General features: G+C 39.2%; 1 protein-coding gene across 1 annotated transcript; it reads right to left on the reverse strand.

Moving 5' to 3' along the window:
• Positions 1-14693: 14693 nt before the first annotated feature.
• LOC137648896 (bax inhibitor 1-like) lies at positions 14694-41431 on the reverse strand. Its single transcript, XM_068382072.1, has 5 exons — positions 41272-41431; positions 32144-32426; positions 29757-29930; positions 22474-22644; positions 14694-15347 (listed from the first exon to the last, which is right to left on the reverse strand). The coding sequence occupies exons 1-5, from the start codon at positions 41319-41321 to the stop codon at positions 15294-15296; spliced, it is 732 nt and encodes a 243-aa protein (XP_068238173.1). The 5' UTR covers positions 41322-41431; the 3' UTR covers positions 14694-15293.
• Between the last annotated feature and the right edge of the window lie 30658 nt (positions 41432-72089).

The raw sequence follows: 72089 nt of genomic DNA on the forward strand, positions 1-72089 counted from the left end.
TCCACACGGATGCCTCACTGGAGGGCTGGGGAGGTCACTCCCACCTGAAACAAGCTCAAGGGACCTGGTCTCCACTATTCAAGACGTTCCACATAAACATCTTGGAGGCCATGGCGGTCCTTCTTACTCTGAAGAAGCTATCCCCGCCGCCCTCGATCCACATCTGTCTAACCCTAGACAACTCGGTGGTAGTTCGTTGTCTCAATCGCCAGGGCTCAAGATCGCCCCAGATAAATCAGGTGCTTCTCCCAATCTTCCGTCTGGCGGAGAAGAAGAAGTGGCACCTGTCTGCAGTTCACCTACAAGGATTCCGCAACGTGACAGCGGATGCTCTATCTCGGACAAACCCGATAGAGTCGGAATGGTCTCTAGACGCAAGATCATTCTCCTTCATCTCTCATCAAGTCCCAGAACTTCAGATAGATCTCTTTGCAACGAGCGACAACAATCAACTTCCTCTGTACGTAGCCCCGTACGAGGACCCCAAAGCAGAAGCGGTGGACGCCATGTCACTGGACTGGAACAGATGGTCGAAGATATACCTGTTCCCTCCCACCAACCTTCTGTTGAAAGTCCTCTCCAAACTGAGAACCTTCAAAGGGACAGCGGCCCTAGTGGCTCCCAAGTGGCCCCGGAGCAACTGGTACCCCCTGGTCCTGGAGCTGCAGCCCAAGCTGATCCCTCTCCCGGGCCCAGTTCTCTCTCAACAAGTACAGAAGTCGACTGTCTTCGCTTCATCATCGAAAATCAAGGACCTTCATCTCATGATTTTCTCTCCCTTGCCGCAAAGAAGAGGTTTGGGATCTCGAAGAAAAGTCTAGACTTCCTAGAGGAATACAAGACCGAATCCACGAGACGGCAATATGAATCATCCTGGAGGAAATGGGTCTCCTTTGTTAAAGCAAAAAATCCTAAAGAAATCACCATTGATTTCTGTATGTCCTTCTTCATTCACCTTCATGGACAAGGATTAGCAGCCAATACGATTTCAACCTGCAAATCGGCTTTGACTAGACCAATTCTATATGCTTTCCAAATTGATCTGTCCAACGACATCTTTAACAAACTGCCGAAAGCATGTGCTCGCCTACGCCCAGCACCCCCTCCGAAACCGATCTCCTGGTCTCTAGACAAGGTGCTCCATTTCGCCTCCAACTTGGACAACGATTCATGCCCCCTCAAGGATCTGACTCAGAAAGTTATATTTTTATTTGCTCTCGCCTCGGGAGCTCGAGTCAGCGAAATAGTGGCATTATCAAGAGAAGAGGGACACATCCTGTTTGCTGATTCAGGAGAAGTGACCCTCTCCCCTGATCCGACGTTTCTCGCCAAAAATGAATTACCCACCAAAAGATGGGGCCCTTGGAGAATATGCCCCCTGAAGGAGGATGTCTCTCTATGTCCAGTAGAGAGCCTCAAGGTCTATCTTCGCAGAACTTCAAACTTTGGTGGAGGCCAACTCTTCAAAGGAGAAACATCGGGCAGCGACCTGTCACTGAAACAATTAAGAGCGAAAATCACCTACTTCATTCGCAGAGCGGATCCGAACAGTACACCCGCTGGTCATGATCCTAGAAAAGTGGCATCTTCTCTGAACTTCTTTCAGAGCATGGACTTTGAGAGCCTTAAAAACTTTACGGGCTGGAAGTCCTCGCGAGTTTTCTTTAAACATTATGCGAAACAAGTGCACGAAATCAAACATTTTGTGGTAGCCGCAGGTAGTGTTATGAAACCTGCACCTAACTCTGCGTAGAACAGTGAGTTATTTGGGACTCTAACTCTTCGGGTGCCTATGTTGACCCTCGAGTGATTCATAGTGATGTCTAAAAACACTTAGTGCTTTTATAACTGTTCTTATCCCAGGTGAAATGTCATAGTGTTACACAAGTGCCGCATGCCTTGAGCATGATGTGTTATTTAAAGACTTGCGTTCCTCGAGAACGAGTACCTACTAATCCTGAAATTCCCTTTCAGATTCAAGAGCAAGCCTTTATTTCTATGTACATTATTATTACTGTAAATGAACTTTACTTTTGCTGTAAATTATTTAATTTCTGCATTGTGAAATAAAATTTCTATTTTATTACTTATGCGTCTCTTTCAGCTCCTACTTACTATGAAATACATACTGTCATAGTTTTATTTATTCCTCCTTTCTTATGGTCATGAAGAATTTAAGATGTCTATCCTTAAATTATATTCACCTTGTCTCAGTAAGGTTCCTACTCGAATACTTACTTCTGATAATCAGGAGATGAATCCTACACACAGTGCCCAACCACCACTGACCTACTCAGAATGTTCCTATACAAATATCAAACATTCTGCTTCATCTCTAAGCTCTTAAAAAGCTCTTCTGTCAAGATGAATAGTCCTTCAATACCACTTTGACGTCGGCATAGCCCATGGGAACTTCCTACCAATGGGGGGCAGGATACTTCGTTCCTATGGTTCTTATCTAAGATTACTTTGCTATTTTGTCAATGCCTAGGCACTTAACTCTGGGGGAAAATCTACCACGATACATTGATTCTCTGGTACTCTTCCATCAGGACGCCATGGCTTGAGCCCAAAAAACGGATTTTGAGCGAAGCGAAAAATCTATTTTTGGGTGAGATAGCCATGGCGTCCTGATGGACCCTCCCTACTACTTCGTCAGTTTGTTCCCACCCTACACAATTGTATCATGGTGATGGGCAGCAACTGGCGCCAGGATAAAGACGCTCGTGACGTCATTAGAGCAATGGCGTCCGTTTGTTTACGTCTCGAGTATCAGTAGTAGCCACGAGTGAGATTAGCTGTGGAACGGCTCCCAGCTATTCTCAGCCCTTACACACCGAAGCGTTAACTCTGTTCGGGGTGGAGATAGCTATGTGGCACGACCAGACATGCGTGTCCCCTGTTGTATTACGATGTCTTAAAGGGAAACCTTTGAGATACTCGCTCCAGAAGTTAGAATTCTGTGATAACCTGTGGTTAAATTCTCTGGGAATATCTTAGTAGTTTTATACCCAAGGAAGCTACCAAACAGGAACCTTCCATCAGGACGCCATGGCTATCTCACCCAAAAATAGATTTTTCGCTTCGCTCAAAATCCGTTTTCGACGTCTTTCTTGGTACATTCCTGGCTCCAATGTCAACTCTCGGCCTTTATTGAGCTCTAGACCTCTTCCAACAAAGTTGATATGAATCCACACTTTCCCTCGATCTTTAACTAGCTTGACACTTTCGGCGATGCTGCTCTGTGCGTACTAACTCGTTTCTGCAGCAGTTTTAGATGTTCCTTGTCCTCCAAGTTGATAAACAATCGCATCTAATGCTAACATTTTCGTATCAGTTTCCTCAAAATAACGCGATGCTCATTCAAATGGTTTTCCATCATACTTTAACGAGGTGCGGATACTTGTTGAATATTCTGCTGGAAATCGGATAATAGATTGTCCATCACTTCTTGAAACGGTTTCAGCATTCTGATTGCTAACGTGAAAACACTATTCACATCTGAAGCTGTATTTGACCCTGCCTGGCGTCCTGGCTAATAAATTCGACTTGCTCGGGCTAGCGTGCGCTAGAAAGTGACCACTTACTAAATACCTCTTCAAACATTGAATACGTTTCACCCAACACTAAATTCTCATTGGCCACTGCCTACATAACAACTGAACTTAAGTAACAAGACACTTAAGATCTGCTTACATGTCGTTAGGACAATTATTTTTCGCTATACTTCGTAACGCGAAAAAATTCTATTATTCCAATACTAGAAAACACAGGAAGTACCAATTCAGCTACTCCTGATGTTTGTAGTTCTGTTACTTCGTCCTTAAGGCCCAAAAGAAAGGCTGCTATATTAAGCCAAGAAAGGACAAGACAGATGCTTTAATCTGTATTCAGTATTTGTATTTTCTTGTATTTAATTTAATTATTTTTACATTTCTTGAATGTATTTTTTCTTACAATTGTCCTGTTACATATGTTTCAGGATGGAATTTTTTCATTTCTGAAAAAATACCATCTTCGCCCCTGGACTGTACAAGACATTTCATATTTTCACATGGCGACAGGAAAGACTAGTAATTATTAAGAATTTGGTATTTCAATTGCCTACTCTTGGTACCATCAAACTGTCTTTCCTGCCGTCCAGTCTTTAAAGATGGGTAGTTTGCTAACTCCTCCTCCTTCCATATGCTTTACTCGAGCGAAAACGGCGACGAGGAGGGAGGCAGCCCGGCCGTCCGACAGTGTCAGAGAGAGAGAGAGACACAGAGACCTCACTCACCTGGGAAGGTTTCCACAATTTTGACTTGTCCGACATGCCTGTCTTAGGCTAAAGGCTTTTATTGGGATCCCTGGTCTACGCCACCCTCGTGAACATCTGCCAAAATCCATCTGCAACGCCTTTGTGCATGGTTCGACAATGGTGAGTACCAAGAATATATAGGGCTTATTTTTAATGTTATCATTGCGAACTCTCATTGCCTTATGTTGCCTATTCAAGTTTTCCTGTCTGTCATTTTTAATCTCATGAAGATTCGTAATAGTTTTTTGTGGTCAATATGTTTTATACATCGTATTCTCTTGTCCTTTCAGGTGATTTAGCTCTCGGACTAGTAACTCTAGCTTATTCATAAATTCACGTTGTTAACACTTGGGTAAGAGAATCGTCTAATATATTAAATGTTTCGAGTGGTTATATTTATGACGGATTGTCTCCCATATTACGACCGAGCAAATTTAGATTAGGTTTACCGTTCATTTCAGGATGGTGTTTGGTTTCGGTGTAACGGCCCTTTTATTTCCTTCCTGATACTAATGTAAACCTCAGTTGCTCAATTGTAAGGTAATTTTAAGTGGGTTATTATTCCTATGGGTATATTCTTCTACATAAATGACCTTGACTTTTAGATACTAATCTTCCTGAATATTTCTTTACAGACAGCGAGCGAAGCAGAACGAAGGAAACGCCCTACGATCTACGTGAATTGCCTTGTTCTCCAACCAATTGTTTGTAACTACGTTATTACGTAATTTTAAAGGCTTATTTATGTAATAAATATCATATTTAATTACATTTTTCCTTCCAACCTTTATTTCAAATCACAGATTTTTATGGTGTTCTGCTTATGGCGCCCAACGTGGGGCAACACAAAGAAAGGTGCTTAATGATGGTGCAGATGATCCAGTAGAGAATTGACCACGACTGGGGTTCCCAATAGTCTCTCATATTTCTATTTGCAGGACATTGACATTTTCCTTTCCAGGATATTAACATTTTATTAAAATAAATAGAATTTTCCTTTTCAGAAAATGAACATTTCATTATTTTGCATTTGTTATACGTTTGTTATAATGGCTAACTTACAGGTATTGATCGGACAACGAAAAGTCATTCGGAGAAAAGTCACCGAACAATTCAATAGGTCTGACACCTATTCTGCCCTTACACAAGAAGAAAAGTTAGCTATTAAAGGTCTTCTTGTTAATTATAGAAACAAGTTGTCAGAGCTAGATGATCAAATCCTCTTGAAGAAATTTCCTGACATATCTGATGAAGCAGAGTTAGAGCCAGAATTAACAAGTTGCCAGGATTATCTAGACAAAATTGAGCATTGTCTACCATTACTTGAGATTTCCAGGGGTAGGAATGATTCTAATAATATTCCCTATGTGGCCCGCAGTTTACTGAAACAGCCAACAGCTCCTCTTCCTAAGTTTACAAGCAAAGGAGGAGAAGATTTCTTGAAATTTATAGCAGAGTTTGAGGCTACAACTAACGCATTTCAGTATCCAGACAGAGATTTACTTTTATTGCTGAAGCAACAGATAGACGGTCGAGCAAAGACTTTATTAAGTTCTCTTGTGTAGATGCCAAAGAACTATTGATTTCCGCCTTTGCTTCTAAGGAGGTTTGTAAAAACAATGCAATTAGGAAAATTACGGAGTTAAGTCTAAGAGAGGGTGATGATCCCTTCACATTTATTTCCATCCTCCGATCAGTATGCGAAGCAGTCAAGACTTTTAACATTGGAGCGGATGAATTTGTCAGATATTTTGCTTGGCATGGCTCAAATGGTCGCTTTCAGCGTCATTTTATTAATATTAAAGGAAAGACTCATCCTTCCTTAAATGACATTATTTCACATTTCTTTGCAGCTTGCGAAAGGTACGAAAGTGACGGGAAAGGTGTTGAAAGTTTGAAATGTAAAGCTTCACCTGTTAAGACATTAACACTCCCTCTTCGTAAAGAGAGAACTACCAGCATGGCTGCGGAAGCAGTAACATATGATAAAGACAGGTCTTCGCCTCAATGTTCCTTGTGTACTGCGGTTGGAAATACTGATAAATTTCACTTTATTCATAAGTGCCCTAATTTTCTTTCTGCTACAGATAAAGTGCATATTTTAAAATCTAAAAATGGATGTGTAAAATGCGGCCAGTTTATTCATGTTTCCGGTAAGTGTCGTTTTAAATTCAAGAGACGCTGTTCAAATTGTAACAGTTGGCATATGACTTACCTGTGTGATAGGAGTCCGTCACCAGGCAGAAACTCAAACGATATTAATAACTGCAAATCCAAGGAGGAAACTTCTCCTCAAATAAGCAGCGGTGTTGCCGTCCTTCCTACTTGTCATGATGATTCCATTTTACCTACCTTTTCATTTAAAGTTGGGGGGACTGTTTACAGAGGACTGAAGGACAGTGGTTCGCAGAGCACGTTTGTCACTAAGAAATTGGCGGAGGAGAATAATCTTAAAATCATTAACTCTAAAGTAAAGCTAACAGTTAATGGGTTTAATGGTAACAAGGAGTATTTTACTGAAATTGTTGAAGTTCCTGTTATGATCGGAGATAAATCCTTTATGATTCATTGCTTGGTTGTACCAAACATTAATGTAGCATTGAAATTACCTCTGCTTGGTAGATTAGTTGATAAATTTCAGGCACAAGGTGTTAAACTAGCTGATCAATTCCTTCATAAATTTTCTCATGAAATTGATAATGTTCAGCTCATTTTAGGTACAGACTTCGCTTATTGTATTGCAGGTACAGATACAGTTTTTGGAGGAATAATTCATCGATGTATACTGAGTGTCATGCAGGTATTTTGCTGTCTGGTAGCATTGATTTAATGATTAAGAATATTGACAATTTAGCTGATACGAGAATGCAAACATCGGCTGTTAGTAACCCATTTGAGTGTAGTTCTGCTATTCATATCCATAGTTCCTTTTTGCTGACCTCTAAAGTTGATATTTTTGCCAATGATGACATTAATACTAACTTTGAGGTAAACTGTTCATTTTCTGTAATAAATGAAAGAGGTATGCTTATGGAGAAACCACTGCAACAGGCCACTGATCAACTTCTAGAGTCAATGTAATTATTACGTAAATTACGATCAGAATTTCTACAATGATGAAAGTATTGAACTTAACAGCCAGTTGCAAAATTCTTGCTTTTTTTCAGGACCAAATTTAAGTATAAATGAAGTTCCAGAATTGTCAACTACTATACCAGCATTTGAAATGCCCACTGAGGTTCAAACAACTCCTTCCACAGCTCAGGTTATTGAAGTTGCTAACAATCTTATTGATATTACTATTTATTCCAATTTCAGGAAACTTGTATTGATTTTTCGCAGAATTTTCTTAGTGGTGCACAAGTGGAAGCTGAAAGTGAAAATTGCTTGCTTGCTCACCAGTCGCTAATTACTTTGCCCAGGCTATAAATTACTTGTTAAACAATGAACAAAGGAAGCATTATCCCGAGGTATATTCTTACCTGCAACATGGTCTTAATTCCAGAAAAGACATTCCTCCTATTATAACGCAACTTAATTTATTTTTAGTTTCAGAGGGTCTTCTGAGAGTTAGAGTAAATTCAAAAAATGGAATTATGGCTTAAGTGGAAATTACCCTTTATTATTGCACCCAGACAGTCATTTGACCTAACTAATAATTTTGGATGCACACCTCAAATTATCACATTCAGGATGTTATTCTGTATTAACAGAGCTCAGAAAGCATTATTACATCCCTAAACATTTCTCAGTTGTGAAAAAGGCTCTTAAACAATGTGTTCATTGTTGTAGGTTTAATAATCGTTATATAAGGCTAAATCAGAACTTTTACAGAGACTTCAGAGCAGATCCTCCTACGGTTCCTTTTTCTAACATATTTATGGACTATCTAGGACTCTTCAATACGAAGGATGGAAAGGAGACCCGTAAGGTTTGGTTACTGTGTGTCACCTGTACTTGGTCTAGGGCAGTTAACCTCAAAATTTGTAGGAGTTTGAATGTTGCAGAATTTTTAAGAGCATTTCAGCTACACTGCTTTGAGTACGGGATTCCTCAACTTTGTATTAGTTTTCTTGGAACTCAGTTGGTGGCAGGAGGTAATACCATCACTTCCTTCATTAGTGACCCTCAGACGCAATTATATTTTGAGGAAAATAATGTAAAACCCCTCTCCTTTCAGCAATATTTCAAAGGCTGCAGTCAATTGGGATCATTAGTAGAAGTCTGTGTAAAAATGGTCGAAAGATTAATGTTTGGAGCAATTAAGAATTTTGTTTTGACGTATGTAGACTTTGAATTTCTTGTCTGTAATATTGTGCATCTCATTAATCGACGACCTATAGCCTTCAAAGAAGCTGTTCGTGCTGAGACTGACAACGTTCCCGAACCAATAACGCCGGAACAGCTCGTGCGAGGCTATGAATTGACTTCTCTAAACCTCATCCCTAATCTTCAACCTCTTTCAGTCGAAGATCCAGAATTTGACCCTAGTAATCCAGCTATTTTTCAGAATTACCTAAAGTTGTGTAAAATTATGCAGACCTTAGAGACCTATCATATTGAATTTCTAGGTACTCTCATTCAGCAAGCAGTCGACAGAAAGGGGCGATATCGACCCGTTACTCATAAATTACTAAAGGTTGGCGATGTTGTATTAATTAAGGAGGAACATACCAAAAGGAATAATTATCCTCTAGGCATAATTCTAGAAGTTTTTAAGAATGATTTGGGTGAAGTTACCCATGCTGTTATTAAGAAGGGAAAAACAGGCCAGACATCAAGGTTGCATGTAAATAATATTATTCCAATACTAGAAAACACACGAAGTACCAATTCAGCTACTCCTGATGTTTGTAATTCTGTTACTTCGTCCTTAAGGCCCAAAAGAAAGGCTGCTATATTAAGCCAAGAAAGGACAAGACAGATGCTTTAATCTGTATTCAGTATTTGTATTTTCTTGTATTTAATTTAATTATTTTTACATTTCTTAAATGTATTTTTTCTTACAATTGTCCTGTTACATATGTTTCAGGATGGAATTTTTTCATTTCTGAAAAAATACCATCTTCGTCCCTGGACTGTACAAGACATTTCATTGTTCACATGGCGACAGGAAAGACTAGTAATTATTAAGAATTTGGTATTTCAATTGCCTACTCTTGGTACCATCAAACTGTCTTTCCTGCCGTCCAGTCTTTAAAGATGGGTAGTTTTCTAACTCCTCCTTCCATATGCTTTACTCGAGCGAAAACGGCGACGAGGAGGGAGGCAGCCCGGCCGTCCGACAGTGTCAGAGAGAGAGAGAGACACAGAGACCTCACTCACCTGGGAAGGTTTCCACAATTTTGAATTGTCCGACATGCGTCTTAGGCTAAAGGCTTTTATTGGGATCCCTGGTCTACGCCACCCTCGTGAACATCTGCCAAAATCCATCTGCAACGCTTTTGTGCATGGTTCGACAATGGTGAGTACCAAGAATATATAGGGCTTATTTTTAATGTTATCATTGCGAACTCTCATTGCCTTGTGTTGCCTATTCAAGTTTTCCTGTCTGTCATTTTTAATCTTATGAAGATTCGTAATAGTTTTTTGTGGTCAATATGTTTTATACATCGTATTCTCTTGTCCTTTCAGGTGATTTAGCTCTCGGACTAGTAACTCTAGCTTATTCATAAATTCACTTTGTTAACACTTGGGTAAGAGAATCGTCTAATATTGGTTAGATTTATGACGGATTGTCTCCCATATTACGACCGAGCAAATTTATATTAGGTTTACCGTTCATTTCAGGATGGAGTTTGGTTTCGGTGTAACGGCCCTTTTATTTCCTTCCTGATACTCATGTAAACCTCAGTTGCTCAATTGTAAGGTAATTTTAAGTGGGTTATTATTCCTATGGGTATATTCTTCTACATAAATGACCATGACTTTTCGATACTAATCTTCCTGAATATTTCTTTACAGACAGCGAGCGAAGCAGAACGAAGGAAACGCCCTACGATCTACGTGAATTGCCTTGTTCTCCAACCAATTGTTTGTAACTACGTTACTACGTAATTTTAAAGGCTTATTTATGTAATAAATATCATATTCCAACCTTTATTTCAAATCACAGATTTTTATGGTGTTCTGCTTACCAGAAACACTTGCCAGGTTGCCCGTGTTGTGAAAACCCGACGGGAATTGCGGTCGAAATCGCCCTTGGCGCTCGTGCGATGGTACAATCGTTGGTTCTCGCGGGGGCGAACACTAGAGCGCGTGAGGGCGCGGTCGGAAGACCAAAAAACACGTAAGTGAGCGATGGCGCAATTGGCGAGCAATGGTTCATTGCAGGAGATGGTGCATCGGCGAGCGATGGCGCGTTGGCGAGCGATGGTGCATAGCGACCGATCGCGTACAGGAGAGCCAACGCTTGGCCGCGTACGGCGATCTGAAGCGTGGGCGCATTGAAAACGCTAGCGGGCAGGCGAAGAATCGCGCGCGATCGCTAGGAGATCAATGGAGCGCGGTTGCGCGGCCAGAAGATATCAGAAGTGCAGAACCAGATGGTGAGGCTGCGCATAATAGCGAACGCTCGTGGGCGAGTACAGAAGGCTTCTCGTGGGCGCGCGGGCGCTCAGAGACTGTCAAATCTAGAGCACAGAAGATCGTCGGCGAGGTGGTGAAGGAATCAAGACTTTCACCTCCACCCACATCTGGAAGCTCGTGGAGAACGCTGGTGCACCTTGCACACATCAGGAAAAGGGTGAGCAGATGTGCGCTGGCGAGAAGGTGAACGAGGGTGTAAAAAGAAGGAACAATCTCCTTGCCTGTGCCTAGATCCAAAGATCGTGGGCGCGAGGGCGAACGTTGGCACGAATTGCGCACATTAGTAAAAGGAGCGCAGATGTGTGCTGGCGCGCAGGTGATCGTGGGCGTACAGGAGACCGTTGGCGCCCAAGGCGGGGTAGCAGGAAAGGGCGTCCAGAAGTGCGCTGGCGAGCTGAAGAGGGCTGGCGCACAGAAGGACTCCGAGGCGCAGGTGAGCGCTGGCGATCAGGAGATCTACGGCGAGACTCAGTTACAGGAGATCGCAGGAGTTAAGTCTGAAACACAGCAGAAGAGCGCTACTGCGCGCAGGTAAAATCTGTCACTTAAGGGACTTACCCACAATGTGGAGTAAGCCCCTAGCCCCGAAGGGACCGGTGCTCGTAGGAAACTAGGTACGTTGGCGCCCACAGCACATTTGCGTCCAGGAGAAGGTCTGGCAGGAGGATCCTCTGCGGGGAGGGTGAAGATGAAGACAACCACAGGCAGAAGCACCATCATCAGACCTCCGAAGAGGAGTCTCTGTAGTGAACTCCCCCAAGGGGGAGAAGCACTCGCAGGAGAGACCGTGGCATCAGCTGCCCCCGAAGGGGACTGAGCCCTCAGCAACAACAGCAGAAGGAGACCTCCGAAGAGGAGTCTCTGTGGTGAACTTCCCCCCCAGGGAAGAAAAACACTGAGAGACCGTAGGGCTCAATTGTCCCCCGAAGCTGAAGGGGACTGAGCCTTCAGCAACAACAGCAGTAGGAGTCCTCCGAAGAGGAGTCTCTATGAGTGTCCTCTCTCGCGAACAAGAGAGGAAAACTTCGTAGAAGAGACTGAAGATGGAGCCCAAGGGCCGAAGGGTCAGCCAGTGACCTAGGAGCCAACCTCCGAAGAGGTGCTCCTGCAGCTGCTCAGCCCCTTGAGCGTAGCTGCAGGTGAGACCGCTCAGCACTAAGAGCATAGTCGCACAAAAACTATGGTCCGAGAAGTAACCGCTCATCCCCTTGAGCAAGGTTACAAAAGCGGTCGCTCAGCACCAAGAGCAAAACCGCCGGAGGACCAGGAACATATTATAAATATTAAAGGTAAGAGAAGTTTCCCCCGAAAGGGAAAGAAACTCAAACCTGGGCAGGTAACCTCCCTCGGAAGGGAAGTTACCCACCCAAGGAGGCGAACTTCCTGAGAGTTCTAACATGAACTGAAGAGCTGTCGGGTGCCTCAGGAGAACTACCAGGAGGAGGAGACACGCCCCTGACGAAGTCCTATAGAGGAGGCAGCAACAGCCGACTCCCCGAGTCCCAACAAGATAGCTCTGCTTCGTTGTCACATTAGGCAAACGGAAAACAGATCGTTAACTGTGAAAATAAAGTTATTAGTTAACATTCATTCCCCCGGGAAGACTCCGAGGAGGAAACCCGAAGGAAAAGAACACAAGAATTACATAACAGGCAAGAGCCTCAACCCAACCTACACTCACGGGAAGGGGGAAGGGCGAGAACTGTAACCAAAACTGAATTATAAGTTATAAAAATGCAATTCATAAAGGAATGTTCACTAAAAGTAAGAACGAAACACCCCGAAGGGAAACGTTCTAAAAAGCTGAAAAGTTGACAAATACAATTAGCTTTAATAAAAAAATAATTCAGATAAAAAGTACTACGTAGCAGCTCTACCCGAAAGGAGGAGCTATCGTAGAAAACGTAATAAAAGGTGAACGAACTCCAGAGAGACCGTAGTCAAACTACACTTTCCCGATCCTACGCTGAACCCCACCTTCCCCGTAGGAAGAGAGTAGCAGCGGAGAACAGAATAATAAGTCCAGCGATGACGACTCCCCTCGGCGCCCGTGGAAGGAGGCGACCGAAGGACCAAGAGATTGCGGCCCATGAAAATACATCGTAGTGGCCTGACTGCCGGCGGCCACACGGTGATATCGTACACACACACACAGCACGAACACTGAAAAGGAAACTTACTGATTTCTTTACTCAAATATACACACATAAAAATATGTTTACATAATTACTTACTTTCTTTACTCATGTATATGAGTACTGTAAAGACAAAACAATAAATGACTGCCATGCGAGGACGGGAACAGAGACATCCGTTCATCGTCTGAGCCATAAGCGAAGTGAATCAGTTCACCAGTGTGTGAGGGGGGGAGGGGTAGCTAGCTACCCCTCCCCTACCCCTGCTAACTAGCGCAGGGGTAGTTAACCCTCTTTAAAAATCTAATGGCTCGCCATTTCAGCTACGCCGAAAGTAATACCCTATGTAAATAGCGTGGTTTGTATTTCGGTTACGGAACAAATGAACTTTATGAGAGCTCCAAAAAAGTGTGCATATGTCCCACTCTTAACTACCTATGACTTCACTTTTTTGATTGGTCCTGTAGATTTTTGCAAAAAATCAAATCAAAGTAGGTAAAATTGATATAAAGAACTCCATATAAAACTTTATTAAATCAATTTACCATATCAACATTCATCTAGGCCCTTCTGTACAATCTCAAATTCAGCTTATACTTTTTTATACCTATAATGGATCTTGTGCCTTATATACATAAATGACTAAGTGATATAGAAATATAGCATTGACATGCACAATCAACTTGGTCAACATAAATTAAAATCTCCATTCCATGTTACTGCTTTTTCTCTGGATATGGAAAACTTGATGAAAGAGATGGAAACAAAATCTTATCATCCACCAAATTGCAAAATGCCAAAATGAATGTATTTCATACTCAAAAGTTCAACACTCCCAGAGGATATTGAAAGGGTTCCTACTTCTAGAACCATCCAATTGCTTTAATGGATTTTCAGCTTTTTTACCATGGAACAGTTCTATAAAGAAATTAAGCTTCAATGATTCTTCAGCAAAACAAAATTAGCTGAACTTATTGAGCATTTCTTTGAATTTGAACAATCTCAGACTTTTATGCTAAAATACAATTCAGGCAACATTAGTCTGAACATCAAGACAAGTTCAATTCTTACTAACAAAATTTTACTGCTAACTGAAGACTACAGTACTGTTATCACAGATCCATTTAAGGACTATCTCAAAACTGCTGGAATGAAAACTTTAAAAAGTATCTTCTTAGAGAAAAAGAAAAAAAACCAACACCTAAAATTTACATTCAATTATTTAACCATGAAAAAAGTTCTAGGATTGTAAGAACCCTGTCAACAAATAAAAAAAAAAAAAAAACTAGCCACATGACATCAAAACCTATATTTGCAAAAGTGTATATTACTGACTTTTATTGGGATCTTAATATAAAAGGAGACTGATTATGGATGTTGAATTACCATATGTATAGCTTAAAATACAAAGTATCTCATTGTTATCATCAAACCTTGAATAAATTTGATCAAAACTAATTAAAGAATAGATAACTAAAGCCATAATCAATCACCTTTACAGTTTGCCGTTAGCAGGTACACAAAAGACACCGTTATAAAATATACATAGAAAATTTCCCCTTGTTATGCTAAAGCTAGAGAAGTTAATAGTTCATCATATAGGTGGAAAAACCTTAATTCTCTTGAAAAAAAAAAAAATTTAATCCCTATCTATAAAACTTCTAATTAAATTTTTGATGCTAAAGAAACTTAAGATGATTTCAATTCCCTTATCTTTCTCAGACTGGTATAAGAAACTGAAACCAAAATTTTTTTACCAAATCAAAACCCTTATCCACATGAAAATTAATGCTTGTGACTACATCGATTCCGTATACACAAAGGCCTTCCTCAAAGACAGTATGACAATAGTGTATTCTAAATTACATTGCATATTTTCAAAGTGAGGAGGGACGTTTTAAGTAGAAACGGTTTTCTCTATCACATCCTATTGTAATTTCAAAAGTGGACCTCACTGTAAGACATAGTATAATAATATTATTCTGACCAAAAATCAATAACCATTTTTGCTTAAAAGAAAATATGAAAAGAAAACAATCATTATCATTAAACTTGATATTGCTTTTTTGAAAACATAAACCATACTTCTTCAATTCTGGTAAATTATAATTCCTTTAGAGTAAACTTTTCCTTTCTAATACACATTTCAGGGATATCTCTAATAAAGACCCATGATATGATACAACTAAATTATAGGGGGCCCATAGTTAAACAAATCGTTTAATGGGCAACTTCAAAAAAGCAACATAAGAATCCTTTGAAACATATAACTAAGAGGAGAAGAAACCCCTTTCATCTCTCCTCTTCCTCTTGCTCTGAGCTTCCTGTAAAGAAAAAAATAAAATTATACAATAAATACACTTTGCTGTCTCATTTAGATTTTCCTAAAAACCATTTGATTTTATACAATAATCAACATTCTCATTTATATTTATACATTTACCGGTATATATGAATAACAAAATTTTTAGACTAAATTCAAATATTTCAATACTTGCTTTTGAAAAGTTAAAATCTTGTTAGTTCAGAAGAGTAAACTTCCCGACTTGAACAAAAATTTTTAGATTTCGACAGTTCCTCAGTTTGCCTCAATAGTCAATCCGGTGTTAAGAATAGAACAAAAGGACCTCCTTTGGGTGTGGAGAAAGATGGCTCGGGAAGGGTTTTGAGACAGTCAGGCTCAGTCGCCCATCAGTGCAAAAGAATTCTCGGGTAATGGTCGATGCCAATTGCTTGGCCAGGTCAGTTCCATTGGTCCCCAAAGGTTAAGGTGGGGAGATCATTCAAAGGAAACCTGTGCGTTTGGGACTGGTCCCCCAGATTGTAGCTTATAACGTAAATATGTTGGGACTAATGGCGGTCCTCCTGATTTTGAAGAGAATTGGTCCATGACAGAAATATCATATACAGCAAGATCACAGACAACCAGGTGGTGACCTGTTGCCTCAGAGAGTGGGATCCTGCTTGAACTCAAAGAAGGGACTATTCCTTAAGGAGAATAACATGTTCTTTTTACCATTCCGTCTTTCAGACCACTTGACGTACTAGACTATGCCCTATCCAAGCACACAGTCCTACATACAGAAAGTATATTGCACCAAGATTGTTCTCACTATTCCATCTTTTGGGTTTACTCAACGTAGTTGAGGACACCCTATCCAGACACACAGTCCTACATATGGAATGGAAATTGGACCCTAAGTTCTTTTTAAGAGGAGTTGGAGATAGTTCCAGAGTTCCAACTAGACCTGTTCGCTGATGATCTGAGTTAGATTGGAATGAATGGTCGTTGGTCTACCTGTTACTGCAAAGAGTGTGATTTCATAGCTTTGAATGTCCTTTAGGACTTTTCATTCACAGAACAGAACCACATAGGCCCAACAGCCTATAATATTCACTGCTTCAGCATCTGAGGCCAAGAATATACCACCTCCTGTCTGCACAGCTGTATCAAAAAGTAGGAATGGACTACCTTTGCTTCCTTTCTGACCCAGAACTTCACCCAGCAATTTGACTTTTTAATCAGCTGCAAGGTGTCTTCATCCACAAGACAATACCATTGTGCTGGAGTCAAACACCCTGTCAGGTAACCCCAGACTTCTTGGCTTCCTTTCTGGTCCACCTCTTTGAAGAGAGGAAGCTATCAGCTCTCAACTCGGACATGTTTCATATGATCACCCAGTCTTTTAGACTATCTACACCCACTCCTGTGGTTTCTTGGTCTCTGGACAGGGTTCTAAAGTTTTGGCTGGGTTGGATAACTCCACCATTTGTCTTCAGAACCATTACAAAAGCTACAATAGCTTTAGATTTGAAAGTTGGCAAGTGAACTGGCGACCTTTCGGAGGAACCAGGGATTCACTACAATACCCAAAGTCCTGAGTCTGGATCTCCTTTTTGTAGCCAAATAAAAGCCTCTTCAGAGATGGCATCCGCTTTATATCTAGGTTGCGTCTGTAGATAGCGATCTCTGTCTAGGGTTAACCTTAAAATTATATCTACCGAGATCCACGTCTTCAGAAGGTACCTTATTTCAAAACACCCAGACCTACTAGCCCTTTTAATAGGCTACTGTATATTGATGACCTTCCCTTTTTAAAAAGCTGGTGTTTAGTCTCCATCCATAAAAATCACAATGCGAGTGAAATTTACTTTACAATAACATTCTTTGCTTATAGGCAATTTCAGGACACCCGGAGTTTTATGGGTTGGTCTGGGCTTAGGGTGTCCATTAAACACTACCTGAAACAATCCAAGCTGAACAACATGCATGTATAGTACTCTACTTCTACAGGAGTAGTCAGAGGAAGAGCCAAATCACTAGGCCCCTTAGGTAGACAATATTTTTCAGACACCCTTGTGAGGTAGAGTCAGAGTTGTCAGTTTCTCTTCGTGATCTTGGGAACATGCAAAAGAGTTCTAGGTTGGGCTTGGTGTCAGACTGTTATCCTGAAATGGGCACATGTCTATTTATTAATACTCTAATACTAAGTCCTTACAGACCATACACTACTTTAACACTCAAAAAAAAAAAAAAAAAGTTCTAACCAAGGAGAAACTTTATTTTTGAGGAAGCGCTGTGTGGTCTTCAATACCCTCTCTCTTCCCTAGCCTTGAGAAGGAGAGTAGAGCATTGTTATATACCTTCCATCTTGAATGGTAGTTGTGGATTTGTTGCGACGTAGGTACGATGGCAAGGACTGGAACCAAGATTCCTTTCTGGGATGCCGTGCATGACATCTTTCAGCTACTGAGGAGCTGTGGTAAGTTAACAAAAGTTCAATTGAGCCTGAACTTGTGAGGTCTCCCCTATACACACTGAATCCGTGCATTCATAATGATACACTGGCCCTAGAGCAGGGGAGAATCTTTTTTTGGGGTATATACAACTTACTGAATTCCTTATCCCAGCCTTTAACAAGAAAGTCCTTAGAGACAACAGAGCACCTCCCCAAAACAACAAGTTTGGAAGTAATTTGGATGTTTTCTTGCAATACAAACCGGAGTACTTTACATACGAGAATGATAACATCGAAGGTAAAATACAGCATTTAAAATTATAGTGTTTCATTAACCAACTGGTAGCAAGGAAGCATTGCACACCACTGCTAGCTCACTGACAAACCACTTGGATAGTAGACGAGACTTTCTATGGGATTGGTGATGGCAGGAAAGTATGAGTAAGGGAGACTGGTTTGAATAGTTATGAAAACTCAAAATTACTTCCAAATTTATCATTTGGTCTTACACAAATATAGACCCTAGTCCTTTACATAGGAGAGTCATCTTTAAGCATGAGGAAGTCATCATTCCAACTGTTCGAGTAGCTTGATAACACAAGCGGGTCTATGGCCCTGGCACCAAGGGTTTTTCTGAGCCGAATATCTGGAATAGCTATGTGATGGGGTTTACCTGAATTACTTTATATGGCATACATATATGAATATGGATTTACCTGGTTACATCGCATATGCCTTCATAAGGAGTATTGGGGGAAAAACTCCTCTGCACAGAATAGCTGCATGCCGAGTCCAGCTTGCTAGGTTTTTGAAGATGTACCCTAAGAGTAGGGACAAAAAAAAAAAAAAAAAAAAAAAAAAAAAAAAAAAAAAAAAAAAAAAACTTTCACCCGACAGTCACAGGAAACCTTTTCTATGTTCATGGGCGTGTGCGCCTACGAGGAATATATGCAGCTAGTGAAGCGATCAGCCCTTTGTCGGTAGTAGGCACATGCCTGCCCACCTCACGAGCGGGACTAGTGTACCTGTAAGTAAGCAAATACTTGTTTGCTATTGTTTGTAAGTGTAAGCATAAGCTGATTCCATCCCATCGGGATAAAGGTTTAAGGGAATAACTTCGAAGGATTATGGTTCAAGAGACCATTGTGCCCTGAGGGCATGACTGGGTGAGGCAGAGGTCACAATGGATCAAAGGCCAGCACCATGTTAAGAGTTCCGAAGAACTCTCTATCCCGTAGGGAGAAGTCGTAGATAACCCAGACGGATTATGTCTCACGAGACTCGTTGTGCCCTGAAGGCACAATGGTGCGATGCGGCAGCTGCAAGCAGTTGGCAGGCATTCCCATCTGTGAGGAAAATAAAAAAAAAACACGGGGATTGTTTTGACGCGGGTTTCCACCTTCCTTGCGAGATCTGGTGATAGTAAAGACGAGAGCATTGTCCCAACTGAAGTAGCTTGTGCCAGACCTCGTCAGGGAGAGGAGCTTGTCTGGGTACCTAGCTAACGCATAGTGTTTGGGGGGCTTTCTCTCATGAACAGGTGTTGCCAGTGCTCAGCATTTGAGGAGACCCTTGTCAGCAAGAGGAGCTCACCTGTGCGTCTCGACAACGCGCTAGTGTCTGGGTGTTGCCAGCACTCAGCGTTTGAACAGACCTTCGTCTACTAGAGAAACTCTGCCGCGAGGACTTTTTCGTTCATGCATGAGGGAACATTTGTCTGCAAGACGAGCTCTCCCGTGAGAGTTTGTTCATTCATGTACGAGACGATCACTCCCAGAGAACGTCGTCAATTGGTTCAATAAATTCCTACGTTAGGCGGCATGAGGAGGACTGAAAAAGGTTCTTCCGTGTTAACCCTCAACAGGAAAACCAAGCTTTCCTCCTTAAAGGTAGAAAAACCAGGTGGTGGTGGTCCCGAAGAGCCTGGTCTCACAAAAACTCCAAGAGCTTTGTTGTGCCCCATGAACACAATAAGGAAAGCCAGTAGCCGCAAACGATCAGCAGCCATCATTACCTGCGGCAGTAACCTCGAAGGATTAGAGATCAAAAGACTTTTATATAAGATATGTGACCACAAGCATTCAGCAGGCATCATCATCTGCAGCAATACCAGGAAGGGTTAAGGCTTACAAGATTCATTGTTTGGGTGCTCCAAAGAGCTAGACCAAGGCCCGGCGAATCAAGCACTTGTTCCGAACCCACAAGAAGGGAACTCCACAGGTGAGAAGGGTCTTGCTTGTGAATGAAGGGGCTGTCTGCATTGCTTCCATTACTACGGATCCTCAGCGCTCTGTCTGAGGGCGGTTTACGAAATCAGTGGTCTTAGAAGACTAGCGAACCACAATCGCCAAGCTTCGAAGACTGACCTAAATCAGATTCTAGGTTACCTTTGTACACCAACATTAGAAGCCAGGAGAGAGAAAACCTCAACTGGTAACAAAGACTAACACTGGTTGAAATTACTCTCGTTCAAGCAGCTTCTGGGTTACCCTCGTACTCCAGCAATAGGAGGCACGAGAGAAAACCCTGACTGGTAACTCGGAGGAATACTGGTTTCGACTGCTCTCGTTTGTACACAGGAGCTGTAGGAACAAAGTGAGCTAATTCAGAGAGAACTGCAGCTAAGGGCGCGAGTAACTCTGTTGGTGCATTACCCCTCAGAAAGGACGACAGTGGTCAATCCTTAAGGAGTTCAATAAACACTCGCTTTGTGCCCTTTACTGTAGTACTCTTGAAAAAAAATTCCTTAGCAGGGAGACCTGAAAGCCCCAAGGATGGCAGGAATTAAGATTCCCCCGAAGGTGGACTCCATTTCTCCGCTACACCTAAGGGTTTTCTAGGGGTCAAGCAGCCATCACTCTTACTCAACTGTCCTCCAGAGAACGAGTGAGCAGAGTCAGAGTGGAGGGCTCGAGCCGACTGAGAAAAAAGTAAGGACATCTTCACCTTCGAAGAAAACCCCAAGGCGAAGAATCCCTTTAGACTTCTCCCTTCGTTGTCTACAGAACCTCACCCACTGGGAGGAGGGCTACTCAAGACACTTAGTATGAGGAACGTCTTGAAAGCAAAAGTGACTTCAGCAAGCAGTAAAATTGGAATGGGGTTCAGTCTCAGTAGCTGATATGAAGGTGCCGCAATGGCGTCTTTCATGGCCTACCATGATCCCAAAACTGAAGAATTCCTTCAAAGAGTAAAAAGTCTAAATGAGAGAGGGGTGGCCGGTCTAATCCCGCTAACTAGCATTTTGAGGGTGGTTACCCCTCGCTATGTCTTATGGCTGATTTCCAACTTCCCCGAAAGTACAGTATATTCCCAATAGAGAGCGAAAGGGTTTGTATTGTAAGTGTTGGAACAAATGTGAAAAGATTTTTGTTCAAATTTGCACAAAAAAAAAAATAGTGTGGAGGTCAACAGTACTGGTTTATGATGTAAACAATCTTTAAAATTTTTTTACCAGCAAAACACTTTTTGGTGCAACTTTGCAACGTCAAAAGTCTATTTTTTCAGTTAATAAGAGTAAAGATCTTTAAAACTCATAAAAAAAACATTTAGAGGGATTTTTCATAGCTCCATTATTTCATAACCAGACTATACACTACAAATAATATCACCTGCAAACATTAGCTATAGACCCCTATGCCTGAGTCACACAACAGCAATCTAAGGCCACTTTCATCATAACAGTAGAGTTTGGCAATAAGTCACCTTCAATCGCATGACTATGGTGAAAAAAATAAAGAAGTCAGCTATCTGCGACACCATGATGTCAGTCATCATGGTGGTGTAAGACATCACTGCTAAAATTGTACATAATCAAATGGGGTATTCACAGCAATGATTAGTTTCCCTGTCAGCTGGAGCAGTTCTTTCATGTTCGAGAAGGTTGTATCGTTGTGTTGCCAAGTCGTTTCCATCACATAGTACAAAATCATTGTAATGACTTTTATGGCAAAACCAAAAAACTGGCAACCACCTCCATTATTCTGCACGGGTTGTGGCTCTTCTGAGACCGACACTTCGTGACGTCATGCAACCACAGGGCATCCTTACAACAACGGTCACCTTAAGATGGTGACAAATAACGGTTGGATTATGTCGTACACGTGATAATCTAGTGATGCGGAGGCAAAAAATAGCAATTGTTGGCCATTTCTGTATTTAATACATTGTTCCACCGTAATGAGCTAAAATTTTTGTCATTCCAACAATCACAACCTTAGATCGCATTTGTGTGACTGGCATTACACTAGCCTAGCCTTCCTAGTTACTACTGTACAAATTTAACTTTTTGTGAACAATTATGACACCAACATCATTCCAGTGTCAACAAAGACAAAAAAGATACAGACATACATAAAACAGGGAAAAGTCATTGGTAAAGAACAAGACTAAAGACAAAACTAACAGCTAACAACTGCGTATGTTTCAAATATAAACAAGGTTAAGGAGTTTCCAATATTAAAAGGTTTTTACACTGGTACTTTTTTTATTCTACGTTACCATAAAAATTTGTCATCATTGAGTACTTTATATCTGATAAAATCTTTGGTAGATTGTTAAGATAGATTGAAACAATACCCATTTTAATTTTGAAATGTTTTTACCTCATGTACAGTATGAAATTTTACGACAATATATTCTATTGTAAAAACTCATCTCATCTATTCATATTGCTGGCACAAAATTGTAGATCAATTAATACAAAACATACCTTGTCTGTGAGGATGATAAGAAGTCGCTTGAACACAGCAACAAAATCAATGAAGAGATCTACACTGTGCATCACATAATCTTTGCTACCCTGCCTGGCCTTTTCCACAATAGCCTGTGTATCATAAACTATGAAACCACACATTACGGCCAGTCCAATATAGATGTTTGCCTGAAATAAAAACACACGTATAAGATCAAATGACAACTTAGACTTGGGTTCTTAAAATACTAATGCAAATATTTTAAGGTTTATTAGGGAAAAACTACACAATAACACCAAACTTCAAAATAGATACAAACACTCTTTTGCAAGAAAATATGAGAGAGAGAGAGAGAGGAGAGAGGAGAGAGAGAGAGAGAGAGAGAGAGAGAGAGAGAGAGAGAGAGAGAGAGAGAGAGAGAGAGAGAGAGAGAGAGAGAGAGAGAGAGAGAGAGAGAGAGAGAGAGAGAGAGAGAGAGAGAGAGAGAGAGAGGAGAGAGAGGAGAGAGAGAGAGAGAGAGAGAGAGAGAGAGAGAGAGAGAGAGAGAGAGAGGAAAGAGGAGAGAGAGAGAGAGAGAGAGAGAGAGAGAGAGAGAGAGAGAGAGAGAGAGAGAGAGAGAGTCGGCCATACATTTCACCATCCAATCATTGTGTACACTTTCTTAAGTTAGAAGAAAAGATAACCTATATATTACATAATTTATTCAAACTTGCAGCAAATGTTTTCATGTTGACTAGACTGACTTAAATCTCTCTATAGTTTATATATGAAAGATGTTTTAATGTTGTTACTGTTCTAGAAATATTTATTGTTACTATTCTTAAAATATTCTATTTTAATTTATTACTTCTTTTCATATAGTTTATTTCCATATTTCCTTTCCTCACTAGGCTATTTTTCCTTGTTGAAGCCTTTGGACTTTAAGCATCATGCTTTTCCAACTAGGGTTGTAGCTTGGCTAATAATAATAATATATACTCGAGCATAATGTATAGATGTTCACACATGAATAAATATTACCTTCCTCTAAAAGACATATTTAACTCTTGGAAAAAATTGTAATACGATATAAATGAACAGATTTTGACACAATACGATATAAATGAACAGATTTTGACACATGACAACTCTCCTTTTGCTTGTGAAGAGGGGTAGGAAAAAGTGTGTTGTGAAGTGTGTCATTCTTGATTCTGCATTTGGCTATGGCAGACCACATAGTTGCGTCTTAAGGTTTTGTAAGGGGTGGCTGGGTGAACATAGGATTTTTAATAATTTCAGCTTGTTTGGTGCATTGGCGAAGGAGAGCCGACATTCTCGACAATTATTGTGAATGTCGCAATCCCATTTGCTAATGTAGCCATAGAGCCGAGTGTCACTGCCAATGCTTTTGATAGCATGTCTCACCCACCCCCTCCACCTCCTTGCCACCGGTAGAGTAAAATACACCTAAACTTTTTGGCATCAAATCATACTACCCTCACATTGCCATTTTACATTTTCTTTCTTCAAAAGCTTTCGACCATTCCCCTTTTACGAAATACTGACCTTTAGTCTAAGCGGAAAATGATAAACACAAGGGAAAACACGAGGGAATTAAGCTATAAGCACGAAAGCACGATGGAAAGCACAACGGACTACGAGGAAACACACGTGGAACACGAGAGTCGGGGACACAAAGGGTCGCACTGAGATACGGAGAGCGTCGAGATGATATCACGACGCGACCAGAGAACTTACTGAAGGTCAAGACCCAAGCTAACATAAGGCCTGCCTCGAGACTGCCCTCAGGGCACGTATCCTTCCGCCTAGGCCTACCATTACAGAAAACGGAAGTAGGGTACACTACACAAAACTCTGGTCGGTTATGAGGAGGTTCCAGGTAACTCCTAAGAAAGTAGTTCGAGGTAAGTCCCTGTGTTGAAACAAACTAACCTTTTGTCTATTCACTTCTCTTATAAGACTAAGATAAAAGAAAGAGACGTTAATACCAAAGACCTACGCTAAATTTTTGGGCAGCGGATCCACGATACACAAGATTTATCACCATCTGATATACAGTACATTCTTACTTTATAACAACTTACATTTCCATGTTTATTTGTTGTACTGCTGATTACAGAATTTTTCAAAATTTTTGCTTTATTTTCTATTTCATTTCATTCTAAACAACCGATATATTTTTCCATTCATTGTTAAGTGATTATAGGAAAATTTTTCAGAAATGTATTTTACCATTATTAAGGACTTATTCTATGCAAAAAAAAAAAAAAAAAAAAAAAAACTTTATATTCATTGAAATGACTTATTCCCAAGTAGTATTCTTTAATGTATAATTTATAAGGGATACAATAAACAAAAACTAATGACAAAAACATATTTCTTTTCCCGAGAGAGAGAGAAACTTGATATAAATTTATTTCATTAACCCTTTTACCCACAATGGACGTACTGGTACGTTTCACAAAACTCATTCCTTTACCCCCATGGACGTACTGGTACGTCCTTGCAAAAAACTGCTATTTAAATTTTTTTTTGCATATTTTTGATAACTTTATGAGAAACTTCAGGCATTTTCCAAAAGAATTAGACCAACTTGACCTCTCTATGATGAAAATTAATGCTGTTAGAGCAATTTAAATAATATATATTGCAAAATGTGCTTCCAAAAAAAAAATACCTGGGGGTTAAGGGTTGGAAAGTTCCAAATAGTTGGAAAGTTCCAAATAGCCTGGGGGTAAAAGGGTTAAACATAAGGTCTGTTTCTTCTTCTGCCATTTCACTTTGCGTGCGACTTGTTGAGAACAGGGTAATTCCTGTTTTCGGTATTTCACAAGCTTGGAAATTGAGATTTCACATGTATGAACAAGGCAAATAATCGTCGTCGTCCAGATTGCCCGGCACATACATCCGAATGGAGGCCTCTTTGATACGACGTAGGATGTCAATAAATGGAAACGATGACAGTAGGCTAACTTTTACACGTGAAAACTACGAACAATACTAATATGAAATATATAAGACAAAGATGATGATATTTGGTAGAAATGAGTTGAGAAAAAAAGGAATAAAATACGAAAAGATAAATCTCGTCGTATCAATTTGCATTAATGATAAAATGTTTTGGTCACAGGCGGAGAATTGACGATGTTTGAAGAGCTACGTTACTGTGTGATTTGAACACATATGCCAGTATAGAAATACACAAAAACACTTTACAAAATCATGAATAAGGACTAGAATCGCAAGTATTTTGGTTGGTGGTAAGGCAAGATGCGAGGATCCCTACGTCTCTAAGCAGGGGATGTTGGAGGGTTTGAGTAATGCATTAGGTAGGGAATGTTGCCATTGGCTAGAGAGTGTGATGCAATATTATATAGCAACAAATAAAGACTAAAATAGCTCTTAAGTAATCAGAAATAAAGCCTAGAGTCCCAAAGACTTCGTTGGTTGGCTGAAGGAGATAAGAGGGGCTGATATCAGGGAGATTTCTTTTTTATTGAAATTTCTCGAATGCGGTGTGTTATACGACCACGTGCTATAGTCTTTGGCAAGATATACGAGTTAAGTGTAATTTTAACCTCCATATGGTTTATATTTGTAAATTACGTATCTGGACATCACCGTCTATGTCACCTAGCATGTTTTTGACGTATAACGACGTCCCTGCAGCAAAGGGGCTAACAGATCCCAAGGGCCACATATTAAACTAATGAGTCTCCTGTGAGGCTCAAAGGAGAGACTCCATTGCCATCAAGTTCTCTGGTGAGACACCCCACCATGCTTTCGAAGCCAAAGGCTTACCTAAAAAAAGGCTAACTCTGGATTAGGTTTGGGAGGTTTCAAGAATGAGGCATCATTTGCCAACTGGTAGAACCTCCCTTGGTGCTGGAGTGAAGAAAACTGCCTCTTCCCTTCCCCAATCACCTTAGACACTATCAGCGAAGCAAACCTTAAGACCAAGGAAAAGCGTAAAGACTCACGCAACTGGAGACCCCCCTCAGAGAAGATAGCCTCTGTGGTGCATTTAGGAGGGACTCTTATCTATTCCTTAAGCCTCGCCTAAGAAAGAAAATCCAAGCTATATATAACAGCCTCTGAAATCAACATCCTGGTCTTCATTCAAGATATCGTTTGACCCATTACGAACCCCCCTTGTAGTCAAGCCTTGATGCTTATCAGAAATTGGCCAATCGCCAAGTCCAGACCCACCAGCACACTGGCACTGTTACAGGTTCAAGAGAGGACTCAAAGGGCAAATTACCATCTTGCACCTGTTCGGTCCTGAGCACTTCTAGGCCAATGACATGTAGGGATTCACAAGCAGGGGGATCTGTCGTACCATACCCTTGGTACAGCCGACAGGTATCTGATGAGTTATAAAAGAATCCACGAGTTTATTAGACAGCCAAGTTAATACAATCTCAAGATTTTCTGAAAATTTGCAAAACTTAACTGAAATGTCTAAATTCTGTTTTCTGACCCCAACTAGCTTTAAGAGAAATAAGCCTAGATTCAAAACCAGAACCCACTGTACACAAAGAAAATTACCACACGCTAAAGATTTAAAATCAGACTACTACTTCCCCTTGAGCAGCAAAGATTTGCGATATTTCACACAAGTAGCCATTTTACTATCGGACCAAGCCGCAATGGATAGTCAAATCACATACCTCTCCCCTACACTCAGTAGAACTGTTATGAGGATCATATTCCCTGCAACTCATACTGACACCAGATGAAGGTCAGCTCCTTACTGGATTCAAAGGAGGGATGTCTGTCTTTGCTCTACAAATGGTATTTTTTCAAGTATACATTGGTCTTTTAATTATGGCTTATATATTCAGCTCTCTAATACAATTCCCAGCATCTTTCTATCTTCCCTTTAGTTTGTTATAATATGAAAATTCAACGCATGTAGGTTAACACAAAGTCATTGCACAATATAAAATATTTAGCATTTTGTAATCAATCATGGCTCATTATCATTAGCCTTTTATCAAAATCATTGCTACAATGTTACAGATTTCTACATAACTTCTCAATAATTTCCACACAAGATAAGGCCTTCAACATTAATTTGTTTATTTTTCATGAATTCTTAAAAATCATTTTATTGTTTTTGAAGGGTCGGGGTGTAAACTCCAGTAGGTAATGGACAGTGAAGATTGTCTGTCAAAACGAACTCCTACCTTTAGGACTAGCAGCACTGGCAGGTCATTCCTGAAGGTTAGGTAGGTCCAATATCCCCGACATCATGAGCTCAAACCCTTCTAGATTATCATGGATCACCACGTCTGAAGGTGTACGAGTAAGAAGCAATGCGCTTGAATATTTTCATCTTTACCGTTTCAGTACGGGACAGTGTATTTGGTACCCCGCAAAGTGACCCCGAGTTCTTTAAAAAGCATTGCCATGTATTCACAGGACAAGAAGAGACTGATCCTGTACCGTGCTTGTAAAAAGATGGAAAAGGACACGAGATTCAGAGTTGTACCAGGTTACATTTTAACTAACAAACTCTGGATCAAGGGAGAGGAAGGCTTTGTTCTTCAAGAATGACTCATGACACACAATTTGCTGCGGTACTCCTGTTGTAACACCGAGGCAGAGGCTAGCGAGTAGTCTAGGAGCCAAATCTTATCTGTTGTCCGGTCAAGGGTACATCAGGGTCCGGCTGAGACCTGAGGACTTGGGCTCAGGTTGATCCTTAGATGGAAAAAGGGACAAAGTTCTTCCATCTGAGATCTGGCTAAAGGTCGAGCGACAGCCTATTATTGCACACAGTTTCTTCCACAACGAAAGAGGAGAACCATACTTCATTGCAAAAAGGCTCTAACTGGTGAAGTATCCCTTCTACGATGTTACTAGCAAAAGATGGGTAGTTCTATCAGTATTTTGAAGAGCACCACCAGCAAAGTCAGACATTACCCAGTGTGTGACACTTGGGAGCTGTCCACAGATTGTAGAGTAATCGTAAGCAAGATTAGGCAACAAAATCTATAAGTAACTGTATCTGAATGTTGCTCCTATCCCTGGAACTGGAAAGTAGCTTACCTAAAGATGTTCTAGAAGTTTTGGATCAACAAGGAGGCGGCAAATGGGTCTTTCAATGGTGATACCCGAAGTGCAAAATAGCCTTTCCGCAATTCACAAAGTGTGAAGAGCCCACTGCTCCTACACCATGGCCCTAGTGATTGTACTATATGCTGGAACATTGCTCCTTCTCTGAATGGACCTTGTGTACAGCTCTATCACATTGTACGCTGCCCAGGTGCGTATCTATTTGCAAATCAAAAAGGGTCTGTGAAACCAAACCCCTTAGCTTATAGACATAAGTCACGAAAGTGGTGGGGTTCTTCAATGCTACCGGATGACTTATTAAACACTGTTGGGTAGATAAAATATCAATAGCTTTTTAGGTTGCTAAACAGGTGTCTACTTCTGTGAACTACATGTCAAGAGGTGTTCATCAGCTACTATAGGTGTGTCCGGATCTTGCCGCCTTTCCCGACCTCAATGACGAAATCAAGGGAGAGCAAACCGCTTGGATCTCCTCTTCCTCCTCCTCCCTCTGAAATCTCACCCACTAGGAGGATGACCAGTCCCTGCACACATCACAAGGGGAGTTTGAAGTGATGCGGTGTCCTCTACAAGTCAGACACAAAAGGTGAGGATCAACCTCAACATTGCTTATAAAAACACCCCAGTGTCAATCAGACATCACTGGACATATTTGTATTCTACTAAGTTCCCTCACACATACTGAATTGGGAAAAATAAGAGAAAATTAGAAAAACTTAAAGCAGGTTGGAGAGCATCGAAAACATGTCTGTGTAGCATGATGGCCAAAATCAGAATCAAGGTCTTGCACGCTGTCAGACACGGACCACCAAGGGATACTGGGCATTGATTGCCAAAACCTCAATAATTCTTCACGGGCCGTTACCAGCTTTCACCAGCATCTTCCCCCTACTAGAGGACAAAGGTTTGTTTTCACGTATGAACAATTACTATCTTATCCTTAGTCTTGTTAAACTAAATTATAATAAGGATAGCTTACATAAAATAAACTCAACCATAAGTGTGTGTTATAAATGGAGATTAAAGATGTTTCCACATTGCTATACAATAATACACTATGTACATTTTACACTAGTGAAATTGTTATTTTCAAAATGTCACAAAACTTACATGCACGAGGCATCAAAATCAAAACTTTTAGTGGTTTCATCTCATCTGAGGAATGGAACCCTGCATAAGAAATCTTAAAATTCTTGACTGAAAAATAGACTTACTGTACCTGGAAAATTAGCCGTGAGCCAAAGAAGAGATTCATCATAGAAAGCCAGAATAATGTAGACAGTGCAGATGTGAGTATCCCGCCCAGGAACAGATAATATCCTCTAGGGGCAAACAATGCAGACAAGGAGAAGCAGGCAAAGACAACACTTGTGCCAAGAAGAGCTTGCATGATCTGAAAGAGTTTTCAAGAATTAAATGAGGGGTAAAGTATATTTTTATCTTACATTGTTGGAACATTTCAAGCTAGTTTTGTAATACACCTTTTACCCCCAAAGGACGTACTGGTACGTTTCACAAAAGCCATCCCTTTACCCCCATGGATGTACCGGTACGTCCTTGCAAAAAAATGCTATAAAAATTAGTTTCTCATATTTTTTGATAATTTTTTTGAGAAAATTCAGGCATTTTCCAAGAGAATGAGACCAACCTGACCTCTCTATGACAAAAATTAAGGCTGTTAGAGCAATTTAAAAAATACATACTACAAAATGTGCTGGAGAAAAAATAACCCCTTGGGGGTTAAGGGTTGGAAATTTCCAAATAGCCTGGGGGTAAAAGGGTTAATTCAATAAACAAGTCCTGTCCTGTGTACAAAGACCAATGGAGCACCATGATTTGCATTGTCAATGATCAACTAAATATAATTATCCGATTTCAAGACCAAAATTATTAGATAATGAAACGGTGCATCTGAATACAGAAACTGCATGGTCAACTAAAAGTTCATAAACAACCGTTCTCATTAATAATAGCTCCTCCATCCTCGTGTACACACAAGAAGGAAAACCTGGCTACTATGAGACCACAATAAAAAGTAAATTCTAGTTTCTAAAGTTTCCTTATTACTATACAGTTTTATAAACATTACAGATTTGGTTATCATTCATTCCCCTTGAAATTGTAGCCCAATACATATTCAACTTAAACACTTAGAATGGCTTAAATTACAATAAGTGGAATATCAAAATAACTGCGCTGAACTGGTAAGGGAAATGAAAAAATCCTTAAACAATGACAACGAAGATAACAAAAACTATAAATACCTAGTTAATTCACACATACAGGCTTAAGCATTGTTCACAAAAAAGGGAATTTGATTAAGAATGAAAAAAAATAAAAGGTACTGCATACACTCAAGATATGGGCTCAAAATAACTTTGCACGAAAATCAATAGGAAATAAATATAACTAGAGGAGCACAGTAGGGCCCAGACCCTCCACGGCATCTTATTTCTCGACATTGACCTTAACCTTTTCACCCCCAGGCTCTTTGGAAATTTCCAACCCTTAACCCCCAAGGGGTAATTTTTTTCCCAGTACATTTTGCAGTATATTTTTTTTAAATTGCTCTAACAGCCTTAATTTTTGTCATAGAGGTGTCAGATTGGTCTCATTCTCTTGGAAAATGCCTGAATTTTCTCAAAAAATTATCAAAAATATGAAAAAAAAAAAAATTTATAGCATTTTTTTGCAAGGACGTACCGGTACGTCTATGGGGGTAAAGGGATGAGTTTTGTGAAACGTACCAGTACGTCCTTTGGGGGTAAAAGGGTTAACACATTAATTGACATAGATTTTCATAAGCTTAAATATGAACAAAGTTTGAAGTCTGTGACAACGATGTACAAACTTATGGCTGATTACGTGAATTGGACATAATTTGTTTGAACGTGACCTTGACCTAACAAAATCTAATCAATTCCAGCTTTTTACATGACAACTAATCCTTGCAAGTTTAATTACTCTACGATTAAATTTGTGGCCAGGAAGCAGTTCACAAACACACTTCTTCCCACTTCCTTGGTGGAGGTAAAAATGAACCTAACTTGAAATAAAAATGAACATAACTTAAAAATGAACCTAACTTTAACCAAAATCCATGGTTATTTTCAATGTTGGCCTAACTGCCTGGTTGTTAATAGAACAAATCAACATTACTATACCACATTAGTTCTCTTTCCTGGGTATAAAAATTTACTGATGCTGCATAATCTGATACCGTTGAGAGCAAATCAAAGTCCTAAACCAACAGTTATGTTATATGATCTAGTATTAACCCTTTTACCCCCAAAAGGACGTACTGGTACGTTTCACAAAAGCCATCCCTTTACCCCCATGGACGTACCGGTACGTCCTTGCAAAAAAATGCTATAAAAATTTGTTTTTCACATTTTTTGATAATTTTTTGAGAAAATTCAGGCATTTTCCAAGAGAATGAGACCAACCTGACCTCTCTATGACAAAAATTAAGGCTGTTAGAGCAATTTAAAAAAAATATACTGCAAAATGTGCTGGGAAAAATTTAACCCCTTGGAGGTTAAGGGTTGGAAATTTCCAAATACCCCGGGGGTAAAAGGGTTAATGGGAAAAAATCTGAATACTTACAAGAGCAGGGTTCACAACCATAGCCATACTAAGAAGAGGGCCTAAATTGACACCAGTGAAGAAAGCAAATGAACCGAATAGCGACAGCCGTGCCAGCTGGTTCTGGCCATTGTATGGGGTCATCAACAACCAAATCAATGTACCGATGGCACCAATGCCAGTCAGCAACCCTGCTCCAACAATACTACTGAAAAGGTGAACATATCCTCCAGCTGCAGCAGCCAAGGTAGCCAATGTGAAGGTTGCATAGACATTCTTCAGATGCTTTCGAACGGGAGGTTCTCTGCAAAAAAAAAAAAAAAAAAGACAAAACATGAAAACTCAATTTGATCTAATAAATATTTTGTATTTTCCCATCTAAAAATTCTATGCCACTTCTCCAGAAGAATATTTACAGGCGATTCTAAAAATGGGGCTATTTTTTAGGTTACCTTTCATTAATATACAACATAAGCTTCGTGACATGTAGTTTTCAGCAATTACGAATGACTTCAGTTTACAGTAATTCTGTGATTATACATTTTAATATTTTTTTTTTATCTGTTACTCAAAGGTGATATGCTTGGGACAGCCATGTAAACTCTGGAAAACCTGGTAGTTGCACTATGGACTAAAAGTTTTGTGACTGGAAAGAAAGATGAGAAGTGGAAATGGGAAAGGATGAAAAGAACAACAGATGCAGCTAGGTGCCAAAGGGATGCTGGAAAGACTTGAATAATGCAAGATGCACTGATGGCACCATACCCAGCGAGCGATGGGGTTCGTGGGATGAAGCGAGACAATTCTGCTATAAGACTTTTAGATGGTACTATAAAAGTTATTAGTTTTATCACTAATTATGAATACTGGATATGGTAAATTTGGCAGACACACAATTTACCTAGAGGTATCTCAAATCTGACAATGAAGAAAATTGGTTTGACTTGAAATTGATGATGTGGTCGTGATTAAAAAAATTGACAAGTTCAGTTGAGGAAGGAAATACATGACTAGATCCCGAAAAACTTGCATCAAGTGAAATCTTAAAAATTCAAGGCAACATTAAAAATTGAAAGGTGAAAATTATGATGTAAAAACAATCAATACTTTTAAGTAATTCATATTTTGCCTAACAATACAAACTTCTATAGTTCTTTAAATAGGAGTACTGTACAATATACCTTCAGATTAAGGTGGAACTGGAATAAAATCAACAATGAGGTAGATATAACTACCAACAGGTGGTTAGGAGAAGTCTCCCGACTTGTCAGTTAGCTAGACTAGACCTTTGGCCAGACACAGAAGGGTGGTTAAGGTGGAAATTTCAACTTAAAGGACTCATGACTGTAGAGCTAGGAAAATTAACTTCAAGTAATCTCCATTTTCCCTAAGTATACAAAACTTGAGTCCTCTAATAGGAGCATGATTTCAGCAAAGCTGGAAATCATTGTTAAACTTTATATCCAGGGAGTGGTAGTTACTGCCGGGTAGAGGGTAAGCCCGCCTAACCAACAGGCTGGCAAGCCATCACTTTGACCTTAACCTATGACTAGCGGGAAGGTTGAGGTGGAAAGTTTAACTTAGAAGACAGGATTTTATAGTAAAGAAAAATAATAAATTTTTTAATTCATTTGTATTTTTGCTAACAAAACAAATCGCAGACCTTTTAAAGGAGTATGACTTCAGCAAAGATATGGCCATTAAGCTTTTAGAGGTAAAAAGATGGATGCTGGATGATAAATTCACTTTGACTTTTGAAGTGAACTTTCTCTTTGAGAGGAAGACTCCTCGCTCCGGAGAGCATTTTAAGTTCGTCTAAAATATCGCCTGTCTCTTCTCATCACACCTACTTAAAAGAGAGACCTACCTGGAAGAAACTCCTCCATGCCTAGAGGTGTCAAGAAAGAGTGACCGATCTAGTCTCAAAGACACACATCCTGTGAATGAGACCAGTTTCGAGCCATAGAGTCAGGTTTAGCCATGGGTTTTGTCGATCTGAGGAGACAGGAGATGAGGCTGCATTTATTTATATCCCCAAAAGACAATTGCTTTGGTGTTCTCGCTATGTTAGGTCTTCCCTAGGGCGTTGCTCAGGGAAAAGGAATTGTCAGACTTATGTTTCGACTTGGCAAGTGAGGAGCGACAATGTAAAGACCAAATACGAGATGCCTTAGTTCTAGGGGATTGCGATTCTGACAATTTTATGACCGTATGCTCACGAGACTATGAGCATAAACATTTACAATGTTTCTTGGTTTTAGCCTTGGGAAGCTGCACATCCAAGCCAATGATCGTGTGCATGTACAGTAACACAATTGGGTCCTAACCCGAGACTTTGACCTTTCCTTGGACCAGGAGTGTGACAGTATTCAATTGCTCATGACAGGGATCGAGTTCATACCTTCGAGTGTGGTGAGACTTGTGAGACTTGGCACTTGAGGTACCTTAACACTTCCGCAGGATGGAAAGTTTCACAACGCTGCTCTTCCCAAAAATTCATGCAGAATGACCTGAAGACGACTCAAGAGACTTTTCCATATCAGTCGTCCTGTACCTTGGAGAACTAATCTTCTTTTTCTAGAGGCAGTTAGCTCCTCAGCAAGGGAAGAAAGCACAGGAAAGTTACAGATTGAGGTACTGTAGTAGGGAGCATACACACCTCTCTATCCCCAAGGTCAAGGATTTGGCAGCAGTCAGATCCTCAGCAAATGACAGCGGCTCACCTGCAACAACAATGAAGGACATGTCCAGGGTTGTCACCTCATAGCTCTCCTCCACACGCTGGACGGAAGCAGAAACATGATGGGAAGACTTGAATCTCCAGGAGTTTCTCTGCAGAGTGGGTGCCATCAACTCCAAGGGCAGGCCACATCACACACAGGTCTAGATCCTTGCAAGGGAGAGCTTTGGGCAAGAGGGAGAGGGGGTATTATCTTTGCAAATGGAGCGGGATAGATTTACACTATTGCTAAAGTGCTTCAACTTCAATGACAATCTGGATGATAAATCAAATAAGTTGTACAAAATTCAACCTCTCCTTAACAAACTGAACCAAAGTTTCAAATCGGTATATTCACCTGGAGACAGAGTCGTCATTGATGAGTTAATGATTCCGTTTCGTGGCAGAGTGAGCTTTCTACAGTACAACCCAGGTAAATCCCATAAATATAGATTGAAAATTTACAAGCTGTGTGCACCCAATGCCTACAAATAGAATTTACAAGTTTACTCTGGAGAGTCTGCACCCTTGCCATCGTTCAGCCACTCGGAGTCAGTTGTTTTGAAACTCTGCGATTCTTTGTTGCATCAAGGTTTGACAGTTTTTGCTGATAATTTTTATAAATCTCTTCCTCTGGCTGAAAAGCTTCTCAAAGAACAAACCTATTACTGTGGTACACTAAGAAAGCGCCAAAAATTCATACCATCAAGCCTTCTAAATGCCAAGCTATAGAAAGGAGAGGTGGTGTCACAGCAGAATAAGAATGGAGTAAAGGTTTATAATTAGAGACTAGAGAAATGTGCTAACTCTCTTAACTACTCCTGAACACTCGGATGAACTTATACCATCAGGCAAAAAGAAACGAACTGGCGAGGACATTATGAAACCAGAGTGTGTTCTAGATTATAATAAAGTTAAGAAGGGTGTGGACATTTCAGATCAAATGTCCTCCTATGCTACAGCTCTCAGACGGACCTTGAAATGGTATCGTAAAATAGCAATAGAATTGTTGACTGGAACATGCATTGTGAATGCATGGGTTTTGTACAACAAATACTTTTCTCCTGGCAAACCCATTTCAATAATGGATTTCAAGGAGAGTATAATAATGTCACTTCTTACAGGAACACAAGAAGAAGATGTAAAGCCAGGTCCAAGGCATTCACAAATTGAAGGAACACGATCTGAACATTCCCTCACTGAAGCACCTGGCCCCGAAGCCATGACAAGAAGGCGTTGTCGTTCCTGTTAACACATTTTGTGAGAACTGTGAGGATAAACCTTTCCTTTGTCTCAGTTGTTTCAACTTGAAACATTCAGTTTGAAGAAAGAGATATTTGAGTATTTTAGAAAGAGAAATTTGTGTATTTTGTTTTTCTTATGTAGAAGCAAAACAAAAAGAATGTTAATTTTATACTTGTACTCTAAATACTACATGATTTCCTTCATCATATATAAATGGGTATTTTTTCACCAAGAAAAGGACACTTTTTTTTTCAAAAGTAAAATGTTTACCAAACTGATTTTTTTCTCTATTGAATTTACATAAATATAATCTAGGGTTGAAAGGATAGCATTTACATTGATCTGATGATAATGTTTTCTATTTTTATACTGAAAGAAAATTTTTTGAAAAATGATGCCGCTTTTGCCAGCATATGAAGATTATTTTCAGTAATAAATGAAGTGTTTAGTTAATGTTCTAGTTTATTTCAATTGATTTCCTATACATTACAATAATATTTTGGTAAAAAAAACCCATTTTGAGTAAATTTTGGATACTTGAAAGAAATATATAATTCTTAGCATGTGTACCACATAGGGTACACATCGCTCATTCAGTCCCCTGTGAACAATAAATGGAGTACTGTACATTGCAGTTAACGTGTTAAGGTCATAATGCAATCATTAGGCTAAGCTGAATATGGTATAAATTAAAAACTAATCAAATAGCCTAAAGTTCATAATACAATCATTAGCCTAAACTGAAAATGGGCAAAAAACTAATCAAATAACTTAATGTTATAATGCAATCATAAGCCTCAGCTGAAAATGGTCTAAAACAAAAACAAACCAAATATAGAAGCTTGAAGTTATCATGCAAGCATTAGCCTAAGCTAAAAATTGTCTAAAACAAAAAACAGGGAGCCTTTGTACATCTGCTGCCAGTTCCTACAACATAGACGAAAAATGGACATTAACTAACCTAAACTTATCTCCTAATATAACCTACAAGCCATGTTCTTACCTAATTAACTAACAGGGGGACTAACATCCCAGCGACCCATGTAACACTACCGTTTTCTAAGTCGGCCATAATCATAAATAAAGGTGGCCGCTATCATACATACACCCCCAAAAACAACCTTAATATTTTTAAACTTGAGGTCATCAAGCAATCATTAGCGTAAGATGAAAATTTTCTAAATTAAAAGCTAACCACTATGTAATCTTGAGGTCATCATGCAATTATTACCCTAATGTACCAACCGTGTGTCACACAATTGTACATAATTCCTTTTGTATATAATATGCTTGTATCTTCGCTCTTCCCTCGCACTCAAACGAACATGAAAATTCATGTCTGCTGTTTAGCTCTGAACATTGTCTGTCTCTCGAACATGTTATGTCCTGTTGCCTTGAGGTTTTGTATATAAAGAAGAGCGTTCCTTAAAATATAACTCAGTCTATTGCATCCTGCCTTTGAGTTCACAACCTTCTCCCTCCTTCGTCACATTGGTGACCCCGGAGTGACTCGCTCCTCCCGCCTCCCCATCCCCCCTACACCTCACACCCTTACTCGGCGCCGTCACATTGGTGACCCCGGAGTGACTCGCTCCTCCCGCCTCCCCCTACCTCTTACCGTTACTATGACGCCGTCAACGCATACCTTCTGCAGCAGTACTCGCCGTCGCCAGCCGCCCGTATAGCAACGCTTTTTCAGCTCTCTCAACAACCGTTGGGGGACCAAAGTTTCGCTCACCCTCGGGAAAATAACCAGTATTACTCGCCTGCAACCTGCCGCAGACGGCTCTACTTGTGATGTGAACCCACTTTATGACCTTCAAAACCTCCATCAACGCCTCCACTCGTGACGAAGAGGACACCTATTCAACTTCAACCGAAGCTGACGTGAATGCTGTAGGACATACACACCTATAAATGCCGTAGGACACACACGCCTATGAATGCCGTAGGACACACACGCCTATGAATGCCGTAGGACACACACGCCTATGAATGCCGTAGGACACACTCGCCTATGAATGCCGTAGGACACGCCTATGAACGCCGTAGGACACACACGCCTATGAATGCCGTAGGACACACTCGCCTAACCCGTGACGAGCCGGAGCGGCAACAGCCACCCATCATCCACCACTAGCTCGCACCCAAACCAACTTCTACCACCACTCACTGTCGCTAATCGGCGCAGTTTTTACTACTACCTCTCCAGATTCAGGGCACCTATTTAACATGTTTAGTATGTCATTTTTAGAGGGGGAGCCATGTACCAACCGTGTGTCACACAATTGTACATAATTCCTTTTGTATATAATATGCTTGTATCTTCGCTCTTCCCTCGCACTCAAACGAACATGAAAATTCATGTCTGCTGTTTTGCTCTGAACATTGTCTGTCTCTCGAACATGTTATGTCCTGTTGCCTTGAGGTTTTGTATATAAAGAAGAGCGTTCCTTAAAATATAACTCAGTCTATTGCATCCTGCCTTTGAGTTCACAACCTTCTCCCTCCTTCATCACACTAAGCAGAAAATGGTCTAAATCAAAACCTAAACACTACATAATACAGTACTGAGGTCACCGTGCAACATTAGCCTAAGTCGAAAATGGTCTAAATCAAAACCTAACCACTACATAATATCGAGGTCACCGTGCAACATAAGCCTAGGCCGAAAATGGTCTAAATTAAAACCTAACAACTACATAATATCGAGGTCATCGTGCAACATAAGCCTAGGCCGAAAATGGTCAAAATCAAAACCTAACCACTACATAATATCGAGGTCACCGTGCAACATAAGCCTAGGCCGAAAATGGTTCAAATCAAAACCTAACCACTACATAATATTGAGGTCATCGCGCAACATTAGCCTAGTCTGAAAATGGTCTAAATCAATAACTAACCACCATAATAACCTTGAGGTCATCGTGCAATCATTAGCCTAAGCCGAAAAGGAGCCTTTGTAGGGTGACGGCCAGATCCGTTTTCATTCATAGAAAATGGGAATATTATAAAGTGGTGCGGACTGTGGCCATCGTTCTAAAACCGAGTTCGTAGAAAACTGAAATATTCTGAACTGTGGCCGTCGTTCTAAAAACGATTTTGGCGGGAGAAGCTAACTTAAAAAACCCACCTAACCTATGCTAAAAGCCGTATCCTTACCCAGGGGGCCTTCGCCCCCCCGGACTCCCCCCCCCCTTACCTACTACGGGAGCGAGAAGATTCGTGGCCGGAGTAAGAACTCGAGCCACATAAATTTTCAGGTAATTTAGGGTTTTCGGCAAAAAACAAAAGTGTGCGTTTAAGCACATAATTAAGATCCGTAGACCATTTCCAAACGTTTTTATTCTATACAAGATAACAGTCTGAGCGATAATAAGCAAATTAGGACGCTTGGCCGTAGCGCTACAAACTACCCGCCGAAAATGGTCTAAATCAAAGGTAAATGTGTAGGAGAGCTCCGCGGAAGATCTTGAAGAATTTAAACACCTACAATTCACTATTATATCATATAGAACGCTTATATAATAGTCAATATATGAGCAGCTTCTATTTAACGAAGATATTTGTGTGTATAGTTATGTTTCACTTGGATTTTTTCTAAGTGTTTGTTTTTGTTTACTGTGTGATGTCTTGGCTAAAATGAGCTGTTTCACCGCCTTACTGCGTATGGCAGACTAGTTCTCAATGCTATTCTAACCAATAACAGGTGTTTTCTTGACGTCACACTGTTTGAAAACCAATCATGGCGGTTTTTACAAATCTAGCCAATGCTGACACTTATTACTTCACTTATCCCTGCTATTTTTCCACCAGTTACCACAGTTTACGTGAAGTTCCGCGGAGGAATATTTTTGCACGTCTCGGATCTCCCTTCAAACTGAAAAGCTCATTTTGCCGTGAAGTATGGAGCAATTAGCAGGACCTTCATCCCGTTCCGACTGTGTCACTTGTGACAATTGCTTTATTTCTTATGGGGATTTTTGTGTACATTATTCAGGGAAAGTTGATTTGCTAATTGCATTTGCTCAACGTCATGGTTTGATTTTGGCAGAGAAAAAGTGCCCTAATTGTGAAAATGTGTGCCGTATAGATTACAACAAATTAGCATTCCGGTGTGATCGTAGTGTGGTTGCTCGTGGGAAAAGGAAGAGGAGGTGCAATTTTTTCGTGTCTTGTTTCAAAGGTACATGGTTTTGAAAATTACTGTGGCCTTAAGGGGGGGTGGCAGGGGGGGCGGAGCCCCCCCCCAGTAGGCCTAGATAGGGGTACGGGGCCCCATAGGCTAGGTTAGGTGGGTGTCTTAGGTTCGGTGGTGCCCTGAAAATTACTGTGGCCTTAAGGGGGGGTCGCAGGGGGGGCAGAGCCCCCCCCCCCCCCCCCCGGTAGGCCTAGGTAGGGGTACATGGCCCCCAGGGTAGGGTAGGTAGTTGTATTAGGTTCGGTAGTGCCCCCGAAAAATCACTTCTCCTCCTCCCCCCACCCAAAAACCCCGCTTCCCACTGGGGTCCCCCATAATTGTAGTAGTAGGTTTATGCTTAAATTTTCTGTGTAAGAGTTAGGTGGTTGTAGGAGGATTATCTCACAGTTTCAAGGTAACTGTAGCTCTAATTTACTGTTTTCTTTCGTTTTCTACTTTTAGAAACTTTTAAATCAAGCACGGAGGTCTCCTACACAATTACCAAATCAAAACCTAACCACTACATAATATCGAGGTCATCGGGCAACATTGGCCTAAGCCGAAAGTGGTCTAAATCAAAACCTAACCACTACATAATAACCTTGAGGTCATCATGCAATCATTAGCATAAACTGAAAATAGTCTAAATTAAAACCTAACCAAATCATATTGGTGAAATATTATACATTTTTCAGGTTGCCATGCAAGCATTAGTCTGTAAGGGCGAAACCCTACGATAAGAATTCCCACAGACAAGGTCGCAAAGCCTTTAAAAAACATCGATAAGATTACTGTTAAAGTAGTATTTAATGATCAAATGCCATTTAACACTAGGAAGTTACTTAGAGCAACCTTCGTAGACGGGAATTAGACAATAAAACCATCATCTACTTGGTCTAATCTAAATGATAAGGGCAAGCGAGCTTAAGTTGTCTACGGCAAACCTAAACATAACTTAAGCTTTAGACAACACAGTGAAATAACAGTACTTTTTATTATACTTACAGATCTGCAGTAAGCCCTTGGGCAAATCCTTTTAGGTTTATCCCCTCCATGGCGTTAATTAAAACTGGTGAAAAGAAATTAGAGCTCAGTAATGTTCCAATGTCTACAGACTTTCCTTACAAATGGCGACGTCAAGACAGGGTTGCCAGATTATTTCGACTGGATTATCGTACATGAGCCTTAAAATTGTCGTTTTTCAACCAAAATTATCGTACACACTTTGAACAAGATTATTAAGGAGTAACATATATAGCTTATTTCAAGGTATTTTAGTATAATTGCTTAATCAAACACACACACATGCATTGCATATACCCAAGGTATGTATCGTACATCGTACCGGACACGAAATAATCGTACATGTACGATAATTATCGTACGAATGGCAACCCTGCGTCAAGTCGAAGAAGAATGTACGAGTGTATTCCAAAATAAATAAATGTAATGATTTAATTTCTCTCCAATCAGAAATTACGAGGATTACGGTAAATTAACCACTATATTATTCAGAAGTTTATCAAAGGATGATACTGATGTGAAATGAACTCGAGTTTTGAGAAAATTGCATCTGTAACCTTGTCAATGGTGTTCGGAATTGGTTATATTAAAATATTTTGGAAAATAATTTCAAAATACTTCATCATTGAAGGATTTTTTATAAAAAATTTACAAATAAATTGGTTATTTTCACAATTTAAACTGAGATATTAAGTTATATTTGCAATTATCAAAGGATATTATATAAGTTAAGTCAAAGATTAAGCAATACGAACACGGCTATTTCAATGGTGTTCGAAACTGGTTTTACTAAAATATTTGGGAAAATAATTTCAAAATACTCCATCATTGAAAGATGTTTTATAGAAATTTTACAAATAAATTCGTTATCTTCACAATTTAAACTGAGATATTAAGTTATATTTGTAATTATCAAAGGAAATTACATAAGTTAAGTCATAGATAAAGCTATACGAACACGACTATTTGCGTCATTTTACGTCACACCCACAAGTTTGACGTGGCGTTGTAGGCGCGGTTCACTTAAAAACCTCTAAAGAGTTCTTGGAATTAGCCATTTTTCATCATATTGTTTTTCCCTTAAATATATTTAAATGGACAATGCAGAATATACATAACCCTATTGATTTTGAAATACATATGATAAATTTTCTTTATTTCAACATTATTTTGTGGGAAGAGATTTCCAGATAGTAAGAGAAACGGAAGAAAAAATACTTTACATATTTTAGTTTTTTTTTCTTTGTAATTCTGACCCTACACTACAAGTGAACTCTAATCTCTACAGGAAATTCACATTCAGTTTTATCGTGTTCCTTATATTCCCAGGAATTTGGCATTTCGCACCGCATATTGCACGTTTACAGGCAAATCAACAATATCAAAGCACTTGGAATAGAAGAAAGTCTTCAGTTGTTTTTCATTGAAGGCGTTAATATTTTCAGTTCTTCTTGTATATTTTTGTGGCTACATACTTGAAAGCTCTAGAATCTACTGTAGACACATAGCCCTACTTTGGTTCCAATTATTCGAAACCATCTGTAACTATTCTCGTGTTAACATGATTTTGTTGTCTGCAAAATATATAGGAATTCTCTTAGATATTTTGGACGTCCGGTTCTGATAACTTGATGGATTATTGTACATATTTAAACCCAAGGTTTGCTTTAATGGGCTGCTATAGTGTATTGCCATTAGTATAGAAGTGATTCTTTCTCCAGGTGGGACACATTTTATCAATCTTGCTCCTATGTTTATCATGGTTTGTAATTTCTTAGATTGTAACGGGTCGAATTGGAGTAATCAATCCTGGTAATAACTCAGTTTATCACAAGCTTCTTTACAGAACGTTCACCCAGACAATTCTTTATAAAAGCAATATATGATATCAACCCGTTTTTGCTGCATTATTTGTTTGAGCAGAGACAAGTTACTGTCAAACGGTAGCCTACTCCCAAATTACGAAATATACTAGATAAGCTGATAGAATGGTTATTTATATTTATTTGAATGGTGCTATAAGATATGAAACAAATTAAGACAGATGGTTCCTGGTTCCTTATTGCTCACTCCGCAAAGTAAGTTTGCGGGGACTCTATCTCTTTATAGATAGGTGCAAAGCTTCTAAGCTTATTCTTATTATTGTTATTAAGTTTATATCATCTGTGCCTTAAATAAATGAATATCATAATGAGGTTCTCAATCTTTACTTTTATTCCCTTCTACTTTGAAATTGGATAGGATAACACCTTGCTATCATCAGTTTTGGCAACCTGTTGTGGTAATCAGTTTGGGCTTCTTAAACTCTTCTTTTATATGCATTGCCCTATCTATAAATGCAGCCAGATCCCTGCTAGGATTTTTTAGCGTACCTAAACTTATTTCTACATTCTTTAGCTGTTCTAACTTTGGGCATAAAAATAAATGTTCGGTAGTATCTTCTTCCTATTTGCATAAATCGCACAAATTAAAACTGAATAGATAAATGGATGGACTATAGAATGAGACCCCGCCAGCTCTGTAAAAAAGAAGAAAAAAAAAAAGCCTTTTCTCCAATTTATAGATATTGAAGTTCCACAGATTCTGCTATCTGGCCAAGTGAAAATAAAACTACATCATGAGGGAAAATTGTCCCTCGTGGAGACCTGCATAGGGAAAAAGCAAAGGTTGGATATGCGAGTTACTATTACAAACTTGCGGCAAATGTTTTATTTTTTTTTTTTTTTTTTCTATGTTGAACAGGCTGACATAAGTCTCTTCGTTGATTATATAAGACAGATCTATTTTATACTTGTTACTGATCTTAAAATGTTTTTTATTGTTTTTTATTACTTTTTTTTTCCATTTGGAGACCTTGGTCACCTTGCTTTTGCAACTAGGATTGTAGCTTAGCTTATAATAATAATAATAATAATAATAATAATAATAATAATAATGGTAATTGTTTACAACACCACGCTCTCCATTTACTCCAAAATAATGCAATCCTGCAGTTCTCATGTTCTTGCACAGTAATTTGGTGGTTATTTAAATTCTGGGAAAGCAATAATTAGCAAGATATGTTGAGAAAGGGGAAAGGTTCCGATATAATAACTAATCAGGAGGAAGAAAAAACCTGAATATGTTGAGAAAGGGGGAAGGTTCCGATATAATAACTAATCAGGAGGAAGAAAATGCATGAATATGTTGAGAAAGGGGGAAGGTTCCGATATAATAACTAATCAGGAGGAAGAAAAAACCTGAATATGTTGAGAAAGGGGGAAGGTTCCGATATAATAACTAATCAGGAGGAAGAAAAAACCTGAATATGTTGAGAAAGGGGGAAGGTTCCGATATAATAACTAATCAGGAGGAAGAAAATGCATGAATATGTTGAGAAAGGGGGAAGGTTCCGATATAATAACTAATCAGGAGGAAGAAAAAACCTGAATATGTTGAGAAAGGGGGAAGGTTCCGATATAATAACTAATCAGGAGGAAGAAAATGCATGAATATGTTGAGAAAGGGGGAAGGTTCCGATATAATAACTAATCAGGAGGAAGAAAATGCATGAATATGTTGAGAAAGGGGGAAGGTTCCGATATAATAACTAATCAGGAGGAAGAAAATGCATGAATATGTTGAGAAAGGGGGAAGGTTCCGATATAATAACTAATCAGGAGGAAGAAAATGCATGAATATGTTGAGAAAGGGGGAAGGTTCCGATATAATAACTAATCAGGAGGAAGAAAATGCATGAATATGTTGAGAAAGGGGGAAGGTTCCGATATAATAACTAATCAGGAGGAAGAAAATGCATGAATATGTTGAGAAAGGGGGAAGGTTCCGATATAATAACTAATCAGGAGGAAGAAAAAACCTGAATATGTTGAGAAAGGGGGAAGGTTCCGATATAATAACTAATCAGGAGGAAGAAAAAACCTGAATATGTTGAGAAAGGGGGAAGGTTCCGATATAATAACTAATCAGGAGGAAGAAAAAACCTGAATACTATAAGAAAAAAATCCAGTTGGCGGCTACAGATATGAATGAGCTATATCATCTACTATATGATGTAAATAAGAAAGGTTACTAGGTGGGTATAGCAACTAAGAACTGGTTAATAAATTTATAGAATTCTTTAAAAACAAAATATGAAATAGAATGAGGTCATTTATAGATATTTCATATCAGATTGGTGCTGTCAAACACACAGATAAGATTAACGAGATTTAATGATATAAGAAAAGATGAAGTCATCAGGATCATTAAAGTGGCACAGAAAACAAATTCTGCGATTATTATCATTATTATTATTATTATTATTATTATTATTATTATTATCAGCTAAGCCATAATCCTAGTTGGATAAGCAGAATATTATAAGCCCAAGGGCTACAACAGGGAAAATAGCCCGGGGAGGAAAGGAAACAACGAAATGAATAAACTACAAGAGAAGTAATAAACAATCGAAAAAAAAACTTTTTAAGAACAGTAACAACATTAACTTAGATCTTTCAAATATAAACTATATAAATTTCCAAACAACAAAAGGAAGAGAAATAAGATCGAACAACGAGCCCGAGTGTACCCTCAAGCAAGAGAACTCTAATCCTAAACAGTGGAAGGCCATGACACAGTGGCTATGACACTATCCAAGACTAGAGAACAATAGTAGTTAACCCAAGGGACGAAAAAAAAAAAAGAAATGTTTGGTAATCTCAGTGTTATCAGGTGTGTTAGGGCAGAGGAAAATATGGAAAGAATAGGCCAGACTATTCGGTGTATGTGAAAGCAAAGACAAAATGAGCCGTAACCAGAGAGAGAGAGAGAGAGAGAGAGAGAGAGAGAGAGAGAGAGAGAGAGAGAGAGAGAGAGAGAGATCTAATGTAGTACTGTCTCCCAACTCTTCTAGTGCATTGTAGAATTAATCTCTTAGGGAGTGCGAATAGCATACCTAAATCATTTTCATCCACCCTTCACAATGTATAGCCTATATATATATATATATATATATATATATATATATATATATATATATATATATATATATATATATATATATATATATATATATATATATATATATATATATATGTGTGTGTGTGTGTGTGTGAGAGAGAGAGAGAGAGAGAGAGAGAGAGAGAGAGAGAGAGAGAGAGAGAGAGAGAGAGAGAGAGAGTGTATGTGTATTCACAAAGTTAAAAGACAGTTATTTATTAATGGATAAGTTGGTAAAACAATAGACTACGTGGTAAGTCAAATATTATATCTGTATATGGAAGTCAGCTGCGCACCATACGAATTCTGTATGGGCTACGACAAGCATAAACAAAATAACAACGAATTGTTCACAGTAAACAAACAATGGACTTATTATAATGCTGTGAGGCAGATAGGAGTCAAGTACATAGCCGATGTTTTAATTTCTTTATAAATCACAAAGCAAACCAAATTAAAATCTTCTATACGACAAGCATGAAGAAACATTAATGAATTGTTCACAGTAAGAAACAATAGACCTATTATAATGCTGTAAGGCAGATAACGAGTTCAAGTATACAGCCGATGTTTTGATTTCTTTATAAATCATAAATCAAACAAAATTGACATCTCTAGGGGAGGGGACATTGTTATAACCAATAGGTTTAAATTGTGACGATTATTGTAAAACAGCCAGAGGTCACTGAGAGCATTCCCTTTCGAAAGGCGAGAAAGATGTCGTTTAATTTCTTTATAAATCACAAAGCAAACCAAATTAATATCTTCTCTAGAGGAAGGGACATTGTTGTAACCAAGGTTTAAATTGTGACGATTATTGTAAAAACAGCCAGAGGTAACTGAGAGCATTCCCTTTCGAAAGGCGAGAAAGATGTATAGATATAGTTGGCCATCACAAGACTTAGAGGTGCTGTATATACTATACATATACAAGAGGTCGAATTTGATCACCACGTGAGGTAAGAGTCATCCAATAGAACCACTTATGCAGAGACGCTGTTGGACTGAATTAATAACAAGATGTGACGACGTAAAGCCAAGGCCGTCATGATCGTGATGGCGTTTTAAAAGTGTCATGAATCGCTGCCTTAAAATGTCTGAACTTGAGTCCTAACTACTGTTCGTGTATGGGTGTGTTTAATTCAGCTATTATTTTTACTTTATGATTATTTCATCTTGGTTTTTGTTCTTTGCATTTGAATATTCTTTTCTGAGAAAGTTGACAGTATTTATGCAGGTGGAGAAATCTTAAAAACTGCAGATTCAATTGTCAGTTTTGTAATGTTTTCCTTATTGCATTATAAAAGCAATAGCAATCATAAGTAGATTTGGTCTATTAGATGAATAAAATTCTGTATTAGCTACATTGTATCTCTAGTCTAATCAATCAATCAATAATAATAATAATAATAATAATAATAATAATAATAATAATAATAATAGGGAAGTGGGGAATATGGGAAAAGGAAGAGTACCCCTGGATACAATTCAGTTTATAGCTCAAGGCAGGTACTCGGGAAGGGAAAGATTAAGGAAATAGGGAGAAAGAGAAGTACAGGAGAGGAATAAAAGAGAGGGGCAGACCCTCTGGTGATATTAGGGAATTGGTATTATTATTTACTTCAGTAATAATTTCAATGGTTTCTTGGGCCCGAACACATTTATCCTGTTTGGAAGCGTGTGAGAATTATACGAGAAAATATGACATACTGTGCACTAAATCACTGAATATACAGCTAGAGTAAAGCAGAGGAATGATATTAATGAATTTTTTTTTTAATGATAATAATATTGGCATGTAAGCTGGGAAGTTTGGCCTTGAGCACAGGGCAGCATTAAGTATCGTTGATGGGAAGACTGCTGATAAAATGATACGGATATCTAGCTCTGTCATATCAACTTTCATTACTGATACAATCTTTAATCGCCTAAAGCCGCTTCTCTGGTGAAATATTTGCACTTCTTGCCACATGTTTACTGTTACAGTAAGCTACGGAGAATGGGGATACGTGGATAGTAAGATGATTTACAAATAGGCGTCTTCACACACACACACACATATACACACACGCACACACACACACACACACACACACACACACACACACACACGTTAAAAACATTGGGAGTGTTTAAAACTGATTAATTGCCACATATTTACTGTTACAGTAGGCTACGGGGAATGGGGATACGTGGATAGAAAGATGATTTACAAATAGGCGTCTTCACACACACACACACACACACACACACACGTTAAAAAACATTGGAAGTGTTTAAAAATGATTAATTGCCACATGTTTACTGTTAAAGTAGGCTACGGTGAATGGGGATACATGGGTAGGAAGATGATTTACAAATAGGAGTCTTACACACACACACACACACACACACACACACACACGTTAAAAACATTGGAAATGTTTAAAACTGATTGATTTGCGATCGATAAGTACTGTAAGCTAAGGAATTTTCCACTCAGCAAGACCGTAAAAATACTACCAGTCATCTTTGTCCTCAAAAACCACGTCGCTTTCTCTTGGTCTCACAATACGTGTTTATGAATTGATAAGGAAAAGGAACTTTCTGGAGCTTGCAGCTGTTTCTTCGGGAGTTCTAGACTTTTCTGGCAATCTCTCTAGTATGATGGGTGGATGGATAGCTTGGTGTTAGTGGTATATCAGTAATTCATTGTTTATGAATAACTTATGAGCTCATAGTTATCTGACATAATTTATCAATTTTATCGAGGTTTTCATATGTTAATTTATAATTTAAGCACAATCACACACATACATACATACACACACACACACACACACATATATAGCCTATATATATATATATATATATATATATATATATATATATATATATATGTGTGTGTGTGTGTGTGTGTGTGTGTGTGTTATGTGGTCCTTTGACTGGCCAGACAGTACTACATTGGATCCTTCTCTCTAGTTACGGTTCACTTTCCCTTTGCCTACACATACACCGAATAGTCTGGCCTATTCTTTATAGATTCTCCTTTGTCCTCATATACCTGACAACACTGAGATTATCAAACAATTCTTCTTCACCCAAGTGGATAACTACTGCACTGTAATTGTCCAGTGGCTACTTTCCTCTTGGTAAGGGTAGAAGAGACTCTTTAGCTATGGTAAGCAGCTCTTCTAGGAGAAGGACACTCCAAAATCAAACCATTGTTCTCTAATCTTGGGTAGTGCCATAGCCACTGTCTTGGGTTAGAGTTCTCTTGCTTGAGAGTACACTCGAGCACACTATTCTATCTCGTTTCTCTTCCTCTTGTTTTGTTAGATTTTTCATAGTTTATAACTTTATATAGGAAATATTTATTTAAACGTCATCGTTCTTAAAATATATTATTTTTCTTTGTTTCCTTTCCTCACTGGGCTATTTTCCCTGTTGGAGCCCCTGGGCTTATAGCATCTTGCTTTTCCAACTAGGGTTGTAGCTTAGCAAGTAATAATAATAATAATAATGATAAGACACAGTAGTCCCTGGCACACCTTGTTCTAAAGAAGTGCACCTAGCCACACCCTTACTGAGTGGCAAGTTCCTGTGTTTAGCCCCCCACCCCCACCCCCCAACCACCTCTACCATCACTTCCTACAGTATCTGTTAGTTTATTCGGCACTAGTTAATGGTGAGGCAGGGTGCACTTCTTCCGATGTGTCCAAGTGTTCGTATGTGAAGGACATGTGGGTACATCTTTGCTAATATGAACTAAGTTATCCATGCGTAGAAACTGTAATGCTTTATACCATAAGTGAATAGTATTACAGTAACAACCATCTATAGTCCATTTCTTTTAGCGAGTCATATTTGCACCGACTCGCAACGGTGCCCTTTTAGCTCGGAAAAGTTTCCTGATCGCTGATTGGTTGGACAAGATAATTCTAAACAATCAGCGACCAGGAAACTTTTCCGAGCTAAAAGGGCACCGTTGCAAGTCGGTGCAAATATGACTCGCTAAAAGAAATGGACTATAGAATATTGCACTTGGTTTTAGTACTAATGAATGTGATTAGATATATGCTAATATTTTTGTTAATATTTGGTCAGATCATTGCAGAAATTTCTGTGCAAGAATGAATCTCAATTCGGCATTTGCCAAAGGTTTATCAACTCGCTAACCTCACTAAGATGCTATAGATTTCGCTTGAGGCTGTTGCTGTCGTCCTTCAACATTTGCTGTCTATTCATTCTTCGATGGAAATTGCTCTTACAAGGCGTCAAGGATTTTAGGTTTCATAATTTGATATGTTACAAACAGAATCTATTGAACTTGAATTTGTCATTTCCACGGCAACTAACTTAACGATAGTAGGCTGCATTAGAAACCTTAACAATATATCATTATCATTACAGTAGGTAGTCATCCGGGAATCTCTCTCTCTCTCTCTCTCTCTCTCTCTCTCTCATGTGGCAGTGTTGATCGGAGTTGGACACTTTCGTTCTGCAATAAAACAAAACTACTGTGACTCTCTTCTCTTAAGCAATCGACTGACTAGTTGTTATCATTATTATCATTATTATTACTTGCTAAGCTACAGCCTTAGTTGGAAAAGCAGAATGCTATAAACCCGAGGGCTCCAATGGGGAAAATAGCCCAGTGAAGAAAGGAAACAAGGAAACTACAAGTAATTAACAGTTAAGATAAAACATTTTAAGAACAGTGACAGTATTAGAATAAATATTTCATACATAAACAGTAAAAACAAGTGGTTATGGTGGCCGATGATGTAACGTCCCTAACTGGTGAACACCAGACTGGGGTTCGAGTCCCGCTCAAACTCGTTAGTTCCTTTGGTCGCTGTAACCTCACCATCCTTGTGAGCTAAGGATGGGGCGTTTGGGTGAGTCTATTTGGGTGAGTCTATAGGTCTATCTGCTGAATCATTAGCAGCCATTGCCTGGCTCTCCTTGGTCCTAGCTTGGATGGAAAGGGGGCTTGGGCGCTGTTATATATGGTCAGTCTTTAGGTCATTGTCCTGTTTGATAGGGCAATGCCAATGTCCCTTGCCTCTGCCATTCATGAGCGGCCTTTAAACCTTTAAGAGAAATAAGATAGAATAGTGTGCCCGAGTGTACCCTCAAGCAAGAGAACTCTAACCCAAGACAGTGAAAGACCATGGTAGAGAGGCTATGGCACTACCCAAGACTAGAGAACCATGGTTTGATTTTGGAGTGTCCTTCTCCTAGAAGAGCTGCTTACCATAGCTAAAGAGTCTTTTCTACCTTTACCAAGAGGAAAGTAGTCACTGAATAATTGCATTGCAGTAGTTAACATCTTGAGCGAGGAAGAATCTTTTATGTGTAATCTCAGTGGTGTCAGGTGTATGAGGACAGAGGAGAACATGTAAAGAATAAGCCAGACTATTCGGTGTATAAGTAAAAGGAAAATGAGCTGTAACCAGAGAGAAGGATCCAATTTAGTATTGTCTGGCCAGTCAAAGGACCTAATAACTCCCTAGCGGTAGTATCTGAACGGGTGGCTGGTATCCTGGCAAACCTATTGTTGTTGGTCGTCAGTTGACTGTAACACGAGAGAGAGAGAGAGAGAGAGAGAGAGAGAGAGAGAGAGAGAGAGAGAGTATACACAAAACATTGATGTTCAGTATGCTCTCTGTTAAAAGGTGAACGAAAAAACGGGAGAGTTTGCGCCAGGCAATTCTAACACCACTTACTTCGATTCTCTCATGAGTGAGCATTTTACGCAGAAATGTTATACCAATATTCTATCGTGTAAAATCATAGACTCCATGGAAATGTGACAGTATATTTCAAGTTTATATAAACATAAATTCTCATTGGATCAGGCTAACCAATATAAGTAAAGTCTGAGGAATTTCGTCTGGTACGCACAAAACTTTAGCGCTGCCAAATTCCTTGGCAGTCGTTTCATGTGAAAATTATCTTGGCTTCCTCTAACCCTTTCCTCTGTTTGTTTATTTTGAATTTACTCGTTAATGTGATCATACAGCATAAGGTTGCCTCGTTTTATAATTTTTTTTTTTTTTGTAATGGCTGGAACTATTTATGTACAGTATTCAGTGGTTATCTTTAATCACCTTCTTTGTATGAAATATTGTTTCGCTCCCGATCAATAGTCCTTGTCTATACAATAGCCTGCTTGCATACATACTGTCATACACACATGCCCATGTTAATTTTAGACATTTTCATGGAGAATTCATCCTTTATATTTTCCCTAGATATCATAATACTTAACCAAAGCATAAAAAAAAGCATTGAGATGTGAATACAATAGATTTACCGAAAAGTCCTTTCATTTTAGTGCTAACGCACAAATATTTGTTAATTCCAGATTCAGTGACTGTAGGCATATATATATATACATATATATATATATATATATATATATATATATATATATATATACATATACATACATATATATACATATATATATCTATATATATATATATATATATATATATATACATATATATATATATATATATACATATATATATATATATATATATATCATTATGGATTAAAACAAAATCTGATACAAGTATACGTTGGAGAAGAATGCGAGAAAATATGTGAACTTTCGGTTAGGGTAAGATTATATGGGAAGTTTGTAAAACTCCTTGAAGGCATGAGGACAGCAGAAATGTTTATTTTTTTCTTGGTAGGGGCAAGGAGAGGAGGGATGCAAAGTAGTAAGCGGTGAGATGAGAAAATTGAGGGTTAGGCGGTTGCATGACATAGTAGAAAAGAGGAATTGTAACTAAACCATTACTAAAATTTTAAAAGTAATTTATATTTTCCTTGCTATACAAAGCTGAGTCCTTTGGAATAGGAGATACTTGATTAAGTGAAAGCTGCGGTGGGTGTTAAATCATTAACAAGGTTGTTTTCAGGCAGCCTATTTACCCTAAGTAAGGATAGCCTGTGAGGAGGGTGCTTACCTCCCTGCCTGCCTGCCTGACCTAAGTCAAGCCTACTGTGTGGCCAGTCAAAGGACCTAATAACTCTCTAGCGGTAGTATCTGAACGGGTGGCTGGTACCCTGGCAAACCTATTGTTGTTGGTCGTCAGTTGACTGTAACAGAGAGAGAGAGAGAGAGAGAGAGAGAGAGAGAGAGAGAGAGAGAGAGAGAGAGAGAGTAGGTATGTAGTAGGTTGGCCATAGCACCAGGCACTCGTTGAAATACTGCAGCTAGAGTCATTGGGTCCTTTAACTGGCCAGATAGTACTGCATTGGATCCTTTTTCTCTGGTTACGGCTCATTTTGCCCTTGCCTACACATACCCTGAATAGTCTGGCCTATTCTTACTATAATCTCCTCTGTCCTTATACACCTGGGAGCAATGAGATTACCAAACAATTCTTCTCTCCGCTCAAGATGTTAACTAATGCAATGCAAATGTTTAGTGGCTACGGTAAGTAGCTCTTCTAGGAGGAGACTCCAAATTCAAACCATTGTTTTCTAGTCTTGGTTACTGCCATAGCCTCTGTACCATGGCCTTCCACTGTCTTGGATTAGAGTTCCCTTTGCTTGGAGGTACACTCGGATAAGCTGTTCTATCTTATTTCTCTTCCTCTTGTTATCTTTTTGAAGTTTTTGTAGTTTATATGTGAAGGATGCAATTTAACGATGTTACTGTTCTTGAAATATTTTATCCAGATTGTTTATTCTTCTCTTGTTGTTTATTCATTTCCTGTTTCCTTTCCTCATTGGGCCATTTTTTCTCCTTGGAGACGTTGGGCTTCCAGCACCTTGCTTTTCCAACTATGGTCCTAGCTTAGCTTGTAATGATATATATATATATATATATATATATATATATATATATATATATATTATATAATTTATATATATATATATACTCTTTATATATATGTATATGATATATATATATATATATATATATGTATATATATATATATATATATATATATATATGTATATATACTCTCTCTCTCTCTCTCTCTCTCTCTCTCTCTCTCTCTCTCTCTCTCTCTCTCTCTATATATATATATATATATATATATACTTTCTCTCTCTCTCTCTCTCTCTGTATATACAGTATATACTTATATATATATATATATATATATATAATTGTGTGTAAATATATATATTTATATATATGTACATATATATATATATATATATATATATATATATTCTGGTCCACGAGTAAATGGCCGACAAAATCTCATTTACGATAAGTACTTAGTTCAGTTTTATAAAGCATCCACTCTAGATTTTCCGGTGATGCGATCATAGTTCAGTGATAATGATAATAGCCGTAACAGTAATAGTAATAATGTAAACTTTATCATCATCATGATACAGATATGATAATGGTGATAAAGTAACCAAAATAATGCATAATATTAATTGTAAAATTAAGAGATTTAAAAAGTGAAAGGTCGAGGTCCATAGTTTGCCAGGTATGGAAATTATAAAATAGGAAAAAATCTGCTTCAGTATATAAGGATTTCATGAAGTCATATATTCATCTACGTGGGACTATTATCGTTGCCAGGCCATCTTACAAATACATACATACATATACCAAGGCACTTCCCCCAATTTTGGGGGGTAGCCGACATCAACAAATGAAACAAAACAAAAAAGGGGACCTCTACTCTGTACGTTCCTCCAGCCTAACCAGGGACTCAACCGAGTTTAGCTGGTACTGCTAGGGTGCCACAGCCCAACCTCCCACATTATCCACCACAGATGAAGCTTCATAATGCTGAATCCCATACTGCTGCTACCTCCGCGGTCATCTAAGGCATCGGAGGAAGCAGCAGGGCCTACCGGAACTGCGTCACAATCGCTCGCCATTCATTCCTATTTCTAGCACGCTCTCTTGCCTCTCTCACATCTATCCTCCTATCACCCAGAGCTTCCTTCACTCCATCCATCCACCCAAACCTTTGCCTTCCATCCTACAAATATTAATGATAATTCTTAATGAACCTTATGGTCTATAATCTAGGAGACTCCGGGCCCCTCCCCCCCCCCTCAAAAAAAAAAATCAGAACACAATGATAAACCATAACCATCTGATGCAGATAAGCTTGTAGGAGAATACTTAGGATTATTTGGAGACTTTTTGGCAGGCTTATCTGTCTTCCTAGGAATCTAATAGCGCTGCAGCATTAGTTAATCAACATTGAGTTAACCTTGTATGTTACACCTTGTTGCTTTATACAGTATGGTATGATTCCTATTCGCAATTCGCTGTGAAAAAAAAGAAAATAAAGTCGGGGATTACAACGATCAAAATATTATTAGCCCCCTTTAGTGAAGTAGTATATCTGATTATTGTTATAATCAGTGTGCATATTTTATGAAACACTTCCAAAAGACGTATTTTACATATGGTTACCAAGTTAAACAACAAAAACTTTCTTTTAAACTGAAAAAAGTAACATTACTTTACAAAAAAAAAAAAAGTCTGATTCTTCAAAAAAAAAAAAAAATAGATGCTTGTTTTCAGTATCGCTCTCACTATCTTGGAAACTGTGACGAAATGGTATTTGTCACTTGGCAAAGACGGATTCGGCAGACATGACTGACCAACGCCCAAAAATACAGATTTATTAGCAAACTTTGCATAAGAATCATACATATGTGACCTCATGACACAACCTCAAGGGATTCCAATATTTATATGTGGTAGGCATCCTTTATTACATTGCTAATAGCAAGAGTTCTCTTGCTTGAGGGTACACTCGGGCACACTATTGTATCTAATTCCTCTTCCTCTTGTTTTGTTAAAGTTTTTATAGTTTATATAGAAAATATTTATTTTAATGTTGTTACTGTTCGTAAAATATTTTATTTTTCCTTGTTTCCTTTCCGCACTGGGCTATTTTCCCTGTTGGGTCCCCTGGGCTTATAGCTTTCTGCTTTTCCAACTAGGGTTGTAGCTTAGCAATTAATAATAATAATAATAATTTGAATTTAGTTTTTAGAATTTGGCCCATATGATGTAAACGCTGAAGTGTAACAGAAGAAAGGGGTCTGGGCAGCGACAAGAAAGGAAACTGGAGCTGTGACAAAATAGAAATCTAAAAAGTGGGTGCAGCTAAGACAGAAGGTGTGTCAGGGTGCACTTCTTCGGATACCTTGTTCGGAGTGATGTGTTCCAAGGACTCCTGTGTCCATCTGTACGTACGTGAAGGACATGAGAGTGTATTCTATGCTAATATGAACTAAGTTATTGATCCATGCGTAGGAACTGTAATGCTTTACATTGAAAGAGAATAGTGTTTTACAGTAATAGCCATCTAGAATATTGCACTTGGTTTTAGTACTGATGGTTGGAATTAGATATATGCTAATATTTTTTAAATATTTGGTTAAATCATTGTGGAAATTTCTGTGCAAGAATGGATCTCCATTCGACATTTGCCAATCGTCACCCTCATAAACTAACTGCCTAAGTCATTTTCTCCACTTGTTAGGAAATCAAAAAAGAACCCTCTCATTTCCTAATTCTTTATATCATTGTCTTGAGTTTCAATTCACAAATTCTTAACAGAAGAATTTGTGAATTATAATTTGTTAATTGAAGCTCAATACAATGAAATAAAGAATTAAGAAATGAGAAGGTTTTTTGTTTTTTTTTTAATTCCCAACAAGTGGAGAAAATGACTTAGGCAGTTAGTTTATGAGGGTGACGCAATGGTTTATCAACTCGCTAACCTCCCCAGGTTGCTATAAATTTCTCTAGTGTCTGTTGCTCTCTTCCTTCAACATTTGCTGTCTATTCAATCTTCGATGGAAATTGCTCTTTCAAGGCGTCAAGTATACAGAGTGAGGTGTACTGATATGGAGGGGGAGGGGGAGGACATGCAACCTTGAAAAGTATGCCTGCCCAGGGTTGCCAGGTTTTCCAGTTGAAAAAAGGCCAACGTCTGATCAACTGCAGCTTTAAAAGGCCAACCTAATAGTAGAAAAAGGCCAAAAATATAGCATTTAAGGCTAACCAATTTCAAAAAGGCCAAATTTAGTTATCTAGCATGAAAAAGGGCCAAATTTGGAGTTTTATGGGCCAGAAAAGGCCAATCTGGCAACCCTGTGCCTGCCAAGTATCCGGAACAGTAGGAAATGATCAAAGGAAATGTACATGACGTATCTGGAGGTCACAGTCATCTTCTCATACGTATATCTTTTACCTTGTCTCACAAGATGTATATTCAGACTACTTAATTGATAGACTGGGTCTCAGAATGTAAGGCTACTATAGATAACTGTGGCGAAATGTCACCAGTTTATACAAAATAGCCCGATGTACTGGGCTGAATCACAAGGTCTTATGGACAAACTTCACAAAACCCTCGGGGAAGTAAATAGAATATGGTTATATTTTAACAAGTTTTATTATAAAAATAATAATCTAATACGAAAGAAACATGAAAATTAACCTTTACTTAACATACAAGAACATGTGTGACCGAAAAAAAAAAAACTATGTCCACTTCGGACTCAAGATATCAACAAAATTAATTGAACATTCATAAATCTATCTCGATCGAAGATTGATCAGATCGAAATTTTTTCATATAGAAAGGGACAGGGAGTAAGCAATCTGTTAAAGCACTGAAGTATTAAACTAGAGTTGTCTTACGCAAGAAATGTGTTAGCGTGCACATTTTGAGCACTCCCACAATCTTTCAAAATGCTATCAGCTGCGATAAATTTGATATCTTGTTTTTTTTTATGATTGAGCGTAAAAAAAATGCTCTCATGATTATATCTTATAACACTTATAAACTGATATAAAGAATATTGATAAAACAGTTGTCAGGACAAATGAAGGTGAAAATATGTTTTCATAGAAGAACACATTTAATCAGAAAATATCTTATAATGATATTTCTATTTTTTTCATGAATCCAGAAGACCAGAAATAAAGATAAAATCATAATAAAACCTGTATTAACTTATGACTCAGTATGCTTTATACATTTGCAAATCAAACTGAATCGGTATCCAACTTGGGGTCAGGATGTATGGCGAAACTCCTTGTTTTCAGTTAATGAAATGTTAGTAATAATATCTTATCTTCCATTAACAGACGTTTATTATTAACGTTTTCTGTTTTTTATGTTTATTAAATATGTTAACTCATGTATTTACATTCAGATGATTTTTTTTAACTATGAATTCCTGTTACATTTTCCATTTTAAAAGTTTTGACACACGCACTCAAACAGATGAAGATGGATGTTGGTACAATCTATCAAAAGCCATCGTATTATTATTATTATTATTATTATTGGCCTTGTGTGAGACGAAGATAAAAGGAAAGGGTGAAGTGATGTTTGGTGAAATGTCTGGTAGAGTGTCTGGGATTGAACGGGGAAGAGCGAGAGAGGGTGTGGCTTTATTGCTGAGTGAATGGATGACAGGTAAAGTAGTGGAATGGAAGGAGATATCATCTAGGTTAATGTGGGTAAGGGTTAGGTTGGGTAGGGAATGTTGGGCGTTTGTCAGTGCGTATGGGCCAGGTAGTGAGAAAAGTGAAGAAGAGCGGAATGAGTTCTGGAATGAATTAACTAGGTGTGTAGAAGGACTGGGTAGAAGGAATTATGTAGTTGTCATGGGTGACTTAAATGCTAGAGTGGGCGCTGGAGAGGTAGAAGGTGTCTTTGGGAAGTATGGCGTACCAGGTGAAAATGAGAGTGGTGAGAGACTGGTAGATATGTGTGTTGAGCAAGAGATGGTGATAAGTAATAGCTTTTTTAAAAAGAAAGATAAAAATAAGTATACATGGGTAAGAGTGGCAAATGGAAGAGTAGTAGAAAGGGGATTAATGGATTATGTGTTGATAACTAAAAGAATGTTTGGAAGATTGAAAGACGTGCACGTGTTTAGGGGTATGGCTAACGGTATGTCTGATCATTTTTTGGTGGAAGGAAAATTAGTTGTAGCAAAAGAATGGGGGAATAGAGTAGGTGGATGTAAAAGGGAGGTAGTGAGGGTTGAAGAGCTAATAAAACCGGGGGTAAAAAGTAAATATCAGGAAAGGTTGAAAATGACATATGTAAGAGAAACTGGCAATTTAGAGGAGGAGTGGAAGTTAGTAAAAGAAAATTTTGTTGGGATTGCAAGTGATGTGTGTGGAAAGGGGGTTGTTGGAGGCAGCATGAGGAAGGGCAGTGAATGGTGGAATGAAGGAGTGAAGGTAAAAGTGGAAGAGAAAAAGAGGGCTTTTGAAGAATGGCTGCAGAGTAATAGTATAAAGAAGTATGAAAAATATAAAGAGAAAAATGTGGAAGTAAAGCGCAAGGTACGTGAGGCAAAGAGGGCAGCTGACCTGAGGTGGGGTCAGGGATTGGATCATTCATATGAAGAGAATAAGAAGAAGTTTTGGAAAGAAGTGAAGAGAATAAGGAAGGCTGGCTCAAGAATTGAAGAGACAGTGAAAGATGGAAATGGAAGGTTGTTAAAAGGAGAGGAGGCAAGGAAAAGATGGGCGGAATATTTTGAAAGTTTACTGAATGTTGAGGATAATATGGAGGCAGATATAATTGCTGTTGCAGGTGTTGAGGTGCCAGTGATGGGAGATGAGAATGAGAGAGAGATTACAATAGATGAAGTGAGGAGAGCACTAGATGAAACGAGAGTAGGAAAAGCATCTGGTATGGATGGTGTGAGAGCTGAGATGTTGAAGGAGGGGGGTGTGACTGTACTTGAATGGTTGGTGAGATTGTTTAATATGTGTTTTGTGTTGTCAATGGTACCAGTAGATTGGGTTTGTGCATGTATTGTACCACTATATAAGGGTAAGGGAGATGTGCATGAGTGTTGTAATTCAAGGGGCATTAGTTTGTTGAGTGTAGTTGGAAAAGTGTATGGTAGAGTAATGATTAATAGGATCAAGGATAAAACAGAGAGTGCTATCTTAGAAATACAGGGTGGTTTTAGAAGAGGTAGGGGTTGTATGAATCAGATTTTTACAGTTAGGCAGATATGCGAGAAATATTTAGCAAAAGGTAAGGAGGTGTATGTTGCGTTTATGGATCTGGAGAAAGCGTATGCTAGAGTTGATAGGGAAGCAATGTGGAATGTGATGAGGTTATATGGAGTTGGTGGAAGGTTGTTGCAAGCAGTGAAAAGTTTCTACAAAGGTAGTAAAGCATGTGTAAGGATAGGAAATGAAGTGAGTGATTGGTTTCCGGTGAGAGTGGGGCTGAGACAGGGATGTGTGATGTCGCCGTGGTTGTTTATCTTATATGTTGATGGAGTGGTGAGAGAGGTGAATGCTCGAGTGCTTGGACGAGGATTAAAACTGGTAGACGAGAATGACCATGAATGGGAGGTAAATCAGTTGTTGTTTGCGGATGATACTGTACTGGTAGCAGACACAGAAGAGAAGCTTGGACGATTAGTGACAGAATTTGGAAGAGTGTGTGAGAGAAGGAAGTTGAGAGTTAATGTGGGTAAGAGTAAGGTTATGAGATGTACGAGAAGGGAAGGTGGTGCAAGGTTGAATGTCATGTTGAATGGAGAGTTACTTGAGGAGGTGGATCAGTTTAAGTACTTGGGGTCTGTTGTTGCAGCAAATGGTGGAGTGGAAGCAGATGTACGTCAGAGAGTGAATGAAGGTTGCAAAGTGTTGGGGGCAGTTAAGGGAGTAGTAAAAAATAGAGGGTTGGGCATGAATGTAAAGAGAGTTCTATATGAGAAAGTGATTGTACCAACTGTGATGTATGGATCGGAGTTGTGGGGAATGAAAGTGATGGAGAGACAGAAATTGAATGTGTTTGAGATGAAGTGTCTAAGGAGTATGGCTGGTGTATCTCGAGTAGATAGGGTTAGGAACGAAGTGGTGAGGGTGAGAACGGGTGTAAGAAATGAGTTAGCAGCTAGAGTGAATATGAATGTGTTGAGGTGGTTTGGCCATGTTGAGAGAATGGAAAATGGCTGTCTGCTAAAGAAGGTGATGAATGCAAGAGTTGATGGGAGAAGTACGAGAGGAAGGCCAAGGTTTGGGTGGATGGATGGAGTGAAGGAAGCTCTGGGTGATAGGAGGATAGATGTGAGCGAGGCAAGAGAGCGTGCTAGAAATAGGAATGAATGGCGAGCGATTGTGACGCAGTTCCGGTAGGCCCTGCTGCTGCCACCGATGCCTTAGATGACCGCGGAGGTAGCAGCAGTAAGGGATTCAGCATTATGAAGCTTCATCTGTGGTGGATAATGTGGGAGGGTGGGCTGTGACACCCTAGCAGTACCAGCTGAACTCGGTTGAGTTCCTTGTTAGGCTGGGAGGAACGTAGAGAGTAGAGGTCCCCTTTTTGTTTTTGTTTCTTTGTTGATGTCGGCTACCCCCCAAAATTGGGGGAAGTGCCTTGGTATATGTATGTATGTATGTATGTATTATTATTATTATTATTATTATTAGCTAAGCTATAACCCTAGTTGGAAAAGCTGGATGCTCTAAGCCCAAGGGCTCCAACAGGGAAAAATAGCCCAGTGAGGAAAGGGAGTAAGGAAGAAAATAAACTATATGAGAAATAATGAACAATTAAAATAATATAGTTTAAAAACAATAACAACATTAAACAAGAGCTTTCATATATAAACTATAAAAGAGACTTATGTCAGCCTGTTCAACATAAAAACATTTGCTGCAAGTTTGAACTTTTAAAGTTCTACCGATTCAACTACCCGATTAGGAAGATCGTTCCACAACTTGGTCACTGCTGGAATAAAACTTCTTGAATACTGTGCAGTATTGAGCAACAAGATGGAGAAGGCCTGACTATCACAATGAACTGCATACCTAGTATTACAAACAGGGTTGAACTGTCCAGGAAGATCTGAATGTAAAGGCTGGTCAGAACTATGAAAAAGCTGATGCAACATGCATAACGAACTAATTGAACGACGGTGCCAGAGATTAATATCTATATCAGGAATGAGAAATTTGATAGATCGTAGGTTACTGTCCAACAAATTAGGATGAGAATCAGCAGCTTAAGACCAGACAGGAGAGCAATACTCGAAACAAGTTAGAATGAAAGAATTAAACTCTTCTACACAATAGAGTGATCACCGAAAATTTTACAAGACTTTCTCAATAAGCCCTGTTATTTTTTTGTGTAATTAAAGAAGACACAGACCTAATATGCTTCTCAGAAGTATAATTGCTGTTGAGAATCACACCTAAAACTTTAAAAGTCATACAGAGTTAAAGAAACAATATCAATGCTGAGATCTGGATGTTGAGGAGCAACTGTTCTTAACCTACTTACAATCATACTTGAGTTTTGTTGGGATTCAACTTTATGCCCCTTGATTTACACCATGAACTAATTCTAGTTAGATCCCTATTAAGAGACTCAGAAACCCCAGCTACACAAACACACACACACACACACACACACACACACACACACATATATATATATATATATATATATATATATATATATATATATATATTATGACGGGACTTTAGTGAACCTTACCTGGTGGCTAGGTGTGGGGATGTTACTGGTCTATAATCACTCAAGTTATCCCTCATAAATTTAAAATATCTCCACCAACAAAAGTATTCTTTTTGTCTGCTTCACTTATTGTTTATTTTCACCTCTATTTTAACCACTTTTAGTTACCTCTCCAATCCAGCAGGATTTTAATTAAACACTAAAGACTATCGTTAATTTAATACTTAAATAAATAAACTTAAATTCCAATATAATTACTTTCACACGTAATATCACAAAACACAAAAACATAATCATAATAAGCAAAAGAAAAAGATGTTTTCAACACTGCACTGAATAGTTCTCTAAAGGAAAATACAAATTAAAAGCGCAAAGAAGGCTAAAGAATGCAAATATCTGTATGACTAAGTTAAGGAAAAGAAACCAAGGATAATGTAGAATAGTTAACATAACTGATAATAGATGGCGTTGAACATTAAACACCCGATAATTTCATATTTACACTAATAATTTTTACAGTTTTTTCTAATAATTATGACGCTCCGTTATATATATATATATATATATATATATATATATATATATATATATATATATATATATATATATATATATATATATATTGATGTTATACCGCTGAAATGTGGGTCACGAGGAAGAAAAGAAGTCTAAGAGGGATCCTTCATCTTGGGGTCATCCTCGAGGTCTAAGAATTCCCGATCTTTTCCTTTACTCTCGACAAGCCCCGAGGCAAGGAGACCTTCCCATTTCCCCCAGCAAAACAAGGCGGTGGCTCCTCCTTTGAATGAGTCTCCTGTTTCTTCTCCTATAAAGTTTGACGATGCCTTGCATTTGTTGTGACCCCCTTTGGGACTTCAATGATCCTCCTCTAAGGAGCGGATGGTAGAGGTGATCTTGTCAATGGTCCTGCAAGAACAAAGTGCAGTCCATGTGAGAGGTCATCAGCTCTCCTTTCCCAGAGACCACCAAGGGAGATACATCTTACAGGCACTCTTCCCTTGGAAAGCACCCTTCGTCAGAGGACTCACCAGAGAGTCATGTGCCTTCTGCTGATCATCAGCCCCTGAAATTAAATCCTATGGGAGAAGGACTCCTCCAGAGCACACTAGCTCCCGGAGTGTGCACATATGGTTGCTAGGCAGCCTTTACCAGACCCTACCTCTTCAGAGTGAAAGATCTTCAATGCGCCTCGCACAGGCATGCCTCAATCTCATCAATAGACTCAACCAGATGCGACTCACTCATATAAATCTTACTCATGCCATTCACCTTGATGCACTTCTAGACGCGCTCCACCCAAATGCTCTTTGCCTAGACGCACCTCGTTTAGATGCACACCCCCTAGGAGGCCATTGCTCAGATGCACCTACGAGGGTGTTGGAATACTGTCACAGTGGGAAGGAGCCTGCCATCGTGGTTCCCTCTCCTATATCAACTAGGACAAACATTCTTCAACGGCTTATCCCTGCCTATTGCTGCCTTCCTCCTGGGATGTTCCGTCCCAGGAGGAAGGCAGCAATAGAGCCACTTTGTTAGGCCCCTCAAGCCCCCAGATTTCATCTAGAGCTACCGTGGTCAATCCTGGCTTAGGAAGCCTTAGACAAGGGGGCTAGGCAGGCCTCTGCAAGGAAAGATTCCTTAAGTGCAGGGAGATCCTCCCACATAATACTGTACCTCCAGCTTTTATGCAGCAAAGGAAGTGCTGTACTACCACACAGATGCTTCTCCTTTGCTCTTACCCCTTAATCCTGCCATGACTGCATTGGCCCCTGGTACCACTGCTAGCTGCCTAGCTGAACAGAGTATCTCCTTTTCTGCATCAGAGTTCAAGTCACGGCTATAGTGACCCTTCAGGCAGCCTCCTGTATCGACCACTGGTCAAGCACGGTCAGCTAACTGACAGATACCGAGGACTGTGGCTCTCAAGGACATTGTATTGACAAGAGCAAGAGCAGTGGAGTACCTGAATCACCAAGAAGCCAACCAGTGAATGAACTGGGTCCTGAAGAGGCACAATGCCGTTGCCTCAAGACTCCTTAAGCAGATCAGCAAGAGGGAGATAATGAACTAGACAAATATAACCTTCAAAGGTTCAGCTCTTTTTCCTTTGCAAGAAATAGAAGCTACATCCGAGAAGCGGAGGAAGTCAAGTCAGGACTCACTTCTACACAGTACAGACTCCTTCCGGCAGCCCCAGTCCACCTCCACATCTGGACAACCTAGGTTGCTAATGCACACTCAGAAACCAGTTCAAAGAAGTGATTCATGCCCAGCTCCTTCCATCCTGAAGCAGGGAACGAACCAGCCCTTTTTGATTACACAAGGACAAAGGCGAGTCAAAAGAAGTTGGAAAGAATGAAGACGACAACTCCATTAAGGCGGGTAATCCTCCCATGATGCCACCCGTGAGAAAAGGCCTACAAACCAAATGAAGGAGGTGGTGATACCTTGGGGCAGAAAGTTAGAAAATAGACGTGCATCAGTCCGGATAACTCCTCCCATTCATTAGCTCTTTCCCACCCCTAATTCTGCCACTAATGACAACATTGTCTTATCGCCAGGGATTGGCAAAGGACTTACCCCTATGGGCAAATGTTTGACAATGGCTTCAGGCTTCTTCAATCGACTCTTTATTGTCAAAAAGGCAACTGGAGGCTACAGACCAGTCATAGTTCTGTCAGCCTTGAATGGGTTTATGCATTAAACGATGTTCAAGATGGAGACCTCAACCATGGTTAGGCAAGTGATCAGGCCTCTGGACTTCATGATAACGATGGACCTGAAGGATGCGTACTTCCAGATCCCAATACAACCTGGCCTCAAGGAAGTATCTCTGCTTTGTCATAGCCAGCAAGGTGTACCAGTTCAAGGTACTTTGCATCAGGCTTTCGACAGCACCAGAATCTTTATGCTAATGTCAGCATGAGCACATGCCAACAGCATTCGTCTCTTGCGATACCTAGAGGATTTGCTGATATCGGCAGATTCTGAGAAAGCCCCTCTGTTTCACTGACAGGCTCCTTGTCACAGTCTAGGGATCATGGTAAATTGGAAGAAATTTGTGTTAGTACCAATGAGGAGACTCATTTAACTTGGAATGGACATCAACATGGTCGTTGAGAAAATCTTCCCATAGCAGGACAGGGGAACAGGCCTGAGGGAAATAGCACTCCCCTTCCTTTGACAGCCCCAGCTGTCAGCCCATCAGTGGCAGACTACTAGGTCACTTATTGTCCCTCGAATGTCTCATTCAAGAAGCCCACCTTCAATTATGGTCACTCCAATAGGAATTGAAATTTTGCTGGTAGCAACCTCTTGACCACCTGCTTTCATTGATCCCAATAGAGGAAGGGTCCAGACTGGACTTAGAATGGTGGCTGGATGAGAAGAACCTTCTAAGGGGTCTTCCTGGCATCAGTGCAGTGGTCCACACAAGTGTCTATGTCATTTAAATGTACTAAGAGCTGCGAGCAGCCCTTCTGGTATTCCAACAATTTTGCCCTTTTCAAACCAGTCATTCAGTGGTGTTGATAAGCAACAACACCACCATGGTGGCATAGGTACCATGTCACTGCTGCTATGCTAGCTGACAGTACAGATAAATAAATGGACACAGCTCAACTCGGTCATTCTTACAGCTCCATTCATACCAGGTGAGAAGAACGTTGTGGCAGATAAACTGAGCAGGAAGACACAAGTGGTTGGTTCTAAATGGTCTTTGAATCCTCGGATAGCAACCAAAATCCTGACTTTGTGGGGTTCACCAATGAGAGACCTATTTGCGACCTTGTTAAACCATAAGCTGTTAGTTTATCACTCAATGATACCAGAAGCGGAAGGAACATTCAAGGATGTGTTCCAACACCCGTGGGACGGATTAGACACTTATGCTTTTCTGCTGTTTTACCTGATAAGGAGTGCTCTAAATTAGGTTCGAGCTACTCCTAACCTCAACATGACTCTAGTGGCCCTAAAGTGATCCAATGGAAAATGGTACCCAAACCTTCTTTACTTGTGGAGACTCTGAGGGAATTGCCACCTCTTCAGAGCTGTCAACCTCCCTTGATGCCAATGTGTGAGATAACTAAGCTGGGGTCCAGGCCCCTGGTGAGATCCAGAGTGAGGCTCTGGTTGGGGATCGAGGGGCAAAACCCCTCTCACCGTAAACAATTTTTAAGGGTCCTATAAAGGCCTCTGGTTGCATTATTTTCCTAAAAATGGAATATATGCAGCAAATAAAATAATGACATAAATCCACATACTGTACATTGTTAAGGTGACAATTTTTGTTTTAATTTTCTCCAAGAATTAGTTTTTGCATGTAATATGTCCCCTTTATATGGTATATTGGTAGCCTATATAGTTATCCAGTAGGTTTGGGCACAGGAATGTTCATGATAATTTTCACCGTCTTCACACTGAAAATAATCAGTAAATCACATTTCAAAATTCCAGTTTTCGTCTAGTTTTAGTTAATGCAATATACAATATAAAATACACCACAGCTGTTTGAGTAGGACACTTGTTCCTTGTCAGCATTGTCCTTTTAGTTAATTAAATTAAAACCACCATTCTAAATTGTAACTGTCATGGCTATGAATACTACACATGCTGCACAAATTCATTTACATTGTTAACAAATGGCCTGTCGTGTGTTATCAATAAATTCTATAATGATTATTTTTTCTTAATAAGGCGTGAGATTTTAGCAACATCTTTTGAGTGCATGACACGATGCTAAAATGTGTGATTCTCACGCAGGATGCCTGACAGTTGACAGGTATGCCTTTCCTCCACCTGCTGTGCCAATCACACTCCCAGATATTCCACATCCCCATCTCTTCGTCTTTACACTTGGAGGTTATCCAGCATCTCGTTTCAGAGAAAGGTTTTTCGTGCAAGAGATATCTGGATACCTATAGGGGTCTCCATCCTCCATCTATCTAGCCAAGTGGACCATCTTCTGTTACTGGTGTCATGAGGGAGTGTATCTCTTCTCAGAGCCTCTATTCCACTAATAGCCGAATTTTACTTTACCTTCGTAAGGAAAAACTGCTCAGAATCAGCGGTGAAAGGCTATCGCTCACCCTTGAGTCAAGTCTTTAGGCCGAAAGGAGTTAATGTTTCCTCTTTGGTGGAACTTTCTATGCACATATGAAGTTTTCAACAGATCTGTCCAGTTGAGGTGAGACCACCACCTTGGAGCGTTGTCAAGGTGTACTACGTTCCCTGAAAGTGCCCCACCTTATGAACTGTTGAAGTTGGCCTCAGAGAGGGATTTCACCCTTAAGATGGTTTTTTTTTCGCCTTAGCCTTGGCTAGATAGGTCAGTGAGCAAAATTAACATAGAATTGATCATCTACACTGTAGAATGGCATAGCAAATAACACAACAAATATACCATATAATTATAAGTTAGAACAATTATAATGATAGAATTAAGATCTGCAGAAATTATACTGAATTTACGTTCATCCATAATTTTTCGTGGTTCCCTTACCATCACACCCCTTACAGTTCTAACAGGTACTTCCCCGGCCCCCTGTCGTCCTCCCCCCGCCCGTTGGCCTCCCTCCTAACAACCAAACTCTTCTACACCTGAAATTCTGGAATCTATAGATATTGGGGGTGACTGGAGACGACAGGACATTTGCTTTTGACTGTATGTAACCCTAACCTTAAATGCTACTTTGCAATTGTTTTTTCGTATTATTTTATATTCTTTTATGTTATCATTTTGAAATTATTTCAACACCTTTGGCTAGCATTATATTCTTGAAAGATTCTTTCTGCTTCAATATTGTGCAGCTCCTAGACGTTGAACGTTCATATGTCTTGGCAAAGACCTTCACACGTGCACCTTTTATGTTTCTTCATCATTTCACGTTTCTAGGGACATCATTCTCTTCCTCTCTGCACTGTCACTAGAACTCAACTCCTTAGGAGGTATGGTTAAAAGAATATCAATTCCTTACAAAACATGAGGCAATAAACAGTGAGCACAACGAATCAGTGTTTACAAGTGTGGAGTGTGGACGCAGGGGGATGCTGTGTCGTCACTGCAGTGCTCACTGAATCATCCAGCAACAGCGTCTCGAACTCGTATCCCAAATTCTTGCTTGCATAACCAAGAAAAAAGATTGACCAAGAGACTAGTAACTCGTAAAACTCATACATTAATTCCCTCGCAGACACGGTGTTACTCTACTGTACACTGCTTTTTTTATAGATATTTTAGTGTGGGCAACAAGGTCCAAGTGTTCATGTATCCACTATAATATATATATTACACAGTATGTGGCAATTTTCCATTTCCTTAGTTTGTGGAGAATTCATTTTGTATTAACATCTGAAGTGTGATTCAAGGGTGTGGGGGTTGTGTTTTGATACATCATGCCATAATGGCCTCTCTTATAATGTATCTCAATTCTAAGGGATGCAGGCAGGTCTCGTTCTCCTTCACCCCTGAGTTTATTGCCAAAACCCAAATTCCATCACCTCCTAATTCTAGATTTTCATTGTTTCAGATCGCAAGCCTTAGAGAGGTAACCGAAAATCCTGATCAGCTGCTTTCGTGTAATGTGAGAGCACCGAGGCACTACCTTATGTGTATACATGCAATTGAACCACATCTACAACACTTTTTTTTGTCAGTACAGGGAGGGAGAACTCTTTCGCCACACTTGCTTTCCTTCCTTAGTGGAGCTTGGGTTAGAGCACATGATGTTAGTGGGGTTAGCACAACATAGCATTTAGAAAGAATCTCTGTGGCACAGGTACTACAGGCAAGGGTGTGTTAATGACAGAACATTTCCTGCCAATTACTTTCAGTAATCAATTCACAGGTGCCGGTTTTCTCTAGGGCCTATAGTAGCCTTACAGCAGGAGGTATAGCATCAGAATGAGGGCAGAGGTTAGGTGCGAGTCTGGGATGAAAGTAAAGAATGACTTTCAGTTCTCCCCATTCTTGGGGTGATACATCAGAAGCCTTGTCAGATGGACTCAATCCTGATGCAGGTGAGGGACCCTTAGCCTTTAGCTGTTCTATAATACAATATAGAAGAGTCATTTCCAACACTGTTTATGAGGGGGTGTGTGTAGTAACCAAGCAAACCTATTACTATACTGTATACTGTATATGCCATATGGGTGGACCAAGCAAACCCGTTATGATAAATAGCTTAATTGGTTGGAGCAAGACAAATCCATTACCATATACCTTAGCTCGAGTTACAATACAGAGATTTTCAACTCTAGCGAGGATGGGTTGTGAACCCACTGCTGCACGAGGTGCAAGGAACAAACTCTATAGACCTACAAGGTCCAAGTTTAGGAATCCTGGGGTTGGTTTCCAGCCAGTTGGGATGGTGACTTCCTGCCACCTAAGGACGAGTCTTCTATGCAAAGGATGGTTTGTTTTTGTATCGGAACAAATGACGAATTTGGAGATAATTCATATTTTTCTTAACTATACAAACCTGAGTCCTTTACTGATACTTTCTTAACATCACCAACCACATGGAAAGTCCCACCTGCAGTCAAAGTGATGGCTTGATGAGCAAGCAGGAGAAATGTAGTTTCCCCATTCCCAGCCAACCACCTAAACCTAATATAATTTCAACTGCCATTTTACTGCTTTGCTGTTATTTTATGTAAAGGCCTCACATTTGTATAGATAGAGGAAAATTATGAATTATCTACAAATTAAAGTCATTTGAAAATTAATGTACTGCACCATCTTTCTTGTGACTATGTCACAAGCAGTCACATTTTTAGACAATGCATAAGTTGGGAAATTTTGCAACAAATGGATTAAACTTATTAAAAAAAAATATTATATCATTACCTGAAACTTTGTAACTCTCCCGTGGTTTAAAATTTAGAGATTTACCAGTCACCAAATAAATGTTGAAATTGCTTTAGATTAGCACAAAATTACAGAACAGATTCTCTCTACCCAGCTTTGTCCATGATTTAAAGTTTAGCCAATTTTACAAATCACTTAGATTTTAATAAAGTGCTTTCCATGATCAGCTTTACAAATTTGGTAGAAATCTTGGATAAATAAGATTCTTAAAAACCCCATGTACAAACATTTGACCACCTATGATAATTACCAATTTTGCCCAATATTGGTTAAATTGATTTTCCCTATTTTGTTTCATAGTGTCAAACTATTCAAAGTTTATATGTGCAGAAATTAGATAAAATTCACAAGTAAAGAATACAGTTATTCTTTGTTTATGTTGCTAAATTTACCAAAGCAACCAATTTAAAATAAAATTAGAGCATTTTTGCTTTGTATAACATTTTTTAATAATTAAGCTATATATTTTAGTTCTTTAAGGCAAATGCTCATTACATAAGTGTACATAATTGGAATACAGATGCATCTGGAAATTACATACTCCATGGCAATTTTCAATGTTCCAGACCAAACTAATGCTTTGTTGTATTTATAAATTACAAGATTTTTCAAATGCTCCAATAATGTCGCCTCACTTTGATCTGGTCCGTGTACACGGTAAATTTCTATGAATTTCATTCTATACCAGTCTGCTTCATTTGGAATACAGTATACTTATACCAACACCTCAACTACTTTTGTTATTAGTACAAGACTTGCACGAATAACTTGATGGAACTTTGTTCTCCAGCTGTATTACTTACATTACATTTTTCCAATCTTTCGTTCTCATTTAACCCTTTTACCCCCAAAAGGACGTTCTGGTACGTTTCACAAAAGCCATCCCTTTACCCTCATGGACATACCGGTACGTTCTTGCAAAAAAATGCTATAAAAATTATTTTTTTCATATTTTTGATAATTTTTTGAGAAAATTCAGACATTTTCCAAGAGAATGAGACCAGCTTGACCTCTCTATGACAAAAATTACGGCTGTTAGAGCAATTTAAAAAAAATATACTGCAAAATGTGCTGGGAAAAAAATAACCCCCTGGGGGTTAAGGGTTGGAAATTTCCAAATTAGCTGGGGGTAAAGGGTTAACAACAAATCCTCAGGATGTAAAGTCTCTGATTACCCTACTGATTAATACTCCTGCAATTACAAATTCAAACCTCTGCCAGGAATATTTTATGAAAAGAGTATTTGTAGGATTGGATTGGATTTGCAGATTTTAGGCAAATGACTGTGGTAACTTGGCACCAATAACCTGTATATTTGCAATCACTGAAAATCAATCTCTCATGCCCAATTTGCCATAAGCTCAGAACATGGCCCTTGAAATTTATACCAAGATCATAAATTCAATTTGCCCAATTTATATTTCTACACATTGAAGTGATTTTCCACCATATCA

This window comes from Palaemon carinicauda, chromosome 1 (assembly GCF_036898095.1).
Source record: "Palaemon carinicauda isolate YSFRI2023 chromosome 1, ASM3689809v2, whole genome shotgun sequence".
Classification (NCBI taxonomy): Eukaryota; Metazoa; Arthropoda; class Malacostraca; order Decapoda; family Palaemonidae; genus Palaemon; species Palaemon carinicauda.

Bases quoted from the DNA above. Each gene is read 5' to 3' on its own strand.
- LOC137648896 (XM_068382072.1), bottom strand. From the start codon at position 41,321: ATGGAGGGGATAAACCTAAAAGGATTTGCCCAAGGGCTTACTGCAGAT. The intron at 32,427-41,271 runs GTAAGTATAATA...TTTTTTTTGCAG, and splicing joins CAAGGGCTTACTGCAGATCT to AGAACCTCCCGTTCGAAAGC. The intron at 15,348-22,473 runs GTATGTTTTGTA...TTTTCTTTACAG, and splicing joins TTATCATCCTCACAGACAAG to GAAGCTCAGAGCAAGAGGAA.